This window comes from Epinephelus lanceolatus, chromosome 7 (genome assembly GCF_041903045.1).
Source record: "Epinephelus lanceolatus isolate andai-2023 chromosome 7, ASM4190304v1, whole genome shotgun sequence".
NCBI lineage: Eukaryota > Metazoa > Chordata > Actinopteri > Perciformes > Serranidae > Epinephelus > Epinephelus lanceolatus.
Window position 1 is genome coordinate 44404504 of NC_135740.1, and position 59550 is coordinate 44464053.

Consider the following 59550-nt stretch of genomic DNA (forward strand, 5'->3'; position numbering starts at 1 on the left):
GTCATGACAACGGTGAATATGAGTGTGTCTCAAATCGCTAGCTAGTGAATGCTAACGTTAGCACTCGTATCATTGTTTGTGGTACCAAATCATTACTGACCCAACAAACATTACTACAGCCTTTTTTTGACAACAGTTTTGGTACTTAGTGTAAAATTCGTGCAGGCTATAACTAACAGACTCCTTGTCGTCCCCAGCCACCATGTCAAGAGTCGAGAAGTTTGCTTCGTCACTCAAAATATTAAGTGTTTCGTAAAGACGTATGAGATCTGAGACACTGTATGTTTCTCTCGTTCTGACAACACTGCCCCCTACTGTTCATGTACATACAGTATCACATTCATTTCACTCGACAAGTTTCTGCTTAAAAAACTTCTGAAGTTGAGACATTGATTTAAGTTTCTGCTGCTAACATCTTGATACCGATGATGGAAGACAGATCTGGAGCTTTGACAGCTCCTCTTTAAAACCCTGTAACCCTCTAATGTATTCACGAGACTGATTTATGATGTTGTGAATTTCAGGTTAACCTCTCTAAGTATTATTCTATGATGGGTATTCTTTATACTTTAGAGGTGATAATCTGACAGACACGGTGAAGAAACATAAACATAATTTGATTTTTATTCAGTTTCAGTAAATACTGTTGACTCTTGTCTAAACTTCCTGTGACCTTCTGAACTCTGATCTTTTATTAAAAGTTGAAAATATGATTTGTTCTTGTTGAATATCAGATTAAAACAAGTGTGAATGTTTGTAAAAATCCTCCAGGTCTGAGATTTTATATCAGAAAACCAGCCTCATGTTTTAACCTTAAAGTTTATTGATTATTGATGATTTAATCAAGTATAGAACTGTTCTGTGTGAGTCTGCAGCGCCCTCCAGTGGACAGATGACTTCACTACAGCCTGAGCTTTAATGAGAGAAAACAACCTAAACAAATCTCCCCAGTTCTTCTACTTTAAATTAAGATTTAAATTAATGATGATATATTTTGCTTTAGTTTATTAAACCAGCTTCATGTTCAGATCAGCTGATTTGAATCTGCAGCAGACAGATTGGAGCATCTCTTCTGCACAAATAGTATTTGTCAATCAGTTTCTGCTTTTATCAATAAAGTTGATATTTTCTGTCAAATATTTGTTCAGTAACATCTTATTATCATTCTTATCATTGATAACAGCACGTTCAGACTTTTAAAGATGATTTCATTCCGTTTAGCTTTCACTGTAAATTCGTTTGTGTGAAGAATCTTTGCCAGTATTGGTTTTTAAAGTAACTAAAGTTACATTATGATTTAATGCAAACAGCGCAATACAAACACTACAAAATACAAAATGTAACTAATTACATTTACTCAAGTACTGTACTTCAGTACAAACATCCCTTAAAAGCTTATAATATCTAAATTCTGGGGGCGGCAGTAGCTCAGTCCATAAGGACCTGGCTTGGGAACAGGAGGGTCGCCACTTCAAGTCCCCATCCAGACCAAATATGGAGTGTGGACTTGTAGCTGGAGAGGTGCCGGTTGGCCTCCTGGGCACTGCGGGGGTACCCCTGAGCAAGGCACTGAAACCCCAACTGTCCTGTTTGTGCATGTGTGTGTATTTCAGGCCTGGGTGTGAATGACAACAGAGTGAAAAAAAAAAAAAATTCTCCCTGGGGATTAATAGGGTATATTCCCTTCTTCTTCTTCTTCTTCTTCTTCTTCTTCTTCTTCTTCTTCTTCTTCTTCTTCCCTCAATTTATCAGATTAGTCCCAACCCCCACTAGGGGTCGCCAAAGCTTAATGGGGAGGTCAAGAGGCCTGCTTGAGTTTAATTGGTATAAGAAAACCTTTTAAAAAATATACAGTTGACCAAATCTAAAAACTAAATGAAATTGTTGTTCTTCAAGTTTAAAGTGTTAATATTTCAGATATTTAAAAAAAAAAAAAAGAATGTCACTGGATAAGAGCTCATGAATACAAGCTATATTCACTGAGCCTTCACTCTCTGCTGAAAGAGCCTCGTCCTGCTTTAGAAAAATATGCGGTTAAAACAACCAAAAAGCTTAAAGAACAATGTCAGGGAGAAGAAAACACTGAATTTGCTGAAAAAAGAAAAGGAGCCTGTGATATATATGATGCCCATTAAAAAATACAAAATATAGACCATTATATAACAAGTTCCAACTTGTTCAACTCTGATTTAATCACAGGAGATACTTTAATTTAAATTAAAATTAATCCAAATTGTTCACTTTATACAAACGTCCTGCAGTTATTGTGTTCACTATTTGCGTTAATTGAACAGGTGATCAATCACTTGTTCTTCATGCCATTGTGTGCATTGAATACAATATGAAATACCCATAAAATATGTCACTTGGTCAGGGGGGCGTCACTTTACTCAATGATATGAAAGAAAAGGGGTCTCTTCAGGAAAAAGGTTTGGAACCACTGGATTAAGAGGACAGCTCACTTAAACTTTAAGTTAAGGTAATTTAAAGTTCCTTAATCATGAATCAAATTCAGCTGTTTAACCCTTTAAAGTTTCTGATTGTGTGATCATTTCATCTTAATCTGAGTATTTAAAGCAGCTTTAGAAGCTTTTACAGAATAAAAGACTGAAATCATAAACAACTCATAAACTAAATCTACTTTAAGCCTTGAAAGAAGCCACAGCAGAGAGATCTGTTGGTACCACGCAGTTCATGAGTTATCAGCTGTGTCAGACCACATGATGGCGCTATAGATGTTTGAATATGTCAAACACAAGGTGAGAGAAAACCTCTGTACCAGTGGAGGCACCTTCACTTCAGTATGTGATGCATTGAAGATGTTTAGATGCTGACGTTTGTGTTATTCTCTGAAGTCTTTAATGATTTATGTGAAACCATGTTGGATTGTTACTAAAGTCACAGAAAGCCTGATGGATTTTATTTTCTGTGTTGTGTGACAGTGAAAATGTGTAAGAAGATTTGTGATCAGTGATCAGTGATAAATAAATGTCTGAGATGAAATGAGAAGTAAAACCAAGGTGGTCGAAGACGTCTGCAGGTCGATCAGCTCTCTGAATGTGTTGCAGTGAGTTCCTGCAGGCGGCTGCTGAGGGTGTTTTTCCTGCGGTGATGAGGAAACTTTATGTGCGACTGCTTCCTTCTTCTTTGGTGCCTGAAAAATGCAGCTGGACTCCGGATCCTCTCTGCGCTGTATTGTCTCAGGCACTTCCTGTTTCCTGTCTGCACAGCTCTGATTGTTGTTTGGGCAGCGAAGAGGAAACTGTCCAGCTTCTTACTGCTCACAGAGGACAGGACGCAGTGTCCAACTGCTGCTCAGAGTTCTGCGTATTAGTATCAGTACGACACAGGAGTCCTAAGTATGAGCACATTCATTCAGTCCCTGTGCCTCACCTCCCGCCACTACAAGACTACTGTACTAGAAAGTTTGCTGATCGGCGGGGAATCAGGAGGGTCAGCCCCGGCCCTGGGTCTTACCCTGGCTGTATTTTAGCGGCTACAGCTGCTGACTGAAGGTCCATCCAAAATATGAAAGCACTAAATTTGATGGATTTACTGATATCTGTCCACAAATGAGAAAAGAATTAGCTAGCACACCCTGCGGTCCTTTCACCTCACTCCCTGCGGCTTGGAGACTACTTTGCAGGAGAGTGGACGACAGCTCAGGAGACAGACCCACAGTCAGCGACTGTAGTAACTCGAATTCAGCCAGCGCATGCCCCATCACTGGGGCCCTGATCCTGGATTGCCCTGACTCCTGCCAGATCTGCAAACTTTCTGTTGCTGCTGTTACACAGGTGGGCCAGTGCTGCCATGGGCCCCCAGCTCGCTGTGACTCTTGGGGTCTCATTTATAAACATTGCATACGTACAAAACAAGGCCCGAAAGAGGCTTACGCCACTTCCTACACAGAAGTTGTGATCTATAAAAACAGACTTGATGGGAGACCCACGCTTATGAACACGTTGGACACGGGAAATTGGCAGTGCAGATGGTGAGGTGGAAGCCTCTTTGTAGAAACTGTCAAATGTCTATTGGTGTATGCCATTTTATTTTTCACATGGATCCTACGTATTGTTTTACAAATGAGAGCCCTGCTGAGGCTGGGGGAGCACAAGGTGCAATAGCTAGTTAATACGTGTCTCATTTGTGGTCTGATAAACAGTATATTCAACTAATTCAGTGCCCCATATTGCTATTTTGCAAGCAAGTTTGAATGCAGCCACAGACTCACAGCAAAGAAGGCTCGCCCCGCCAGCTCTGTGATTGGATATGGAAATGACATTCCTGAAAGAGTGGCCAAATAAAAGGTTACTCTGAGCATCCCCATTGGTTATTAAGGAGGTAGTGTCAAAGGCGGGACAAAAGTTGTACTTGTAGGTTTGATTCCTTGCTGTAAATTTGGGATTAACACACACAGCTGAGTTCTTTTTTGATGTTTTTCACCCACAAGCAGACCGATGTAGTCTGGTGCTACATGGCAAATATATTATTTTATAATATTTTAGCTGCAGCTGCAAATATGATGTGTATATGCAAACCTCAGAGATCACTATTTTCCAGTCTGTGACGCCAGGGATCAGCAGCCCGGGGCCCCACTCCCACCTGCCACCCGGCACACAATGCACCAAACCCTGATTCCTGTCCCTGCAGGTGGTGGGCCTACAGGGCAGTAACTCCGTTATTTCTTCAGGTTGAGCCCGACCGAGCCCCTTGGCCCAAGGCCTGGCCACCAGAAGCTTGCTGGTGAGCCCCCCTCCCAGGTCTGGTTCCGGAGGGGCCTCAGTGTCCCCATACCGAGTGAGGTGCTCTTCTTCTTGAACCACTCCTAGTCTGGCCGCTCTCTTGGGACCACTTTGCCTTGGGAGACCCAGGCCCTGGACAACACAGCTCCCAGGTTCACAGGGACACCCAAAACCCTTCCACCATGTTAAGGGGGCGACTCTCGGAGGAAACCCCGGGGCAGACCCAGAACAAACTGGAGGGATTATATATCTCATCTGGCCTGGGAACACCTCGGGGTCCCCCAGGAGGAGCTGGAAAGCTTTGCTGGGGAGAGGGACACCTGGGGCGGTTTGCTCAACCTGCTGCCCCTGAGACCCGGCCCTGGATAAGAGGATGAAAATGTATGGATGGATGGACTACTTTCCAGTGACAAAAAATGAGATCAGTTCACCCCAAAACTGTTCTGGTGGGATATCAATCAATCAATCAATCAATCAATCAATCAATCAAGAATGCAGCAGTTCAATTGATTTATTGGTTAGGAGAAGATTGTTCATACAAAAAGTTTTCATACATTCTGATATGTTTATACACACCCAAAATACTTTTGACCATACTTTCCATACACTCATCAATGTGGATTTTATTTGGGGACAAACCGGAAGCAGTTTGTGGCAGCTCGGCTTTTATTTTGAAACCTCTAACCGGAACGTGTAGCGGTCATTATTGTGTCTAACTTGACGTCATTCAGAGCAGAGCGGAGTTTCTCCTCCCAGAGTTCCCAGTGTGACTGAGAGCGGCTCCGGACTTTACTGGCTTACTCACTGGGACAGAAATCTGCAGAGACCGGAACCCAGAACCAAGGACCCATAACCCAGGACCCAGAACCAGGACCGGGACCAGAACCAGGACCCAGAGCGGATCAGAGGTGAGTCTCTGTAAATGTTTGGAGTGTGATTGAAGCGGACTGGATGTGAGTCGGTCTGTGAGTCCTGCAGGAAGCGGCTCGTCCTGCTGTCTGTCCTCCACAGTCCTGACAGGGTCTCTTCTTCTTCTCTGGATCTGAGTTCTGGAGTTTTTGGAGTTTTGGGTTCCTCTGTGTGACAGCGTGAAGTGACAGAGTGACGCAAAGAGGAAGATTTGGCGCAAACTGGAGCACAGATGCGTCTTTGATGTGAAACATGAATAATTCAGAGACAGAGAGCAGCCGGGTCTTTATCATGATATCTGTGATCGTGTCTTTACAATGAACCTGTGAGTGTGTGTGTGGTGGGGCTGAGGTGTGTGTGAGCTGCAGGTGTTCCTCTAAACCTTCAGTCTGTCTGAGGAAACTGTGAGACCAGTTGCAGACTGGTTGTGGTGGTCAGATCCAGCAGGGTGGAGCTGGAGGGTCTCTGCAGGACTGAACTGAACATTTATTTTTAGCGTTTGTGTTAATAGTTTTTCCATGAATCCAAAAGACAGAGATGACTGTATGTTGACCTAAAACACGCCTGACAGTATTTTCAGTATTTCTTTTTCCCAGCACCTTATGATTTATTCAAACACAGCCGTTGGACAGTTAATAAAATCAGAATAAATAAAATAAAACTAAGAAGTCACTGAAATTATTATCATTGAGTTATTACAGACTTAACGTTGGGCTGCACATTTATTTTTGTTATTTCAGTATTTTGTTAAAAAAATGTGTAAAAAAATCTTAGTCACACAGATGCATAAACAGTACATTAATATTAATATAAAGCAGTTATGATCATTGCTTAAAATAACTGTACACAATAACAGCAGAGACATTAAAGGGACGCTTTGCTCATTTTCAACCAGCTCTGTGTCATTAACAATGTAGGTGATCTGTAGGGAGGGGAAGGACAGCGGACCCAGGGTACGATATTTTTGCGATATGCTGAGTATTGCGATAAAATAAATTACTTTTTTCCAACTGCAAATAATTTCCCCAAAGGGAAAACTTTGTCAACATCAGTTTTCAGTCTGTTCACCTGAATGTTGACACCCATGTTAGACGTGTTGTCTGTTTCATTCTTGTGCTGCAGGAGGTCTGCAGTGTTTGCTCCGCTGTGACTCTGGTGTCCTGCTGAAGTCCAGGCGTCACCGGTTTACGCCACCCTTCCTGCTGCTCTCAAAGATTCCTCAGCTTAATGCTTCACTTGTCAGTAGAGCTTGGGTACGGCTGTTTTGGGGGCGGAGTCACATACCTGGGTTCACATGTTTTTAGCATGTTACCAAAGCCTTGGTTTTCAATGCAGATCTTTGCACAGGAAGTAGGTGATGGACTGTGTTGTTTTCTTCGCAGTCTCACAGTTGATGGTAGTTGCGTCGAGCTAAGTGTGTTCAGTGTTGGTTGATTTGTCGTCAGAGTGGGTTTGGCGTTAGCTAAGCCGACACTACCTCTGGATGGTGGAATGTGAGGTGAGCCCTCATGTTCGTAGTATTTTATCCTCATTTGATACTGCTGTAAATCTCATGTGTCATATCCAAGTCCTCCTTTCCGATATTTGATTTAAACACCGAAGACACATTTCGGCACATCCAATTTTTTTTCTCAGGTGCCTCCATCTTTGTTTTGATGAGGTGTTTACACGAAAACAATCCTCTGAAAATGGAATTGTTTCTCATTTTTGTTTTGAAAAAAGTTCCGCATTCAGACAACAACGTTTAGATAACAATCACCGTGCACACGGATCCGCAAAAATGACTGAAAACGCTGTAGTACACATGCCAGGCCAGTAGTTGGTGGTGTGACTTTGTAATGAAACAACACACACCTGAGAACATGCGCTTCCTTCTACAGAGCGGTGATGATGGACACACAAAATGGCAACCGCACGAACGTTCGTCTGGACGGACAATGAGGTGGAACTGCTACAGTAAATAAATAAATAAATTCAACAGGGTGAGCAGCACAAACAGAGCTCGGGAGTCCGCCATTGTTGTTGTGATGGTCGACTTTCTCGCGCATACCTAGTGACTGGAACCGTAATGAGCATGTGCGAAAAGTCTCCATTTTCAGAGGAACTGCATATTGCAAGTTTACATGACAACAAAATTGCACTCTGGAACCCGTTTTCAAAATGTTGCGTTTGCAGGCACCCAAAATGCCGCTGTCGTGTAAACGATCGGCCAAAACGCAACTTAAGTTTACCGTTTCTGGTTGAAATCGCTGTCGTATAAACGGGACATGAGACATCTACTGACCTCACCGGGAAAAAAACATCCGCACCATTTAGTGGACCGAAAGTACCAAAAGTTATATTTAAGTGTGTATTTCCAAAAATTAATAACGCATATAATAAAAGATCAATACTTGGCGTCTTTGTCTTGATACAATATCGCCACGCAAAATATCACGATACTGTGGTGTGGCGATTTTTTTCCCCCCACCCCTAATGACAACGGCCAAGCTCCCATTACAGACAACCTCACATTATGTCACCCACCAGCTGGAGGGCGGTGCAGTGCATTCTGGTAGTTGTAGGTTCTCTACCTCTTAAGCAAAAGCAAATGCTGCAGCTCTTTTCCTCCGTTGTCTCCAGTCTTGTAGCACCAGTTTTAAAAGTATCTGCATCTTCGTCCTGCACAGACGGTCCAGTTTTATGAAAAGAGCATCTTTCCAGTGGTGAAACACTTCTTTAACGCAGCCTATATTGTCTCTGATATATAATTATATCACCAAACATTTATTGATTGTCAGATCAAAACACTGGATAATAATGAGGATGATGATGATAGTGATGAAGAGTTTGCCTGAGCCTCAGAGCATTAAGACTTTCAGTGAGATGTTGAGGCGTTCACAAACATCCTGCAAAGAGGAAACTCTGCTTCCTGTTTAAGCTGAAACTTCACAATAAATCTGAAGTGAGATTCTTCATCTTGTGGCAGAGTGGACGCACTGAGACTGAGAGGAGAACCTGAGTGAGTGGTGAGCTGACTGATTGATTTTAAACTCAGTGAAATAAAAGTTACCTGATGCAGTTCATCCTTCACAGCTGCTCCAAATATGGATGTGTTTCCGGGAGGTTTGTCAGTAAAGTTTCTTAAACTGATCCAGGGTGATGTCAGTGTGGTGATGTCACTGAGTCTGATGAGTCAGATGGACCAAAAGTCATCAATGAACAAAAGGAAATCCACAATGACACAAGGTATCACAATGACACAAGGTATCACAATGACACAAGGTATCCGAAACAATCTAAATATTATTTTTCATGCTGATACTGCCGTAGTGTCACGATGTAAACTCATTAGATCTGTTAACAATCTTTTCTACAAACTTCCCAACACTTTTATTTCTATCTCCATCAGAAACTCATTAGCCAGAAGAAAATGTTGCCATTCTACGTTTCTGCAAACCACGGATATGTGATATATCATACACAATATCATATCATATTTCTGAAGTGACATATTCTGATTACATGTAAATGAGCTGACTTTGTCATCAGGACATCGCAGGGTAGACGGCTGGCCTAGGTGAGACTGCTGCCGAGCTGCAGACCACTATTCAAAACCAACAAAAGACAAAACTGATTGTCATTTAGCAAGACAACACGACTACTGCGGCACCAACTGGATATTTGTAAGCCAAAGCGTGATCTTTTTTCTTACTATAACCAAGTGGTTATAGTGCCTAATCATAACCACACGTTCACCACAGCGTTTTTAAAACATAAACATACATTAAGTTTCAACATATTTGTCAAATATCAGTGCACAGATGTTACATGTCAGTGGTTTTCAGACATGAAAAATGCCAACTTTTATTCAGTTTAAAGGGTAAGTATGGTATTTTACAACCTGGACCTTATTGTCACATGTTTTTGTGTCTAATTGACTAATAAGAACAATAGATATATATATATTTTAAATCAGTCCAGTATTGAGCAAGAGCACTGCAGCTTGCAGCAGCAAAACAGACTGCAATGTAATCCATGTGGGCAATTGAGCACCGTCAGTGTACGTCCATTTAATGTGTGTTTTTGTCACAGACAGGCTCAGATTGTTATTCAAAGTGTCTGACAACATTATGAAAGGATCCTTACAGAGATAGACCTTTTTGTTAAAGAGTGAGATCCTTTTTTGTTTAACTATAACTCACTATCACCAAACCCACCAGACTCCATTTAAATAAACAGTAATTTTAGCGTGTATAGAAGCAGCATGTTTTCACATCTAACTGGGTGAGTTAAGGTTTAATTAAACTAAACCAGAGTTGGTGATTGTTGGAACAGTGAAGAGATTAAGCAAGGTGGCTTTTGTGAGTTTTATTTTATTTCTGTTGACTCTGAATGAAATGTGTTTTTTGATGATAAAATTACTGATTATTTAAATGGAGTCTGGTGGGTTTGGTGATGGTGATTTCAGGGCCATTTCTAGTCAAACAAAATGGATGTTAACTCTTTAAAAAAGGGTCTATCTCTGTAGGGATCTTTCCATAATATTGTCAGACACTTATTATAACAATCTGAGCCTGTCAGTGACAAAAACAAACACTTTAAATTGATGGTACGAACATGCCGAGTGGTTACACCGCAGCTTGTTTTGTGGCTGCCAGCTGCTCAATGCTGGATGAATTTCAAAAGATGTTTGTTCCCATTAGTCACGTTAACACAAAAACATTTGAACATAGGGCCCAGGTTGATACTGAGGTTACCCTTTAAGAGTGAAGTCAGTGTGTCTGTGTCGAGTGACTACATGAGGTGTGACTCTGTCCTGTTTGCCCGAGCAGGTGCGTTCGTCATCCTTCAGTCAGCAGCTTTACTGTCAGACAGAAAAGTTTTCACATCATTGACAGTGTTAACGACATCAGCTGATTACAACAGCAGTTACATCACACACACACACACACACACACACACACACACTCCATCCTGTGAGTGTGTGTGTGTTCTCCCAAACAGTAACAGGAAGTCGGACCAACATGTCTTCCTCTTCAGAAACTCCCAGAAACAAAGTGCAGTGATGTAATCGTCAGCGCTGCTTCACTTAAAGGAGCAGACCGCAGGTTTGTGTCTGTGCTCATGAAGCTCGGCTGTCTACAGGTGTGTCCATCACCTGAGGACGTCTTTGCCTCAAACATCAGCTTAACTTTGTGTCTCTCCTCAGCACTCTGAAGGAGGTTGACGTGAAAAAACAGACTTTACTGATGTCTGATTATGTCATTGATGATGCTGATTACTCATCTGAATCAGGCAAACACACACACACAGAGTGATGTATCATCGTGTGCGGCTCAGTAATCTGATTAGTAGTTTTACAGATTTAAAAGCAAACAGATGTTTAAGACATCACAGAAATAATCTTTAGCAACCATCTGGTAACACCTTAGCAACCATCTGGTAACACCTTAGCAACCACCCAGAGCACCTCAGTAACTCAGACATTGGAATCAGCTCTGAACGTTGTCGTGATCGAAAATTAAAACTGAATTGTGGCATTTTAAAGTTTCTATGCCTCTGTGCTGGTGTTAGCCACGGCTGGAGGCATTATGTTTCTGGTTGTCCGTCCGTTTGAACGTCTTTCTGTCACATCCTTGTGAACACGATATCTCAAGAACGCCATAAGGGAATTTCTTCAATTTGGCACAGAGGTTGACTTTGACTCGAGAATGAACTGATTCGATTTTGGTGGTCCTATGTCAGAGGTCAAAGTCAAGGTCACTGTGACCTAGTCTGTCTCATTCTCATGAACGTGCTATCTCAAGAGAGCCTTGAAGGAATATCTTCAGTTTGGCACAGAGGTTGACTTGGACTCGAGGATGAACTGACTTGATTTTGCTGGTCAAAGGTCTCTGTGACCTTGTCTGTCTCATTTTTGTGGAAGCGATATCTCCAGAACATCTAAAAAGGAATTTCTTGAAACGTTCACTTGGACTGAAGAATGAACAGATTAGAATGTTGTGGCTAGAGGTCAAAGGTCACTGTGACCTCACAGAATGTTTTTGGCCATAACTCAAGAATTCATACACTAATTATGACGAAACTTCACACAACTGTCTAACAGGATAAAATAATGAAGTGATGACATTTTATATCCAAAAGGTCAAACATCAACCTTACGGTGACATCATCGTATTCTGAATAAAACACTTCTCTGGGCATAATTTAACGTCGTATCTCAGACGTCCTTTCTCGTGAAGGGGTAGACTTGTGATTGACTTTGTGTCTGCACATTTGCACTGTGTGAATACAAGTGAGAGCACTGCAGCCTGTTACCTGTTCAACAAACACTTGCACATGAATAAAGAGACATGGAATATACAGCCATAGCAACCAGCTGAGTAGATTACTCTCAGTGTGTGCAGCAGTGGTAGTACGAGTGCTGTCAGTGATCACAGTGATACTCTGATGTTTAGGGAGTTGGTTCGTTTGATGCAGCTGATCTGAGTTCTGTGGACTGTCCCGTAGAGAAACGAGGATGAAGACTCCACAGTTTGTTCTGAGCAGCTGCTCAGCCTCTGGATGCAGGCTGCAGCTTCACTGTGGCTAATGCTAAGCTAACTGTTGATGATGAGTGAATCCCTCCAAACTGTAGCATCAGACTGACTGTTAAAACACAACATCTCTGTGTTACTGTTTCTGCACGTGTTTAAATACTGACGGTGTGACGTGAGGAGAATTAAAGTTGTTTAAAGGCTCCTTTCATGACAGTAACTTGTTACTGCTGCCGATGAGCAAATAATAGTTGTTGTTATTGTTGTTGCTGCAGCAGCTGACTTCTGTTGATGGCTGCTGGTTGGCTGATGTGCATGAGCAAATTTGGATCAGAGCTGCAGCAGATGTGGTGATGTTCTCTTCAGCTTGTTGTGTGGTGTGTTCACGTGCTGATGTAAATCTCTGGACATCCCAAACTCGATGCTTAAAAGTCATACGCAAAGAACAAACACCGAGGAACAACCTCTGAAGATCCTACAGCACCTGAACGCACCACAGAAACAACACTCATTTTGGACTCAGAGCCTTGGTGTGTTCTCACACCGTCAGCGTGCGTCCCAGAGTTCCCAGTGTTCCCAGTGTGTCTCAGTGTGTGGTTCCAGTCACAGCTCTGGAACAATTGACCCTCTGTTCGTCACAATAGAGACTCACTGTTATTACACTGCCCCACACGCCCACCCGCTCTCCCTCTCCTTTATTTGTCCTTCCTCTCCTCTCGCTCCACTTTCTGTTCTTTCTTTCCTACTTTTACGTCTTCGCTTTCTTCTTTCTCTCCTTTTATTCCTCGCTCTCACTTCCTGTCCGTCATCCCCCCTCTGTCTGTCTGTCTGTCTGTCTGTCTGTCTATCCTCTATGGAGGTGAAGACTGAAGGTCACTTTTTTCCTCTCTTCCTTCCTCCCTCTGGTCGTTCAGTCACTGCTGCTCACAGAGAGCTTTGTTTGGCAGCACGTTCACTTTGATTGACAGGTCTGTCACCCTATCACAATCATCCAGATTCAGATTTCCTGACAGATGCTGTTGTGACAGTCGATGGTGAAGATGAGTTGTTGAAGTAGACAAATGTAAACATGATGAAGATGTCAAACTGAGTGTCACCAGTGCTGCCATCACTGCAGACACATTGATATAGCTGGAAGGTTCAAGTGTCGTCAGAGAGTTCAGAGATGAGACGTGTTTAAAATCTGTATTTAAACGTCTCTGTGGCAGCAAAGTGGAAGTCAGAGTGAAGCACTAACCCTGCTGCTGCTGCTGCTACTGATGATGATGATGAGGGAGTGGAGGGAGGAAGGACAGACAGGGGGATGGATGAGAAGAGGAAAGGGTGTGTGTGGTGTTTGGGGAAAAGTGGGAAGGCCAGAGGAAAACCAGGGTGTGTTCAGCTCTAATGTCTTTGTTCTTCATAACATCTGTTTCATATTCAAGTGAAACAGAAACACATTAAATAAAAGTAGGTTATTCTGTTGTTTTACTAATATGTAGTTTAATTTATGAGTAATAACTCTGAGAGGATCGGTCAGATCTTGTTTGTCTTCACAAACAGCAGCAGACTCAGAAATTCTTCTGGAAGTTTGTAAAAACAAAGTTACAAAATGATCAATGTGGTCGAATCAGGATTCAAACATAAGAAACAATAATAAAACAGATAAGACAAGTAAAAAATACATCTGCAGATCTTTGCCACAGCAGAAAAGCAAAAGCCACGTCTAAAAAGACGACCAACGTGGAGGCCCGTCTGAGTTGTAACTGATGACTATTTTTCAGGATTAAAATTGTGCAAATTTGCAGGAAAGCCCAATCAGTCTTTTTTCAGCATTGGCAGTATAAAAACAAAATCGGGGAGTGCAGCAAAATGCCGCCTACCTACTTTTGTTTATACAGAATGCGCCTTTTTCGGGGCAATGGGGGGCGTGAGCAAGTAACAAAACGTGTAGCTCAGCGTGTGACGTAAACAGTGACGTGGGAGGGAAGCTGCGACTAGTCAGGTGGCGATTCTCTCATAAGTCGGCCCGTTCTTCACCGTCCCCGTCATCTGACGATTAATGGCCTCTTCGTTTGCGAGGACAAGGAGGGCGCGCAATTCCTTGTCTCCCCAGTTGCTCATCTTTACAGTGTCTGTAAGGTTTGTGTTTCCCTCTTGCTACTAGCTGCTCGCTAATTCCTGCTATCAGCTGTTTCCTGTTTATCCACCGCCAGTGGCTCGCACGTGCGGCGTCATCAACAGCTCCTCCCACAAGTCATCAACAGCTCCTCCCGTTGCGGAAGGCCGCCTCTGTCTGTTTAAACTAAAAAGGTTCCACCAATATGTCTACCCTACGAGGCAGAAAATTGGGCACCTTGGATCAACTTGCAGCTTGCCGGCAAAATGGCCCAACATTTGCGGAAAATCTGGCAGTGTAAAAGGGGCTATAGTCTCATACTCGGCTGAGTGGAGGTGTAAATCACCAGTTTCATCGTGATACAATATTATATCGGTTCTTTGGACAACAATACGATATTTGCTGATATTACAACGTCTGCCACGCTACGATTTTGATTCAATGTGATTCAGAGGGCTGCGATCGATGTGAGATGATATCATCTGCCCAGTTAACACAGTCTGTTACAGAAGACACTTTTTTACCATTGGCCATAAAACATAAAAACAACACATAAATAATAAGTTCAGTAAACCTTACTCTAAAATGACTTCACTAACACATAAAACAGCACATGGGATAAGTTAACCTTCAGGGCTTTCTGTCAGAGAGACCTGTCTGAAAGAAATCTTTGAACCCAAACTATCATCTTTTCCCTAAAACGTCAAGGTTACCTGCCTTAAAGCCGCTACAAGGAACTTTTAACTGGATATGCAAAAGTCTCTGGTTTCTGCTGATGTCTGTGCGTGACCTACAACAGCAAATGAGACCATCAGTGTGAAGATAAGCTATTTCTATATAGTGTATATCCATACCTTTAGGAAACTGTGTCCGGGTCCGCCCCAGGTCGCTTCCAGGACGAAGCGATTTACGGCACTCAGACGGCACACGTCATCTTACCTAGCTGCTTACATTTATAGTGACTCTTATAAATAGTCGCTATTCCTCCTCCTCGACCCGACGTCCACGGGGAGTTAAAATAGCAGCAATCATTGGGTAAAAGTTCTGTGAAAGCACTGGACTCACCAACAGTCAGCCACGTCTCAGTCACACAGAGAAAATCCAATCCTCGGGAAGTCAGGAAATCCTTCAGGATAAACGTTTTGTTCGCTAGTGATCTAGCATTTACCAGCCCAATCCTGGCAGGAGCCGGTGGGTCCACGGCGTTAGCTGTCCGGGGAGCCACACACAGAGGCCGCAGGTTGCGCAGCTTCACCCCACGCCAGCGGGGACGAGGAGAGCAGGGGCCATGGGGCTGGAACACCTCATCCAGGCCGACGACAGGTACCAGCCAGGCGTCGACAGGGTCCAGCGAGTGCCGAGAAATAAAGAGGCGAGGCACCGCTCCATATTCAGTCCAAGAAGCCGTGGAAGTGCTCGCCAAACAGGCCTTCAGCCTTACCAGCCGACCGCTGCGCTTACGCCGGAGAGGTGGAGCTGGGGCGCGGCAGAGGTGAGCTGGGATCCCCGATGGGAGCGGGGGCAAAGTTTTCCCGTCTTGTTGTTTCATTCATCCCCAAAACAAACACATGCGTGAGCCAGGTAAGCATCTTTACGACAATACGCGCTATAGCTCATGGGAAATGTAGGCTTCATTCCAGCAAAACACTACCGCTTTTGTCCACAGGGTCGCCAAAGGCAACTCAAAATGAAAGTTCCTTGTCGGGGCTTTAAAGTCCTGAAGACAAACGTCTCCCAACAGAGATAAAACAACAAGATCATTTAATTAAAGTATCAAACTCAGCTCAGTAATAACTGTCACGGTTCATGGACAACAATTATTTTTTGCCACTCATTTATTACCATCTTAAGCATGTTTACATTGCATCAGTTAGCCTCGTGGCTAGCTGACTTTTTTTTTTTGACGTATTGTTTGTACTTTTTCTGACTCACTGTTGATTAAAGTCACTACATCTCCTGACAGAACAGCTCGGTTAAATTTCAGTCTGCGTGCACATTATGTTTTAGGGAACATTGTTAAAACAGAGCAGCTAATGTTGCTGCAGGAAGTTAGCTGGCTGAGACGCCTGACCAGGCAGGTGCGTTATGTTTTATCTCATAACTGCGCTGTTCACATACGCTATGTGTTCTGTGTGTTTACCCATATATTCTCAGAAATCCAAAATATTTCCACAGCACTGATTTGATCAAAAGTAAATTATGTAACCTCATTGTCTTTGTCTTGGCTGCTTGCCGTTATTTGGCCGCGGCTGTTTGACGGTGACACGGACCTTTAAAACAAAGGCCTGACCTACAGACGATGATATGGATCCATGTTTTCACTTTGCATCGATGATATTGGATCGTTGATCTGAATTCTGAGTAGAAACATCGATCCAGATTGATGGATCGTTACACCCCACTGTGTCGAGCATCTCTAGTGGAGATTGATCATTTTTTAAAAAACAGTTTTATACCGTCCCTGGCTGTTGACTCCTCACCTCTCTTGACCGGTCAGTACAGGCCACATCAATGACCGCTTCAGTTTCGAATCTTGTTTCTGTTCGGGTCAGCGTACGTGACGGGCACATTAGTGTTGGTTGAGTCTTTTGTTTGTGTTTTCACTTTCAAATTGATATTTTACATTGTTGGTGTTTAGGAATTGTTCCTGTATAGATTTTCTCACCAAGCTGAGACATTTGTGTTTTGTATTAATTCCACTGCTGTCATTAGACACACAGGATACACAGCCCATCCTCCACTTCCTGTTCCCCACCCACACGCCCCCAGACACACCTGGTGGAGACCTGCACTCACTGAGTGCACTTTTAGAGTTATTTTTAAGTTGCTGTAATGATTTAAATGTGTGCAGACAGATAAACTGGATCTGGACCTGTTTGTGGAGATGTGATGAAAAATCAAATTATCTGACTGAAGGTGGAAAATCAGAAAAAGTGATATGACTTGTTTGTTTGACCCGAGATGCAGCGAGTGTGTGTGTGTGTGTGTGTGTGTGTGTGTGTGTGTGTGTGTGTGTGTGTTTCCTCTGCTGCAGTTTGATGGACAGCTGTATCCTGTGTTTTGTTCTGCTGCAGATCCTCAGAACTGATTACAACAACAGGACAGAGATAAGGAGGGAGGAGGGAGGGGTGAGAAATGTGTAGTGCAGGTTTGTGAGGTCCAGAGGACGAGGACTGTCCTGCAAGTGTCCTCCTGTTAGAGGGGTCAGGGTGGACGGTTGGTCTGCAACCCAATCACCAGAAAACTGTTGGCATCAAATATTTCTGCAAATCATAATTATGTTACATTGTGCAGAGTTTGCATGTTCTCCCCGTGTCAGCGTGGGTTTCCTCCAGGTGCTCCAGCTTCCTCCCACAGTCCAAAGACATGCAGGTTAATTGGTGACTCTAAATTGTCCGTAGGTGTGAATGTGAGTGTGAATGGTTGTCTGTGTCTATGTGTCAGCCCTGTGATAGTCTGGTGACCTGTCCAGGGTGAACCCTGCCTCTCACCCAGTGTCAGCTGGGATAGGCTTCCCAGCTACAGTGGGACTTAAACTTCTATGTCGAACCGAGGCTGTACCTTCAGCGTAGGCTTTGTGTCGACGCAGAGCCTACGCCATAACCTGATGTACACCTCCCCAGAAATGTGACAACATTGCAGCAATGCAGTCCTGTCTGTTTCTGTAAGCTGAAACCATTTCCCTCAGTGGAAACAAAACTTTTATTTACTTTAATTTCACAGATAAGAAACAATAAATTGTGAAGACAATAAAGCCTCCACAAAAATATAATTTTAAGTCTTATCCTGGCTTCATATGAGCAGAGGAAACCTCTGCTCGTCACTAGGCTAATTTATACAATGTAAAATGCCATAGGCTTGTGCTAATAACGTTAGCATGTTGTATTTGTGGGGAAAATGTGTCCAGATAAAGACAAGTGTTTGTCTGTGAATGCTGCGAGTTATAGTGAAGCTGATTTGTGTTCTTGTGTTTGAAACTGTCTCTATTAAGACATGTTTAATGTGTGTTTAATGTGTGCTTAATGTGTATTTTGGGTGTATTGTCAAACAAGGAAACTTTAGAGCACTTCAGAAACCCCGCCACCGACTAGTGTTTTGGAGGTGTAACTGCACACAGACACACCGCTGCGCAAGTATAAATGCTCACAATGGCCTCGGCTCTGCATAGAGCTGATGCACAAGTAAAAATCCACCTTAAAACTCAAAATTTACACAATAACACAAACAAACTGATCGTGGCAGCTATAAACCACCAACTCCTGTGTTCAGTGATGTAAAATTACTCTTTTTGTCAGTGCAGTTTTGGCTTCGAGCGTAGATAAATTTGACTTTCAATTCAGTTTTAAATACTATGGTTTTAGTTGAAATGCATGTTTGTGAAGGCCTGAGTTTATGACTGCATAAATGAGACTTGCATACTGCATGAGTTTGTGTAAGGGTTTGTAAACGGATGTTGTGACATAGTTTTGCTGTTGTTAAACGCGATCGCATGTGACTTCAGTTCTTTAAGCTTTTTCTCCATTTTTGGATTCTTTCCGTGGAGGCATGCGACAAAAATAAAGTTTTCTTCACAAAGTCAGTGTAACACAGGGTGAGTAACTGATATAGTCATTTGGAGGATGAAGAATTCCTGTTAAGTCGTCTCTTTAAGTATCAGCTGTATTTGTTCACTGTGCTGCAGCAGCGACTGTCTGCGTCCTGCAGAGAAACAAACACTGAAGCAGCAGTGAGAAATCTGTGCATCAAAGCTGTGAACGCTTCTTTGATCGTTCTCGTGCCCCCTCAAGATGAACTGTAATCACTCTGATCCATTGAGTTTTCATCTGGTGTCATCGTCAGGTCAACATTTTAATGTGTGTGATACTTTGGTTAATGAGCAGGTACCTGTCTGAGGGAGACCTCACAGCTCTGTTTGCTCTGCAGTGTTTTAAAAGTGGAAGTGCGATGGAAGTGTCTGTATCCTCTGGTCTTTATCTGCAGCCTTCACCTTCTTCCTGCTTCACTCACAACCTGCAGCTCTCCCTCTTCCTCCTCTTTTTCCTCTCAGATTAGATTTTCTCTGCAGACTCCTCCCGGCTTCTGTCCTGACTCACTTTTATTCTACGATAGTTTTTGTGCTGCATCTGTATTTAGCATGCCGTAGAAACTGGACGGGCAATTCTTAAGTTACAGCTGTACTCACTGTGTGACAAAACTAAAACATGTCAGAACATGTCCTCAGACAGTTAGATACATTATATGATAATATCTTTCTTCCCTGCTTGAATGATTTGAAATTATTCGTTGACTCATCGTCGTCCTGTGAACCGACTCTGACTAACAACAGACTCAACAAACTAATTTTCAGTCTGAGTTCATCCTCTGAGCCGCAGCTGACTTCCTATGAGTGATGAGGAAAGAGTCTGTTAAACATTGTGTCCTCCCGTCTGTCTGCCCGTCACTTTATGAGAAGTTTCATTTATAAACATTGCGTATGCACAAAACGAGGCCTGAAAGAGGCGTACACCACTTCCCATGCAAAAGTTGACCAGCAGTCGCCATCAGGGTCCATCAGTGGACTAGTCTCCTGCATGTTCATGATATTAATGTAATGATTAAATGATATATTTTGGTGGTTGGAGTTGAAGGTGTGAGAAAGAATAGTATCAGTAACATTGTTAACACTGTGCTACATTACAGAGAAATACAAACCGTACTAATGAACCTTCATTAATATAGGCCTACATTTTATCTCCAAGTGCACGTCACACACTGAGCGAGCCGCCTGTTAATGACGCTGTGGGCTAATGGGCATGTAGCTACTTCCATGTTTCAGATGATACGTCATGTTTGTAGTCGACCAATGAAGATGAGTTTACATATCACCTTGGGTTCGTCCTTCACCTTCTCAAAATGATCCCACACTTTGGATTTCCTGCCCGACATGTTATTAACTAGCCTGTGGAATAACCGCAGGTACCAGCCCTGGAGATTAACCTGACTCCTGTCTGACTGCTGAGCGTGGACACTTCCAGTGTCTGTCCTTTCAAATTAAAGTCACACATGGTCCAGTCATATAGGTTGTGATTTATTTTGACAAGGTGCAGCTCTCAGTACAGTTGCACGTTTATTTAATTTTTTCTGCGACTAAGCGACCAATGAAATTTTCCCTCTCTGGTAGACTTTGGTTCGACTGTTAAGGGGCAGCCCTGGGAGACACTTTGACCCACGCTTATGAACATTTTGGAGACAAGAAATTGGCGACACAGATGGTGAGGTGGGGGCCTGATTGTAGAAATTGTTGAATATTTTTTGGGTTGCACCATTTTACTCTTTTGTTAGTATGTAGGTTTTTAGTTATGGATCCTACACGTTTTATAAATGAGACCGCAGGTCCTCAGCATGTCTCACTTCAGAAGTCTTCGGTTGAAACAGAGCAACTGGATGCGTTAACGTAAAGAAGCTGGACGTCTTCACTGTAAACTGTTAAAGGTAATATTCTTTATCTTCATTTTTTGTGTCTGTAACATCAGGAACTCAGTTTTCACTGTGTCTGATGTCTGAGCCAGTCACAGAGCTCTGATGATGACGATGATGATGTAGGGATGCACCTTGTTGTATTTATCTTTTTATAAACAAATTTGACATTTCATGCCCTCAATGTCATTTTTTTCCAGCTGTTATTAAATATTCACAGTAATTTTCAAGGTATTGCATCAAAGTGAGGAGTTTCAGTCGTGTTACGACACAAGTTTGGATATAAATCCTGATCCCGAGGATCTGGGCTGATCTGAGAACAGAAGCTGGTTTCATGTGAAGCAGCTGAAGTCTGTAGGAGGAAAGAGGTCGACAGGAGGAAGCTGCTGTGACTCACTTCCTCCTCCTCCTTTGTCTTCATGTTGGACGCTGCTGACCTTTGTGTGTGTGTGTGTGTCCAGCAGTTATTTTTACTCTGCGGTGACATTCAGTGTCAGTTTGGTGTCAGCTGTGTTTTTTATTCTTTCTTCTGTTTCTTTGTGTCACTCGTTCTTTTGCAAAAGCTTATTGTTTCGTCATTCGTGCAGAAGTGCTGCTAGTTTTCTATTTGTTTTGAGATACTTGACTTATGTGTGAAGTCTCATCTTCTCACTGACACCTCTGTTCCACCAGATTACCTCTGGATTTTGAAACAGGCCAGTTCAGGACTCTTTGAACCTTTGTGCTTTCTAGCAAACCAGCCTGCATTTCCATTGGTCTGAGCAGAGCTGTTGTAATCACAGATGTTTCATCAACAGAGGGCGTTGCACAACGCACAGCTGACGTAATCAGAGGGAGTAAGATGTCAGATGACATTAATTACTTATGAGTTTTTCTTCTGTTATCAGATGGGCTGTATATGAATATTCAGTTTTTTTTATATAGAGTTTCAAAGTTTGAACAGGGTTCAGTGGGATGTTCAGTGTTACAGCGGCATTCATGTCATAAAGTAAACAAATTAACGCCGCTAGAGACAGATCGGAAATGTCAACACCAGATATCAAACAAAAGTCAGAGACTGTGTCGTCTTAAATATCTGTGAGCTGTAAATTCACCACTTCCAAGCAGAGGAGAGAAGAAATTGTAATCTCGGAGCCTTGCGGTGAAAAGTTTCTCCTCCTGTGTGCTGCATCACGTCCACAGAACTGTACCAAAGAGTAGCTTGAAAGTTAAGAACACTCACTCTGCAGCAAAATCTGGGGACCAAATTGTACACTGCACAGCACACTGACTAGTGGCAACAAACAACTGCTCGAGTTGAAGGGCCCGTCCCAATACCCCCCCTTGGCCCTACCCCTACATTTGCACGTTCCTGCGAGGGGTAGTGGTGTCCCAATTCCTTTTTGAATGTACAGGTAGGGGTCATAACGAGGGGTAGTGGGTATGAAACTAGCCCTCCGGAGTGAGGGATTTCAGATGCTGACTTGCCAGCGAGGGGTAGACGTCGCCATGGCTACCACCGAGCAAGAGACGGGGAAAAAAGTTCATACATAGCTAACGTTACCATCGTCAGGTTGCTTGTTAGCTAGCTAGCTTGCTCGCATTGTCTGGCGTCTGTCATCTGTCCTGTTCTACAAAATTGTTGGACTTTTCACATTACGATAACACGCCAGCTAGTATAACTATGCTGCCTCGTAATGTTAGCTGGTTAGCTAGCTAGCATAAGTCCCCTGTCGTCTGCCGTTCATCAAACGAAGCATGATGAATGCTTCAAAGGCGATCAGTAGGATGAACTCAGCTGGAGACTCCATTGTAGATGCCGGTTGGAAATGTAGATGGCTCGCAGCTTCCTGTTTAAAATAGTTACGTATGCGTGAACGTAACCGACGCGGTGACGTAGTGAGTGGTGTCCCAATTTCTAGGGAAAGATTTCAACCCCTACCCCTCGTTGCTTCATTTTGAGGGCCAAGGGGTAGTGGACACATGGGGGTATTGGGATTGGGCCTTAGTGGACTGAGGGGTCTCTGACTGATGATTTGAATCTCTGACTTTCAAGGTGCAGCCCTCTGAGAGACCACTGGGCTTTTTGTTTTCCCAACAAGTTCTCACTTGCCTGGTGACGTCATGGATCGCACTTTAGTCCAGTTCAGACCAAAGATTTGCGACGAGAAGAAACTGTTTTAGAACGTTGCAGAGAGAAGTAGCAGCGGTGTGAACTGGCCGGTCTGAGCTCGACTCAAACCGTCTGATGGTGTCACCTGCAACTCAGCTTGTCGAATTGCCGGCGACTGGTTTTAAAGCACGTCACCTGTTTCAACAGCCAATCAGCTTGTAGTGAAGTCTGCTGGTCAAGTCAAAATGACCGCAGACTGTGTGTTGGCTCGCTGCAGCAGCAGGTGCTCTGTCCCCGTCGAGCACTCTGTTTCTGTCCTAACGGTGTGCCGGTGTTGGAGCTTATGCCCCCTTATTCGTATTTAACAGAAAAATACAACTGTATTTTTTTCTGAATCTAAGTTTCTCTCTTTTAACCAACTAGAACTAATTTCATTTCCTTGTTAACTCAACGTAAAACACACTTCATTCAAACTTGACAGAAACAAAAAAGAAACTCGCTGAAATGATCTTGCTTTGTCTTGTTAGTCACCGAGTTAGTTCGTTCACTGTTCCAACAATCACCAGCTCTGGTTTGGTTAAAATAAACCCTTAATTCACAGAGTTAGATGTGAAAATACATTGTATCTCTCTGCCGATGCTGGCCGGAGTCCTGTAACGCTATCCCACCACTCCCAGTTGTTTCTCAGCTCAGCTGCTGTTCCACCATTAGAGACTACCCTCTGGTGGCTTGTGATATATACTACACATCCTCAGTACAGCCTCTCTGTATGAGTACAAAGAGAAACGTGTATTTTTTTAATTTAAAATCATACCAGTGGGGATTCTAACACCACTGGTATACTGTGATACTGCGATCCTGCCCCTGCTAGTCGAAATGCTCCAAATGGTTCAACATTAGATGCACAAACTGGAACTGAACTCGTTGCGTGTTGGTGTAAAAAGGGTACGAGACGACCATCGCAGAGATATATTCAGACTGTGATGAACACTCAGGATGTTAGTGTGTTATTGTGAAGCTACAAACTGGAAACAGATTTGATTCAGAACAGACACGGAGATGATGCAACATGACTCAGGAGCTTCTCCATCTCAGGGTCAGCAGGTTTGACTCATCACATTTCGGAGGGCAGCCCCGCGTTTATGACTCTGGAACATAAATAGTGAAGTGTTGGACACAAAGTCAAACACACTGTAAAGAGAAACATCAGGACGTCTTTAAACTCTGACATGTGACCAGTCCTCATAATGGTCTTTATGTTTCTGTGTGTGTGGTTGTCAAACAGCTGCGTCGTGTGTCTTTATGTCGACTTTTATGTTGTTCTGTCATCATCCTGAAACAAAGCCAGTGGGCTTCATATAAATCTTACTCACAGTCTGTCTCTCACACACACACACACACACACACACACACACACATGCACACAAATAGAGTGAGGTAAAACGTAACACATTCCAACCTTTTTCAGGAAATCCAGAGACACACAATCACTGCGGCGCAAGGTCATACACTCACACACAAACACACCGTACACACACACACACACACACACACACACACACACACAGTTTTTCCTTTGAAAGCTCTCCACCCTTCAGCTTGAGGCAGCTTGTGCTGCAGGCACTCCCTGTATCCTGTGTGTGTGTGTGTGTGTGTGTGTGTGTGTGTGTGTGTGTTTCCTGTGAAGGAGGACATTCAGTTTGATGTCCTCTTTAACGTCAGCACCCTCTGATCTCCGCGTGAACACTGCGTCGTCTTCATACTGTGAGGTCACAATAGATAAGCCAGACGAGCAGACAGTGATCCTCAGATGGTGAATCTGCTGCTTTTACATTCATTCATTCACTTTCCGTGACTGTTTATCCTGGTGCAGGGTCACGAGGTGCTGGAGCCTATCCCAGCTGACACTGGGTGAGAGGCAGGGTTCACCCTGAACAGGTCACCAGACTATCACAGGGCTGACACATAGAGACAGACAACCATTCACACTCACATTCACACCTACGGACAATTTAGAGTCACCAGTTAACCTGCATGTCTTTGGACTGTGGGAGGAAGCTGGAGCACCTGGAGGAAACCCACGCTGACACAGGGAGAACATGCACACTCCACACAGAAGGGCTCCCCCACCTCAGGTTTAAGCAACCCTCTTGCTGTGAGGCGACAATGCTAACCACTGCACCACTGTGCCACCTGCTGCTTTTACAGTAAAACAGAAATCAGTGTTTTTATATATGATAAATGTTCTGTAAGTGGTTACGCTGTTAACACACAGAGCTTTTATTAATATAGCATTATATATCATGAAGTATCAGCTTTCTGTTAAAGGGTAACTTTAACCTGGACCCTATTTATTTATGTTTATCCAGGTGTGTAATGGGAAAGAAAACTTTTTAAACCGGTCCAGTATTGAGAGAGAGAGCGCTGCAGCTGTCTAACAGGTTGTGGCATATTCATCCGTCAATTTACGTCTACTTTAAGTGTTTGTTTTGTTGCTGACAGGCTCAGATCCCTACAGAGATATATCTTTTTGTGAAAGAGTAAGATCCGGTGGGTTTGGTGATGCCGATTTCATGGCAGTTTGGGGAATTAAGTCCTTCTCAGGCAAGCTCAGGGGTTTAGTGTTGCTGTAGCCCACAGGAACGTTGCTCTGCAATACAAATATTGACGTTAGTGAAAACATCCATCTATTTTCATCCGCTTCTCTGGGGCTGGGTGCAGCAGGCCAATCACAGCAGCCCAGACGTCCCTCTCCCCAGTGACACTTTCCAGCTCCTCCTGGAGGACCCCGAGCCGTTCCCAGGCCAGATGAGATATGTATTCCCACCAGTGTGTTCTGGGTCTGCCCCGGGGCCTCATACCAGTGGGATGTGGCCGGAATACCTCTGACGGGAGGCGCCCAGGAGGATCCTGATCAGATGTCTGAACCACCTCAACTGACCCTTTTTGACATGAAGGAGCAGCGGCTCTACTCCCTCTTAAAACACACCTGGTTATTCTGAAAACAGCTTCATATTAAAGGATTAATCATCCTGCAGTTACTAAAGAAAGCACAGCAGTTAATTTCAGGTTGATATAAATGTATATTAATGCAGGAAATACAAAGCCTGTGAGCCACAGACAGGAAGAAGGTGCAGCACTTCCTTTAGTGATTATTTCTCCCACTAAAATAAAACTCTATTTAAGAAAAACAAAGTAACAAAGTTCAGTGTTTGTAGTTAATGTCAATTAATGTTCAAGACGTCATGGAGGAAATATTCAGTTTATTATTCATCATTGAAATAAAGGCGTGTTGACATGTTGCTGTCCAGCGCTGCAGATCCACTCATTGTTCAAAGTTTTCTAAAAATACTCCCGACTTCGACACCCGACACTCGTCACATGGCACATGACAGCCTGCGTGTGTGTGTGTGTGTGTGTGTCCTTCATTAGACTGAGCCCGTCTGTCTATTTCTGAGTCTGCTGATCTCTGCTGGTGTCCTGCAGCAGACTGTCCCCTCTTCATGTCCTCCCCCCTCCCCTCTGTACAGAGGTCAAAGGTCATCCTGCTGCAGATGCTGGGAGACAATCCTGCGGCTGTGTCCATCCGCTGACATCATGTTTTGTTCTGCCTCTGTGGTTTTAGTTGGCTGGGAGGGGGGTCGTGACCTGCAGGGGTCAAAGGTCACAGTGATGCCATCTCAGATCTGAGTGCAGTAAAAACAGAACCGAGTTTCACCATTAAGCTTTCATTATATCCCATTATCTGGTGTGAGTGTATGAAGTGTGTTTGTAGTCTGTTGAACCCATCAAGTTAATAATTAACGACAGGACCTGAAGCATTCACACTGTTGCTATGGTTACAGGGGCCAAAATTTACTTTGTCCTATATCTGCCAGTTGTAAACTGAATAAACGGCCTCTGCATGAGATGAAAATGAACACAAACACACCAACAGGTTCGGTTTGTCGAGTACCTGCAGCGCTGCAGCTCGTTGTGTCACCAACTCATCTGTGACGTGCTTCTTGTAAATGTTACTTTAACCATACTTCCACCATGATCTGATCTACTCCTGCCGTGTGCCACCACATACTTGCGGACTCTTCTCCTTTTTTGTACCCGGCTGTCGGATATCTAGCTGTATGTGTGTGTTTGTGCGTGATCAATGATCAATGTAATTAAAGCGTTCCTAGTATTAAAATATCTCTGGGAAGCTGTGGTCTACAAACTTTATTTTACATTTCCTCCGCCTCGTCACCTTTCATCGAGAGCTCCTGTGCGATCACATCCCTTTAAGAAGCTTTGTAAGTGTTTTAGACAGTTTATAAAACTAATAAATCTAACATTAAATGTCTTCATTGATGTTTTATCAATTTGTTTTTAATTTAATTTAATTTTATATACTTTATTAATCCCAGAGGGGAAGTTTTTAATTTTAAGTCTAAGTGGAGAGATGTCAGAGTGGGCTGCCTATGACAGGTGCTCCGAGTGGTTGGGGGGTTCGGTGCCTTGCTCAAGGGCACCTCGGCAGTGCCCATGAGGTGAACTGGCACCTCTCCAGCTACCAGTCCACGCTCCATATTTTGGTCCGGACGGGGACTTGAACAGGCGACCCTCCGGTTCCCAACCCGAGTCCCTATGGACTGAGCTACTGTGCTGAAAGGAGTTGTTGCTTTGTCAGGATTTATCCCATGATGCATTGGGTCGAGCCTGTGAATGAATCAGAGGCTGTGTTGCTGACTGGGCACGTGTGCATAACAGCGCTGATTCCAGAGGCCACACCCGACGCAATAAAATGGCTTTAACCCCACAATAATGAATGAATAATTAGGGACTTGTATGGTGGCGGGACCTGTGTACTGCACACTTGGACTACTGATATAAATAAGCTCCTCTGCTTTACACCCTGCCGTGTTTCATCAGTGCAGAGACGAAAAATAGCTTTTCTAGATGCAGCAGACACATGAAGTTGTGTCCATTCTGCAGAAGCACATTTTATAAATATTTTAACAGAACTCAGGTAATTAATAACCTTAGTTGTGGCCTCATCCCATTTAGTGTTGTCAGCTCCAGGGTCCTGATGATGGCCCACTGTTTGGTCTAATCAAAGGTCGTTGACCACAGACTGAAGAGAAGCTGTTCACCATGATTTGTTTGTTACAATCAGACTTCTGTGTTTTTGGTCTAACCGCTGTGTTTGGTTCTTGTCTCCTGCAGATGGACAGCTGCCGTCTGTCCCTGCTGTAGGTCAGTGATGGCCGTGGTGTTTCCTGAATGCGGAGGAGACCAAGTCAGATCCAGACTCCATGTTGGTCGTCATGGCCTCGCTGGATGGAAGCACGCCGGTTGAGACTCTTCTGGCAGCGATCCATCTAGAGAGGTCAGAGGTTCACTTATACAACACAAAGTCTGTATAATGAAGGTCTGTGACTTTGATTCAGGAGTAAAGATTACAGCTGTCTGGTCAGAGTTAACAAACTTCTAAAAACCAATGCTAACACTTAGCATAGCAAACACATTCAATGAGAGCTGAACAGTTTGTGCAGGATGTGCAAAAGTTAAAATGTGCAATGTATAGTGATAATAGTCCATGATCAGCGTTAATTAACAGAGACAAATGTCTTGGAGGTCGTCAGTGGGATTCCTGGGCCTTGTTGTTGAGCTCAGCTGCAGATGAGAAGGAGCTGTTTTTATGACGGGAGGTTTTCGATGGACCGCAGCCTCTTTGCCAGAGGGGACTGTTTCAAAGAGTTTGTGACCATGGTGGGAGGGGTTGGCCACAATCTTTGCCGCCTGCCTCAGGGTCCTGGAGGGATGGTAAATTGCAGTCAGTCACCCCCTCTGCAGAGCAAATGAACACCACAGGCTGTCCTTGTTCTTGGCAGAGGCAGCGGCATACCACATGGTGATGGAGGAGGTGAGGATGGATTCAAGGATGGCACTGTAATGAGTGTTTGTTAATGATCAACCCTTGCTAGCACTTAGAAAAGAAGACTTCTTTCATCACCAAGCACTTGTACTGAAGCACTGGTTTAGTTGTTTGTTTTAAAGGGATAAACCCCCAATTTTGGATAAAATCAAAATCTTGTTCTGATGTAGTTTGAATTCAGAAAAAAGTATCTGATAATGTAATGTACCAATGTATGTGAAAGGGATACCTAATGATCTTACTATATAATGACGAAAACTCTGTGTGTCTGTGTGTCTTTTCCACGTTTTTCTCCTCACTGACTTGGTCAATCCATGTGAAATTTGGCACAGTGGTAGAGGGTCATGGGAGGATGCCAATGAAGCAATATTACATCAATTGGCCAAAGGGGGGCGCTATAGCAACCGATTAAAATTGCAAACTTTGAATGGGCATATCTCATGCCCCGTATGTGGTAGAGACATGAAACTTTGCACAGAGATGCCTCTCCTCATGAGGAACACATTTGCCTCAAGAACCCATAACTTCCGCTTATATAGATTTTCCGCCATTTTGAATTTTTTGAAAAACACTTCAAATGGATCTCTTCCTAGGAAGTTTGAGCGATCTGCATGAAACTGGGTGAACATAATCTAGGGACCAATATCTAAAGTTCCCTCTTGGCAAAAGTTGGAAAACTTACTAAAACTGAGCTTCTATAAGGCAATGAATATTGCGGAGGGCGTGGCTCATCACATAAAGGTGTATAACATCTCAAGGGTTTCACCCATCACCACGCAACTTTGTAGGCATATGACCACACATAATCTGAGGGGACCCCTCCATTATTGACCCCATCAAACAAAATGGGGGCGCTAGAGAGCTCATTTCTTATCTAGGCCTAACCGCCATATGGATTTTTACTAAACTTGGTAGATATGTAGAACAGGACGCCTCAAGGTGACTGGAGAAATTTAACTCTAATTGGCAACTGGGTGGCGCTATAACAACAGAAAAATGCTTCAAAATGGCTAAAATGCGACCGATCGCTGTGGCTCCCCCTGTGGACCAATGTTGGTGTTGTTTTCTAATTTTTGGTATGACTAAGTCATGGTATGGTATGCTGTACATAATCACGGAAACTGTCAGTGTGTCATTCTGTCAGTCAGTCATTCTGTCTGTCCCACGTTTTTCTACTCACTGACGTGGTCAATCTATGTGAAACTGCACATAGGCATTGAGGACTGGCATAGGTAGAAGGTGACAAAGCTACCAGTGGCTATGGACTAGTCAATACTGATAATCAATATTCAGACTCACCTTGAGAGTGATGCAGCAGTCTGGTATCTTCATCTCCAGATAGACTTCGATGATCAGATCACCGGCCTGAGACAGCTACACACACACACACACACACACACACACACACACACACCAGCTTATTAACAGTGTATTACTAACTTATTAGTGGCTTATTACTAAGTTAGTCATTCTGTCTGTCCCACGTTTTTCTACTCACTGACGTGGTCAATCTATGTGAAACTGCACATAGGCATTGAGGATTGGCATAGGTAGAAGGTGACAAAGCTACCAATGGGTATGGAGTAGTTATTATAAATTTCACATTGTTTGAAATAGTGTTAGCATGCAGCACTCAACACTGGCAGGCCGGCCGCCGCTGCAAATAACAAACTCCACAAATCCATTCAGCAGCTCCACCATCCACAGTCAGACACACACTGCTGAATTACAGCTCACAACTCGCACCAATGGCTGATGCTGCTCTGTGTTTTTGCTGGCTAGTGAAACATCCTGGTGCAGACTATTTACTGGAGTTTACCAGCCTGTCGCTCATGCAGCATTTGCGGATCATGCACGGCAGTTCTCGGCTTTCAAAGTCCGATAGTCCACCACTAACATTTTCGTCATGTTTCGTCAACGAAAATGAAAAACAGCTTTTGTCTTAGTATTTCTAAGTTTTTTTGTTTTCAAGATCTATTGTTAGCTCGTCATCGTCTTGTTTTTGTCATGGAAAAAAGGTTGTTGATAAAAACTTTTCGTCAATGAAATTAACACTGCTGCCAATCCTATTAAGCAACATACACGTTCCAATATATTCTAAAGTAAAGCATTGATAGGTGAGGATAGGTGGAGTTAGCATGTGTTAGCATGGGTCCCGTGTGTATGCTAAAGCTGTGTTTAAATAACCTTTACTGAAGGCTATTTAACAATGGCAAGAAATTTGGTATTTTTCTGAAAGGTTTGTTAAATCTGACCATAAAATAAACTATATTAAATAAAGCTCATACAAAGGTGGAAAAATGATGGACCATAGTGATGCTCCGCTTTTCTACCTTCACTCTTGTTGTTGCTCGCCTGCTGAAGTAGGTGATGGTGATTATACAGTCAAGTATTTGAGAGACATCATAGCAAAAACAAACTTGGACTTTAATTGCATTTTTTCTGTGCAGGTACCAGGACACCTTCCGTCGAGCTGGTCTCCTATTGGCTAGAGACTTCACACACCTGGATAATGATGCTTTGGTCAGCCTGGGTATAACCGCCACAGGATACAGGAAGAGAATCCTTCGATTGGTCAGTCACATTCAGAGGACAGAGAGTCAAAGAGCCAATCAGAAAGCTGATCTCCCACGTGATCGCTGTCAGTCTGTGACAGACATTACTTTATCTGGTCACAGCGCTGCATCGCGGCGTCAGTCGTCTGGACCCATTGACTTTGAGACGCTCAGGAACAGTTCGGTTCCAAACCTTGGCGCCATGTTGACCAACTCTGACAGCAGCAGACCTGCGGTGAAGCCGGTTCCAAAACCCAGAACTGTATTCAACCGCCGCAGGACAACACCCGTCCACTTCTGTCCAACACCAGACCCTGCACCGCCTCCATCCAGGAGGCTTTCCCAGGAGTCCATCTGTTTTACTGTGTTAGAGGGTTTGACCTCAGGGGACACGCCCACACCTGACAACAGGTTGACCTCTGACCTCTACGAGAACTCAACCACACCCAGCCGAAAACCAAACCAGACGGAAAGGAGGAAGCCGAGTCGTAGCTTGTCTCTGTCAGACGCTGGAGGGTTTTTACCTCCTGTTCCCCCGAGGCTGAACCGTGGGACCCCCCCCGCCACGTTCCAGGGGTCCCTACCATCTTCTTCTTCACCTGTACGGACAGAGCAGAACCAGACGGTTCCTTTGACTTCCTCTCCTGGTAGTCTTGACAACAGCAGGCTCTCTGGATCCTCGCCGACTGGTTCACCCAGAGGTGGCGGGATGGAGATGGTCTCTAATGAGATCTACTGGGGGACTTTACCTAGTTCTACTGCCCCCAGTTTAGGGAGGAGTTACTGCACCCAGCAGTCAGCCCCTCCGACTCCACCCAGACAAACACCTGAGAGGCATCCAGAGAGGAATAGGTAGGTCACTCTGATGGACTTCCAGGTCAGGATCCACACTAGGTGTATTTACTTTGTTTTTAGATGTGCTAACCAAGATTTTATTTCAGAATGCATCCATGTAATCAGCATAAATAAATCCCACCTACCTTACGATCAGCCAACTGACTGAGGCCTCTGAATGACGCACCTACGTATTCGTGTACTTAACCGTCCATAACCAGTGAACATCTTGGTAATAAGGCACTCTGTGTCTGATCCCAATCACATTGTTGGTTTTTGGCCTTGATAAGCATCTTATGTTACGTTGGAAAACTACATAATTAATTGTCTTGTCTGATATTGTTACTGATTACAGTCTAATAGTAAAGATCGACTGAAGCTTCATACAGGCAATAGTGGACCAAACAATTCTATTCATTCATGCATTTTCTGCTGCTTATGTGGGTCCAGGTCGTGAATGCATAAAGCTAAGGGGGTCAGTATGTTAGAAATGAAGTGATAGCTGGATCTTCGAACACCATCGGAAACCTTGTTGTCCTAAACCATTCTGACGCTGAGTTGGACAAGTTTTCTGGATCAGATCAGCTTAATTCATCTTTTGGCCTTCACCAGATTCCACATATGTTGCCAGCCTAGATAAAATATATAATCCAGACTAGAAGTCAGGATAAGGTATTGGTGTTACATGACGTATTTGTGTAAAACAAACAAAAGACAAACAGCTGGTGCCCCCGTGCGAGTGGCGAGCTCACTATGTTCCACAAGCTCTCTTAGCTTTTTTAGTCTAATAAACTCATAAAATGTCAGAAAAGGAAATTATTCTTAAACCCATTTTTCGTATTGAATACTTTGATACCGCCCAAGTCTAGTCAGGACATCACCACCTATGCTGCACAGATTCTGACCTATCTGTTTGTAATATGTCTCTCACAAGTCCAACTACTTCAGTGACACACTGAATCACTGGAGTGTGTCTTTAAATCAATTATTGATTGATAGCTTATTTTTTGTTTGTCTGTGTGTGTTTTCAGTGGCAGCACTTTAAGTAACAACTCTTCAGGATCAGCCAGAGGTGAGTGCAGACCAGACTCTTGATTACTTATGAAAACATGATGTATGTTTACTGCAAGATTGATTTTACTAAAAATCTGCCTTGAAATTACAGAAACAACCATTTAATTCTGGATCCTGTTTATTTTGTCCCGCTTTCGTGGACTTTTTTTTGGCTTGAACACACTATGTGAGGATTTGCAGCGCTTCAGATTTGAACACAAAAGATAATGTTTGTGTTTATGTGGTTTAAAAGGCAAACACTGGTCACGCTGGCTGGGTTCGGGTTTACGTTACCATCCATGCTTCAGTAGAATATTAACTCGAGTTTTCTGTTCAACAGCTTCAACAGACGACCCTGAGGAGGAGATCAGCCCGTACTGTGAAACTGTTTTTCAAACCAGAAGAAATCCACACATATGTGAGGTGAGACAGCAGCACAAAGGCAAACCTAGTAAAGATCCATCTGTTGTTCCCTGTCTTCTCCTTCTTTCTTCTTTATATCTGTGGCACAAAGATATTAATAAACAGCAATCAGCTCCTTGATGATCACAAATCCAGCGGTTGTTGGGATTAAACTTGTAACATCTCCAGTCTGTGATGATATAAATGTGCTCAGTTAAAATTTCATCCTGCAGAGTGAAAGGAGCAGACTGGATGAGAGAGACATGAGGAAGGGGGAGGACAAACATGCAGAGGATCATGGGTAAGCCATCAGCAACTCTGTGAGGTTTATTTTAGCTTTGTGTGGCCAAATATTCAAAACGGTATGACAACATCAAAATAGCTTTACATGACATTACATAAAACCAGGAAATACAAACATAAAAGATAAAGTCAGACAAACACAAAGTTAAACAATACATTCATGAAAAGAAATAAATGTGATTTGCATTAACAAAAACAAAGGGTTAACATGACTTAATTCTGATTAATGGAAGGCAGTAAGGCACTTTCATCACAAAATAACAAAGACTACTGTTGTCTGCATTGAACACAAGCTTCAGTTAAATGAGCTGCGGCTGCAAACTATTAAAAACAGATTGATATTTGTAAGACAAAAGTATAAAACTGAATCATCTGCATATTGTCAGCTCTCTGGAGTTCCCCAAGGTTTTACACTCGGCCCACTTTTATTTTTTAGATCTTCTTTTAAAATAGACTTCATAAAGACAGTCTGTGTTAAATATGTTACAGTCTCAACTCTTAACTTAAAGTTGTGTTGAAAGAAGACAAAGCTAAGTTGGTACTTAGGTTTTAAATTTGTTTTTGACCTGTGAAAAATCAGTTGAGAAACATTCGATTGAAAGCTACAGTACAGCTAGGGAGAATTTATCAAATTTGTATTTGCGAATGTAAAATGTAGCCATCAAAATATAAAAAGTGACAATGAACTGAAATGTTTAAATCACATTACAAGGACAAAGAGACAAGCTATTATTTTATTTCTGCTGATTACAAAAAGTAAAAATTTGTCCACAGAATACAGGATGAGTCTGACAACCAGACTGATCTCTTCTGAGCTGTATAAATAATGTTGTATTTGTACTTCAGGTGTCAGAAGTTCTCCTGGACGAAGCGTTTGTCTCAGGCTCTTCACTCCGGAGACTCTCAGGGTTACAGCACCGTCGGAGAACCTCCACCTCCCGTCCGCTACCTCTCCCTGCCCAACCACACTTTCCCCACAGACGCTGATGAGGACCTGACCATCTCCCCCTACGCCAGCTACACCTCCCTGACTGAGAGAGCCCCGCCCATCATCAGCGGCTGGCTGGACAAGCTGTCTCCACAGGGGTGCGTTTGATTTAGACACCTGGTTAGACCAGAGAAAACAAAAACGCAGAGATGGGTTTGATTTACACACCTGGTGCATTAGATTTACAGCTGGTTAGACCAGGGGCACATTTAATGATATGTTAGACCAGAGAGAAGAAAACCAGGTTGTGTTTAATTTAAACACCTGGTTCGACCAATGACAACAAAACCATAAGGGGGCATTTGTTTTACACACCTGGTTGTACCAGGGGTGAATTTGATTTACACAGTTAGTTATTCCAGGGGAAAGAAAACCAGAGGGGTGTGTTTGATTTATACAGCTGGTTAAACCAGAAAGAACCAGGATTCTCTCATCGCTGGTATTCATTTAGTTTAGAGTCTGAATATTGCTTGAAGAGGTTTTAGACGCTCTTGAAGATGTACCAGAGGTCCTTGAAGAGCTTTCAGAGGTCCTCGAAGAGGTACCAGCAGCCCTCTAACAAGTTCCTGGGGTTCCTAAAGTTGTTCCAGAGGTTTTTAAGGGTGTCTTAGAGTCCTTTGGGAGATTCAGGGGTGCTTGGGGAGGTTTGAGAGGATTCTGAGGAGGGTGTAACATCCTTGAGTGAATTAAGATGTAGCTTATGTATGTGTTAGCATGTGTAGGCTAATAAAGAGTGAAGATGTGTGTGTGTGGGAACAAGAGGAAGGAATGCGAAGTCTGAGGAGCTCCAAGATCTCCGTGTTCTCACCTGACCAATCACAGCAGTCGATTCAGAATACACTAGTGTCACACACCTTCCTGTTCTTTGTGTCTCTGTGTTTCTGTGTGTGTGTGTGTGTGTGTGTGTGTGTGTGTCAGGGGTCAGAGGTCAGCGCTGGCTGTCGTGCTGCATGTCCTCTTCTCTGCTCCTCCCTGTGTCTCCCCCCTCCTGAGGGGCTGCCTCTGCCTCGTCACCTTCCTCTACTCCTCCTCTTCCTCTTGTTCTTCATCCTCTGCTCGGTGTGTGGTTGTCTTTTCTTCCTTTCCTGTTAATACTGATAAGAAAGTTCTTCAGTGGTTCTTTGGTGAGAGTTTTGGTGTTTCATGAAAATTTGTAAAACAAATATTTTCATTTTGACTCAGCTGAAAGACGCCAGTGTTTTCTGATGAAGCTCCATATTTAAACATCCAGCATATTTAAATGTCAAAACTTTGTAGGATTCAGTGTTTTAGAGTGTAAAGTACGCCGGTCTGATGTCACTATAAACCAGTAGTCTCCTTCTGAATTTTGTTTACCACAGTTGTGATGTGTCTTTGTGTCTTTGTTATGAATGTGATCATGTGACCCTCTCTGGATCTGTCTCTGGATCTGATGTGTGTTTTTATTTTTCAGGAATTATGTTTTCCAGAAGCGCTACGTGAAGTTTGATGGCAAAAACCTGATGTACTTTGGCAGTGATAAGGTACGAAGAACAGTCAGAGATGTATAATAATAGAAATATATCTACAAAACAAAGGAAATGAGAGAAGACAACTGTCCAAGGTGTATTTTTTTAACTATCATTGTTTCATAGTTGTTATCCTCTGAACTCCTCAGTTATCTATTGTTGTAAGTGTTTATGGTTCAGTGTTTTACAGCATTTAATCAAAGCGGATTTACTGTAGTTTGATTATTTGTCTTTAATGTCAAAGTGCAAACACATCTCTAATAGTGACCTAAATCAATGTTAAAGAATCGTTTCTGAGTTTATCAATGTTTAAACTCTCATTGCTACAGCCAGCTGTAGTCCAGTGATATTTGTTTACACTTTCAGAGAGCGTCATTGAAGTCCAATTTATTATTTCTTCTGATCTAACAACCTGGGTGGTGGAGGTGTGTGAGGAGGTCAACAGTCCTCCACATCTTTGTATCTCTCTGTATTCGATAAGCCACGCCCATTTTTAAAAATCCAGTCAAATATGGCGACTGATCGATTTAAACTCAGTCAGAAATGCGTCACATCACTGCAGATAAAACCGCTCTGACTGCTCTGATTTGGACCATTTGAAACCTTTCTGTTTCAGGACGTCTACCCTAAAGGAGTGATCCCATTGGCTGCCATCCAGATGGCCCGCCCAGCCAAAGACAACAAATTTGAAATCGTGACAAGTCACAGGATTTTTGTTTTCAGGGCCGATAATGAAGGTAGGAGAAGAAAACACTTGACATGACAGCAAAGTGACACTGAGTTACAGGGCAGCAGACATGTGTTTACATTCTCATCCATTACTGAATTATCTCCAGCTGATCTGATCTGATGTCAGACTGATAATCATGAGAAGCTGCTGCGGACATGTTTCTGTTGATCTGTAACCCTACTCATGTCACTTCCTGAGTAAATGAAACTAAACACTCTGAAAGTTACTGAACCTTAAAAGATACTCCCCCCTGAGAGCAGAGGATGATTTTGGGGCACAGAAACTGAGTCACTGGTTGATGAAATGCAGCTAAAGTTTCTTAAAAGGTTGATGTCCAGACACTGTGATGTATGTCTGTTCTTAAAAGTGTAATATTTCTCTTCTGGTTCATCGTGTTTCCAGTGAAAAAAACTCCTAATCACAGCTGAGAACACTGGGATAAATGTGAGAGGAAGAGGCAGTAATGTGTGTGAAGTACAGCATGTGATGTGATGATGATGATGATGATGATGATGATGATGATGGTGATACCTGTATCTCAGTGCTGAGGCGGCGGTGGGTCGGCACGATGCAGGAACACGTCAGAGATCAGCTGGTGTTCGGTCGGCGGCGCTTCGGTCCCGGATCTCACTGTCAGAGACACGGAGTCCTCGAGCTGAAGGGAACCAAGTCCAAAGTGTACGCCGCCATCAACACGGAGCAGATCTGGATCTACAAGAGCGAACAGGTGAGAGCGCCGACGGGTGGGACACTCTAATATTACACTGCTGAAATATACAAATTATAAAGTCCTTATGTGTGTTACTGACGTTGAACAGTCTTTTCTCAAAACTAAAAAGTTGCAAGTCTGATTTTGTCGTCTTTTAAGATGATGACACTCATTTATGTTAAAGTTGTTGTGCGGCTCTCGCTCTCAGTCCGTCAGTCAGTCAGCTCCGACACGCTCCAAACAGGAGCAGTAAAGTTCAGCTGCAGACAGGTTTTATAAGAGTTTGAGTGACTTTGTCCCAACTTGTTTATTGTTTCATCAGGAGCCCAAAGAGCAGCAACACAGCAGCAGCTCAGTGTGCAGGTTGTTGAACTTTCCTCATGTGTGTCCCTAACTTGTGTGTCTGCAGTGCTTTCGTAACGGAATCGGCATCACGGTGATCGAAGCTCGAGGATCGACAATCAGAGACGGGAAACACAAGAGCTTCGACCTCATCACGCCGTACAAAACCTTCAGGTATCACTGCACCACCGGCCCCTCTGTCACTAACACAGTAAACAGTTTCTGCACCTCAGAGGAGAAAAGGTTTAATAATAAAAATGTATTTTTCGAGGACGTGTCCATCCTGCAGCAGAGCAGCTTTGAGCAGTTCTGGGATGCTTCATGTTCAGATCTTTAGCTTCCAGCTCTGTAGATGAAACTGGGAACAAAATGTTCGTCCCCTCTGCCAACCTCTGCCAGGCTGTGCCATTTGGTCCCAAAAACCAGGTCACTGAATGAGAAAAAGCTCCTTACAGTTAATTCCCTGCAGCTCTGCAGCGCGTCGACTCACAGCTGCTGTTAGAACAATCGAAGTCACTTCACTCTGCTGCTGCTGGGACCAGCACGGATTCTGTGTCGATCTAAACACTCAAAACTGAAGTTAGTTAGCAGGCTTAAAAAAAAAGTGTGGTTTCTGCTTTTCAAAATGCCGTTGCCGTGGCGACCTGCCAACAAGCCTCTGCTCCGTCTTCTCAGCTTCACGGCAGAGTCGGAGCGGGACAAGCGGGACTGGATGGAGGCGCTGCAGGAGGCCATCGCAGAGACTCTGTCGGACTACGAGGTGGCCGAGAAGATCTGGTCCAACCGATCCAACAGGATGTGTGCCGACTGCAAGGCCCTGAACCCCGACTGGGCCTCCATCAACCTGTGTGTGGTCATCTGCAAGAACTGTGCAGGTACCTGGGACTCAGACTCAAGAGTTAGAGTAGACTTTTATAAAGTAAGCTATGGAGGTACGATTAGATCAGATCCAAGTTTGTCTTTCTGATGTTGATGATGTTGGATTAGCCTAATTAATGTGATTGGTGAGCAACATTCAGCTGTCCTAATAACCACATGGAACACTCTAATATCCTCCCACAACCCCTGATCACCCTGATCATAATGTAAACTCAGAGTGTGTTCATGCTGTTCACACACTTTCACAACTTCTACTCTGAGTGTGTCAACCTGTGAAGACATGAATCACTGCAGGTAAAACTGTCGCTGTGCTGGTTCAACTGCATTGTGGGGAGTGTGTGTGTGTGTGTGTGTGTGTGTGTGTGTGTGTCACCATGCTGTCATCCAGGTGTCTCAGTGTTCCTCCTGTCACCCGCAGCCTATCATCAGTCTGTAAGTTTCTGTCTCACCTGAAACTGAACTCTGGCGTTCACGTTCATGTTCGCTGCCACATTCATGGAGAGTTTTTATTTCAGCAACAAAAAGCTGCCGAACATGTTCTGACATGTCACTCACTCATTGGACAGTGTGAGTGATGTCATCCTCTGGTGGATGACAGAACTTCACTGAACCTGACGTGTAGACGTGACAAACAGAGAGGCGTCTTGTCAGAATCAGAATCTGGTTTGTTGCCACGTAGTTTTCACATACAAGGAATTTGCTTAGAATGAAAACAAAAAACGTGGGTTGCCCAGCAGTGCAGTCGTTAGCAGGGTCGCCTCACAGCGAGAGGGTTTTGGGTTTAACGCTGCCGACTGGCTGGGGCCCTTCTGTGTTGAGCTGATCTCCCTGTGTCTGTGTGGGTTTTCTCCGGCTTCCTCCAACACTCATTTGGAGCCAGAGTCTGCACAATAGTGATCAACAACTGCCCAACCAAGCTTGAGCAGCGCCACTGTTTGTGAGCACTCTGATTGGCTCACACAGCTGTCAGTAATGAAGTCACATCCCACAAACATTGAACAAATATCAGGGTGAGAAGAACTACATAAAGTGACAGAAACCATCTCTGGGAAAAATGTATTTGATGTTTCACGTTTGGGGAGCTGTCATGTCGACCATCTCAGCCTACAGGGACACACTGTCCTCCACTGTTTGTTCACCTGTGTGTGTGTGTGTGTGTGTGTGTGTGTGTGTGTGTGTCTTTGCAGGGCAGCACAGAGGTCTGGGGACGATGGTCTCTAAAGTTCAGAGTCTCAAACTGGACACCAGCGTGTGGAGCAACGAGATCGTCCAGGTGAGACCAGAACTGCGCTGAATCAAATTTGTAACAGTTAGAATTTCAGTTAGTTTTGATTTTATTTTATTTTTGATTTTTGGGTTTCATTTTAGTTCAGTTTTAGGTTGTTGTCAGAGTGCGTTTGCTATTTTTAGTTTGGCTTCAATTTTTCAGGAATATGGAGATCTGTGTAGGAGTGGCCTTAATGTATAAATCTTTTGATTTGGGGATCAAACTTGTCACCTGCAGTTTAATCCAGACTCCAGCTGGTTAACATCAGACCTGAGCTGAATAGCTGGTTACATGGCATTTGATCTACTACAGTATATAAATTATATTCTAGTTATTTGATTCTACAAGACCAGACTGCATGTGAAAAACAGTAGGGATTATTTGTGAAGCCATTGCAACAGAGCGAGATGAGATGTTAAGTCTGTTTAATGTCTGTGGTTCAGCGTCATGAGAGTTGACGGACATTCCTGCTGTCTCCTTCTTTTCGTAGTAATACGGCATAGTTAAAAAAAAAAAAAAAAAAAAAAAAGATAAAATAGATTATTTTTTAATCAAGCTCTATAGTTTCAGTTTATTTTTCGTTTTTCTTAAAATATATTGTTTTGATTTAGTTCCAGTTTTAGTTTACACTCTAAACCACCCGGCCTCGGCGCAGTGTGGTCACCCAGAGTTTATAGAACTGTAGTTACATACGTAACTCTTGTCCTCTGAGAATGATAAGAGATCTGGAGCAACATCTTTCAGATCAAACACTCTGTTTTTGTTTGTTTATTTGTTTGTTTGTGTGCACCAGCTGTTCATCATGCTGGGGAATGACCGTGCCAATGACTTCTGGGGGGCTCGGCTGTCTGTGTCGGAGGAGTTGGACCGTGACGCCTCCCCCGAGCAGAGACGAGACTTCATCACCCAGAAATACAGAGAGGGGCGATATCGACTCCCCCACCCAGCGTTCAGCAGCCAGGAGGAGCTGCTCAAGGTCAGAATGACACTTCCTACCTCACACAACATCAGAGGGGCAGAAACACCACAGTCCGTCTGTACACAGAGTCCAAACCACGAAAAGATTTAAGATTTCAATACCTGAAAGTCACATGAACCAAAATCATCAAACCTTTTTTTTTTCTCACATGGACACCAGTATTTATTCCTTGATTTTGATTACAGGCTACTACTACTACTAATAATAATAATGATAACAACAGGAGAGGTTTTCTTCAGCAGCTCTGAGTTCAGAACAGAAGGTTTTTTTGTTGAAGAAACAGAGTGAGTCTCTGAGAGCTCCAGTAGCTTCAAGGGTTTCAGTTAAAACATAAAAGCTGACCTGAGGTCAGTGAGGATCAGAGAGGTTTTAATGTCGCTCTGCTCTCTGTGACTCTGAGTGCTCATGTTGTCAAATTTAAATTTACTCTTACTGCATTTAACTTCTTATTTCTTGTTTGCCGTGAACCTTTGGAAAACTGCTCTTAAATGTTATTTTCTGAACAATATTCAGAAACACTGATGAGATCTGACTTTGATGACTTTTTGTTTAAAACCTGCACATAATATTTGGATGGAAGCTTTTCCCAGAGTGCACTGGGGCGTCAGCGGGGACAAAGGAAAGAAAAGATAAAAGCAGCTGGAGGCTCAAAGAAGGACTGAGTGTTTTTACTCCGACATGTCTGCTCTCTGTTTGTCCGTCTGTCACATTTACTGAGCTCAGGCTCTTATTGGCCGACAACATGTGAATTCAGCAACAAAAACTAAAAGTGTGAGAATCATGTAAATAAATCAGCTGATGAACGGCTTCATGTGCTGCATTCACAGACAGTGGGTCTCTCTTCCTGACTGTCTGTCTCTCTGTGTCTCCTCTCGTCTCCAGGTCTTGTGCTCGGCCGTCTCTGAACAGACTCTTCTGAAAACTGTCACTCACATTTTCTCGGAGGCGGAGTCAGCTCGCCTTGCAGACGACTCCAACGACTGCCAACGACATAATCCGCTCCTGGATCGCTGCATCGCTTCAGGTCTGTTTTCTACTGTACTCTGTTGGTTTCTACTGGTCTCTGAGCTGTACTTCTTTTAATGTTAAAATTTACAGTAACTGATCTGAGTTCAGGCCATCTTTCAGAGTATAAACTGACATCATGGAGACAACAGTTTTATTTCTATGCTGTGAAAACAGAGCTCTCAGGTTTATGAAGGTCAGTGGTGTGTGTGGAGGCAGACTCCAGGTCAGCTGAGGTGGCTCCTGTTTGATGCAGCTGCTGTGTTATCAGCTGTGTTCCTGCAGGGAGGCTTTTATCTCGTTACAGTTTGCTTCACTTAGCAGAGAAACTCCGACTGACACAGACATTTATTCTACTGACTGACCAGGTCAGCACGTGAGCACAGAGGCAGAACTACGATGAGGACGAGAATGAACAACAAAGTCTATTATCTGGACAATCAAACCACGTGTCTTTGTGTGTGTGTGTGTGGTTTATTGATTTGATGCTGCGGCTGAAATATTCCTCTGTTCTCCCTTCAGATCCCAGTGTGTACGATGAGATCATGCAGCCTGTCCTTCACTCTGGTTTCCTCTACAAGTCCGGCTCCGTCCACAGAGGGACGCTGTCCAGGAAGACTCGAGAAGGTGGGAAGAGGAAGGGAGAGGGGTGGTGCAGGGGTTAAAAAAAGTTAAAAAAGAAAGGACAAAGAAACTTCATTGGACAGAAAAATGTGTGGGGGATACAGGATACTAGATTTTTGCCTATATGCTGGTACCTTTCATACATGCAGATGTATACACATATTTTCTTCCCACCTAGTTGCAGAGAAGGAATCCACGACAGGAATCTCTCCTGTAGTGCAAGTAAAATAGTTTGCATTCTTGTGTCGTAATGCCGAGCTGTCAGATGAAGACATAAAATACAATGCTTTTCAAAACTGTCACTGCTCACATACTTCCATGCGGACAGAGACAAAAGTCTGTGACAACAACAAACATGGCGACAGCGGAGGAGGTCATAATAATGTACCTTTTAACGGAGGCAGCGTTGTCGATGGCGATAGTCTGTGAGGTCATTAAATACATCGCGACATGTGGATGGAGAATTTTTTTCACCATATTTCTTAAGAAGTCTTTGTCGTCTCCTGCGGTCGCGTCTTGCTTGAACTACGCTACACTGCCTCCATTATTTCCAGAGGTACTGCTCCATTTCATCTGTGTCTGTAAGCTTTAACAAACCATGTACAAATATGGACGACATGAAAGCAGAGTATTGACAGAAGGCTTTGTCCATGTCCGTGTGTGTATCGAACGTTTGGGCATGAATTTAGTCTTACCTATATTGGCAGAAATGTTCATTTCAGGCTGATGCTGATCTTTAATTTTAAAGCTTTTATCTGCCAATAACGTAATGATACTATCATGCATCTCTAAAATGTGCAGTTAACTCAAATAAAATATGATAAACACTTTCTACATTTCAGTGATACAGGAGCAGTTTAGTGAGCGGCACAGTGGTACAGTGGTTAGCATTGTTGCCTCACAGCAAGAGGGTTCCTGGTTTGAACCCCAGGATGAGCCCATCTGTGCAGAGTTTGCATGTTCTCCCTGTGTCAGTGTGGGTTTCCTCCAGGTGCTCCAGCTTCCTCCCACAGTCCAAAGACATGCAGGTTAATTGGTGACTCTAAATTGTCCGTAGGTGTGAATGTGAGTGTGAATGGTTGTCTGTCTCTATGTGTCAGTCCTGTGATAGTCTGGAGACCTGTCCAGGGTGAACCCTGCCTCTCACCCAGTGTCAGCTGGGATAGGCTCCAGCTCCTCTGCCACCTCTAACAGAACTACAGTTATGCAAATGTAATGAAAAAAGGAGCAGTTTAATAAAACCTGTAAAATAAAATATGCCCAAATGTCTCCTCGTCTTGTCGTCAGACTTCCAGAAGTTCTGGTGCTCAGTGGATCAGTCTCTGCTTTTCTACGAGTCAGACCGATCAGCTGATCCCTGCATGCAGATCAGCGTTAAAGACATCGTGTGTTTGGGCGTCAGTCGACCCGACTCCTCCAACAACAACAACGGCTTCATCGACAGGTATGCACTTTATCTTCTACTTGACGTTCAGCTGTGTTAAACTTCATGTCCACATGGAGACACAGCCTCTGTCTCTGTGTCTGTCCTCCTCTCCAGGTTTCGTTACACCTTCGAGTTGTATTTGACTTCAGAGAAACTTTATCAGTTTGGCTTGGAGACGGCCGACGCTCTGCACAGCTGGACCAAATCCATCGGGAAGGTCTGAAACTCTTAGGCTGTCCCCCTGTTTTACTTAACTGTCCTGTGAGATGTGATGTTTTTGGTTGTTACTAACCGTCCTGTCCGTCCCCTCCAGGCTGCGACCCCCCTCAGCTGTCACTGCCTGCTGACTCGGGAGTTTGAGCGGGTCGGTCTGCTGCGGTACAGAGCCATGTTGGACCCTCAGCAGTGGAAGGAGGCGTACTTCGTCCTGCAGAAGTCCAACCTCTTTATCTGTCCCCGAAACGATGGAGCAGCAGAGGACATCATCAACCTGAACCGTCTGCAGGAGCTCAGTCAGTTCTTGTCTACAAACACACCACGTCTGATCGATCCACCCTGTCTGATTTAAACAAAACTGTCTGTGTTTGTGTTGCAGGTATCACCTCTGAGACCGAGAACCACGAGAAGAAAGACATCCTGGTCTTAGTAGAAAAAGGAAGGTGAGATAAGAAGTGTCGCTGTTGGACGCCAGATTGTTTGAACTTGATTTATTTTTGTTTGTCTTCATTGTTTTGCTTCTTCTCTCCGTCAGGACCGTCCACCTGCAGGGTGTCGGCCGCACAGATTTCTCTCTGTGGTACTCTGACATCCAGCGAGCGGCCGGCGGTAAAGGAAACACTCTGAGGGAGCAGCAGCTGAGCAGAAATGACATCCCGATCATCGTGGACAGCTGCATCGCCTTCATCACTCAGTATGGTGAGGAAGAAAAAAAAAATCATGATCTGAACATTAAATCAAAAAGAATCATCGCTGCAGCTCTGCGAAGCTTTTCATCCTCTCTTAGGTCTAGTTTAGTTAGTGACGTTCTGGGCATGCTCTCTGTAGGTCTGGGCCACGAGGGGATCTACAGGAAGAACGGCGCCAAATCCAGAATCAAACTCCTAATGGAAGAGTTTCGTAAAGACGCTCGGAACGTCAAACTGCGGATCGGAGACCACTTCATTGAGGACGTGACGGACGTCCTAAAGAGGTTCTTCAGGGAGATCGAGGACCCCATCTTCATGGCTGAGCTCCACCCACTGTGGCAGGGGGCCGCCAGTGAGTCCAATTTACCTTAGAAAAGAGTTGATGTCAGGGATGTCCTGATCCGATCTCAAAGATTGGCATTAGACCCGATCAAGTCTTTAACAATAATAATAATAATAATAATAATAATAATAATAATAATAATAAATTTTATTTGTAACGCACTTTATATTTAACGAAAAATCTCAAAGTGCTACAACAGCAAGAAAAGAAAAAATAAGTTAAAACAAGAGTTAAAAGCAGTTATTGAACAATATAGAGCCCTATCAGCTAATGCACAGGTGTTTTTACTGACAAGGTTCATGCACAGCGACTCACAGTAAAGCCTGATTTATGGTCCTGCGTTAAAGCAACGACGTGGCTACGCAGGAGGCTCGCCGTAGCCCCCGGCGTAGCCTGACGTGCACCTCCCAAAAAATGTAACTACATGTCGAGGCGACGCAGACCCAGTGCAGACCGAGAGGGCTGTGATTGGTTTGCTTGGTAGCAACGTATTTCCGGTTCCGTATTTCCAGATTGCGCCATCCTCGCTGTCTTTAAACATCTTCTGTTGCAATGTAGATGTTGCAGTATTAACATACTTTCTTCGACATCCAACAACTCCAACTCCAGCAAGATTCTCTCTCTCTCTGTCGCCATTGTTCACTGTGACCGGAGAAGCCGGAAGCTAAACAAAGAATCAACTAGAGACGACGATAACCATTCAGGAAAGGAACGCAGCCCCCTACTGCTCTGGCGGTGAATTGCACCGCGACGAAATGGAGTGACGGAGAAGTTCGAAGGGTTCACGACAGCGTCATGGCAACGTTCTAGGTACGCCGCAGGACCATAAATCAGGCTTAACGAGTGCAAATGTCATTCACTCTCCAGCACTCCATCTCTCCTTCACTCCCCTTCTGTGGAGAAACTCCACACGCCATAAATGACAGCAAAACACTGTATGAGACTGTTTATTTTTGTCATTTACTGAAGTGACGAGCACTTGTTTCAGCTCAGTGTGAGAACCTCTTGCATTTTGCTGTCGTCTCCGGCACGTGGTGTTTCACCGCAGGCAGCGGAGAGCTGGAGACATCTACACTCAAACTACAGATGCAACAAAACCCTGCAAACAAAAAGTCAATACGAGACCACAACCTCCTGTGTTCTGTGAAATAAAATGACTGGTTTTGTCAGTGTAATCTGGTGGCTTTGACGAGAATAAAGATGGGGAACTGAAGATGTTAGAGATGCACCAATCAAGTTCTTTTTGCCTCGATCCGAGTCATTTAATATTGAGCATCTCCACATTTAAAGTCTGTTCTGTTTTTACCCTCAGAAATCTCTCAGAAGAGTCAGAGGTTGGACCGCTACAAAGAGATCATCCGGAGTCTTCCTCGAGTCAACAGGACCACTCTGGCCGCTCTCATCAGTCACCTGTTCAGGTGAGCTCACACTGACACACCTGCAGCTCTGGTACCAGCAGTGGTGTTGTCAGTAGCAGAGGTAATAATAGCTGCTGTTGTTTTTAAATGATTGTATTTCCTTCCTCTGTGTCAGAGTCCAGAAGTGTGCCGATCTGAACCAGATGTGCACAAAGAACCTGTCGCTGCTGTTCGCTCCCAGTCTGTTCCAGACTGACGGGAAAGGAGAGCACGAGGTGAAGATCGTAGAGGATCTGATAGACAACTACCTGTATGTCTTTGATGTGAGTACAGCTCAGAGAGGACGTTGACTCATTTTCCTTTGTGTTGTAAAAACTGAGCTCAGTGAACTTCTGACCCTGTTTCAGATCGACGAGGAGCATCAGACTCAGATCGAGCTGGAAATCAGCCTCATCACCACCTGGAAGGACACTCAGGTATCCTGTTTCACTAAACACACACACACACACACACACACACAAATACACACGCACACTCTATATAAGAACCCATTATTATTTAATACACAAATATCACAAAATCGGTTCGGTGGACCGACAGCTTTCAGTTACTAAATTTACTTAATTCTGGTCTGAAAAATGTCAGTAATGAGGTCCTAATAAATATAATAAGCTATTAAGTTAGTAAGGTAATCAGTTAATGATTAATAATATGTTAATATTAAGTTGGTAATAAGTTAGTAAGAAAGTGAAGTAGTAAGCTGATAAAAGTTGATAATTATGTTTTTATAATTCACTAAAAAATTGGAAGTAAGTTGATAATAACTTGGTAATAAGTCACTAGTAGGTTAGTAATACACTGTTAATAAGCTGGTGTGTGTGTGTGTGTGTGTGTGTGTAGCTGTCTCAGGCCGGTGATCTGATCATCGAAGTCTATCTGGAGATGAAGATACCAGACTGCTGCATCACTCTCAAGGTGAGTCTGAATATTGATTATCAGTATTGACTAGTCCATACCCATTGGTAGCTTTGTCACCTTCTACCTATGCCAGTCCTCAATGCCTGTGTGCAGTTTCACATAGATTGACCACGTCAGTGAGTAGAAAAACGTGGGACAGACAGAATGACTGACAGACAGAATGACACACTGACAGTTTCCGTGATTATGTACAGCATACCATACCATGACTTAGTGATACCAAAAATTAGAAAAGCAAAAACATTGGTCCACAGGGGGAGCCACAGTGATCGGTTGCATTTTAGCCATTTTGAATCATTTTTCTGTTGTTATAGCGCCACCCAGTTGCCAATTAGAGTTAAATTTCTCCAGTCACCTTGAGGCGTCCTGTTCTACATATCTACCAAGTTTAGTAAAAATCCATATGGCAGTTAGGCCTAGATAAGAAATGAGCTCTCTAGCGCCCCCATTTTGTTTGATGGGGTCAATAATGGAGGGGTCCCCTCAGATTATGTGTGGTCATATGCCTACAAAGTTGCGTGGTGATGGGTGAAACCCTTGAGATGTTATACACCTTTATGTGATGAGCCACGCCCTCCACAATATTCATTGCCTTATAGAAGCTCAGTTTTAGTAAGTTTTCCAACTTTTGCCAAGAGGGAACTTTAGATATTGGTCCCTAGATTATGTTCACCCAGTTTCAGATGCAGATCGCTCAAACTTCCTAGGAAGAGATCCATTTGAAGTGTTTTTCAAAAAATTCAAAATGGCGGAAAATCTATATAAGCGGAAGTTATGGGTTCTTGAGGCAAATGTGTTCCTCATGAGGAGAGGCATCTCTGTGCAAAGTTTCATGTCTCTACGACATACGGGGCATGAGATATGCCCATTCAAAGTTTGCAATTTTAATCGGTTGCTATAGCGCCCCCCTTTGGCCAATTGATGTAATATTGCTTCATTGGCATCCTCCCATGACCCTCTACCACTGTGCCAAATTTCACATGGATTGACCAAGTCAGTGAGGAGAAACACGTAGTAAGATACGTTGCTCATTATAATCCTGACACTGCGGGACGTCTTCAGCCTGTTATAACATGATGTGACCTGCAGGTGTCTCCCACCATGTGTGCTGAGGAGCTGACCAATCAGGTTCTGTTTATGAGGAATGTCCCGGCCGGAGACAAAGACGTGTGGATGACGTTTGAGGCCATCGAGGACGGACAGCTGGGTGAGACAATAATCCTGGGTTTTCAGATTACGACAGTGTTTCACTTCTTACTGGGATACATCGCTATGGTAACACCTTACCTCCTCTGGAGCAGGGTATGTTCGAGATAGTAGATCAAGCACTGCCTGTTGGCCAAAAAAGCACTTTGAGTTGCACTTGCTGTATGAAGTGTCCTATACAAATAAAGTTATTATTGTTACAAGCCCAGTAACGTACACATTCACGTACGCACACACATATTTTTATCCATCTGGCCCCTGATCTGAGTGCAGAGTGTGTGGGATGTGTTACCTGACAGTTGTTGTTCTTTGTGTGTCAGAGCGTCCGTTACATCCCAAAGAGAAAGTTCTGGAGCAGGCTCTGCAGTGGTGCAAGATGGCCGACCCGAGCTCGGCCTACCTGGTGGTGAAGAGAGTTCCTAAAGGAGAAGGCATCAACATCCTCACCTGTAGGTCCAACACACAACACACTGAACACAGAGAGAGCTGACAGTGTTAAAAAATGTGTCTGTCTGTCTGTCTGTCTGTCTGTCTGTTCAGCCTATAAGAGTGAGATCATGAAGGTTGGTCTGCTGAAGTGTCGTGAGGAACCTCCGAAGCTCCTGCAGGGGAACAAATTCCAGGAGCGAACGTTCCAGATCATAAACCACAAACTGCTGCTGCTCAAAGACAAGAAGGTAACACTCAGTGACAACTGGTTTTTCTCTGACAACCAATAAGCACTTCCAGTGTCCTGACTGGTCTGTGTCTTTGTTCAGAGCATCAAACCAGAGAAGGAGTGGTCTCTGAAGTCCATGAAGATCTACATCGGCATCCGCAGGAAACTGAAAGCTCCGAGCAGGTAACATGACGCTGAGCTCGACACCAAACGCTCAGCTCACACACAAAGACATGCTCTGTTCTACAGATACGGTATTAATGCTATTATTATTATTATTATTACTATGATTATCATGAAATGTCTGTGGAGGGGTTCTCAGGGGTCAAAGGTCAGCAGCGATGTCAATAAAATCATCTGTGTCTTAAAGTGAATATTTATATTATCTGCAGGTGGGGATTCACAGTGATGTCCGACAAACACCAGCTGTAAGTATCAATGTTCTTATTGACTGACTGAAGTACTTATTTACTTAAGTAAAAAGAAATATTCTGTTACAAATAAAAGTACTGCATAAATGTTACTCAAGTAAAAGGGTGTCGGACTCAGCCAGGGTTGTCCCATGTCGCCGATTCTGTTTGTGATCTTCATGGACAGGATCTCAAGGCACAGCCGGGGGGAGGAAGGGGTCCGGTTTGGGGACTTCAGAATTGCACGTCTGCTTTTTGCAGATGATGTGGTTCTGTTGGCTTCATCACACCGTGACCTCCAGCATGCACTGCAGTGGTGTGCAGCCGAGTGTGAAGTGGTCAGGATGAGAGTCCTCCAAATCTGAGGTCATGGTTCTCTGCTGGAAAATGGTGGATTAGGTCCTCTGGATTGGGAGAGAGTTACTGCTGCAAGCGAGGGAGTTCAAGTATCTCAGGGTCTTGTTCTCGAGTGAGGGTAGAATGTGAGCGTGAGATGGATCGGTGGTTTGGTGCAGCTTGTCGTGGTGAAGAGGGAGCTGAGCCGGAAGGCAAAGCTTTTGATTTATTGGTCCATCTATGTCCCAACCCTCACCTATGGTCATGAGCTCTGGGTAGTGACCGAAAGAATAAGATCACAGATACAAGCAGCCAAAATGAATTTCCTCAGAATGGTGTCTGGGCTCAGCCGAGAGATAGGGGGAGGAGCTCAGACATCTGGAGGGAGCTCGAAGGAGAGCCGCTGCTCCTTCGCGTCAAGCTGGGGTCAGCTGAGATGATTCAGGCATCTGATCAGGATCCTGAGGTGTTTCGGGCACGTCCCACTGGTAGGAGGCCCCGGGGCAGACCCAGAACACACTGGAGGGATTATATATCTCAACTGGTCTGGGAACACCTTGAGGTCCCCCAGGAGGAGCTGGAAAGCTCTGGGGAGAGGGACGTCTGGGGTGCTTTGCTTGGGCTGCTGCCCCTGCGACCCGGCCCTGGATAAGCGGATAAAAATAGATGGATGAACAAAAGTTTTAGAAGTTGTAGTGAAGTACAAGTATTAAGTAGCATAAAATGAAAACACTCAAGTAAATTAACTTCAGTATTCTGCTAAGTGTAGTTAGTTACTTTTACCACAGCTTTTTTCTGAATGACTTCTGGTTTAAAACAGAAACTGGTGCAGACAGGACTCAACTGCAATCACTGATTTATTTACACTGTGTGCACAATTATTAGGCAAGTGAGTATTTTGACCATATCATCATTTTTGTGCATATTCTCCAACTCCAAGCTGTATAAACTTGAATGCTTATTGGATTTAAGCATATCAGGTGATGTGTATTTGTCTAACGAGGGAGGGTGTGACCTAAGGAGATCAACAGCCTATATCAAGGTGTGCATAATTATTAGGCAGCTTCTCTTCCTCAGGCAAAATGGGCCAAAAAAGAGATTTAACTGACTCTGAAAGGACAAAAATTGTAAAAAGTCTTTCAGAGGGATGCAGTACTCTTGAAATTGCCAAGATATTGGGGCGTGATCACAGAACCATCAAACAAATAGTCAACAGTGTCGCAAGAAACGTGTTGAGAAAAAAAGACGCAAATTAACTGCAAAAGATTTGAGAAGAATCAAACATAAAGCTACCAGGAACCCATTATCCTCCAGTGCTGTGATATTCCAGAACTGCAACCTACCTGGAGTGCCCAGAAGTACAAGGTGTTCAGTGCTCAGAGACATGGCCAAGGTAAGGAAGGCTGAAACCCGACCACCACTGAACAAGACACATAAGTTGAAACGTCAAGGCTGGGCCAAGAAATACCTGAAGACAGATTTTTCAAAGGTTTTATGGACTGATGAGATGAGAGTGACTCTTGACGGACCAGATGGATGGGCCCGTGGCTGGATCAGTAATGGGCACAGAGCTCCACTTCGACTCAGACGCCAGCAAGGTGGAGGTGGGGTACTGGTATGGGCTGGTATTATTAAAGATGAGCTAGTTGGACCTTTTCGGGTTCAAGATGGACTCAAAATGAACTCCCAAACCTACTGCCAGTTTTTAGAAGACACTTTCTTCAAGCAGTGGTACAGGAAAAAGTCTGCATCTTTCAAGAGGACCATGATTTTTATGCAGGACAATGCTCTATCGCATGCGTCGAAGTACTCCACTGTGTGGCTCGCCAGCAAAGGCCTTAAAGATGAAAAAATAATGACATGGCCCCCTTCCTCACCTGACCTAAACCCTATTGAGAACTTGTGGGCCCTTCTTAAACGGGAGATTTACAGGGAAGGAAAACAGTACACCTCTCTGAACAGTGTCTGGGAGGCTGTGGTTGTTGCTGCACAAAAAGTTGATCGTCAACAGATCAAGAAACTGACAGACTCCATGAATGGAAGGCTTATGACCATTATTGAAAAGAAGGGTGGCTATATTGGTCACTGAATTTTTTTTTTGAAATGTCAGAAATGTATGTTTGTAGATTTTGAGTTGTTTGTTTATTATTCTCACTTTAATAGATGAAAATAAACAAGTGAGATGTGAAAATTTTCATTTTTCATTTAGTTGCATAATAATTCTGCACACTAATAGTTGTCCAATAATTGTGCACACATGGATTTTCTCCTAAGAAAGCCAAAACCTCACTTTTACTTTCTTAAATATTCAAGTTTGAGGTTTATTAACATTTTGGATTGACCAAGAGCACTGTAGTTGTTCAATAATAAAATTAATCCTCATAAATACAACTTGCCTAATAATTGTGCACACAGTGTAGTTTGACAATTTATAATTGAAATAGTTTGCCTGTAAAGTCCCTGATTCCTGAGTTTAACAGTTGAAGTTACATTTAGTTTTGATGATTAATATAAATGTTTATAAAGTCAGGATGATCTTATAACGGGAACAGACTCACTGTATTTATCCCAGAACACTTTAGAGTTTGTATTTATGTTGGTTTTATAACATTAAGATGTAATCCAGCTTCATAGTAGATTTAACCTCAGTGTATATTTGTTTCTCTTAGGTATCTGTGCTGCAGCTCTGAGGCTGAACTGTGGGACTGGATCACCAGCTTCCTCAAAGCTCAGGTCAGACCGACTCTCCTGCTGCTGTTTCAGTCTGTTTCCATGACGCTGAGGAACTGATTCAGGATCAGATTCAGACAGAAGGAGGTTGGAGCAGTTTGTCCGTCAGGGGACTGAAGCTGCTCTGAATCTGATCCTCGTCCCAGCAGATGTGTCTGAAAGGAGACTTCTAACAAGAACTACAATGCTTTAAACTCCCAGAGTCCTCGGCTCTCTGCAGGACGTCTCCTCCTGCTGACATTTTGTCTTTGGTTTATCTTTCAGAATGATGACCCGGGTCCTCCAGTCCTGAGGCGTCACTCCTCCGCAGATATCTCCAAGCAGAAGTTCGGCACAATGCCGCTCGTGCCCATCAGAGGAGACGAGAGCAACAACAGCATGCTGGCGGCCAATCAGAAGCTGGTCAGACGACGTTCTTAACATCTTTAACTGTAGTTGGATAAACTAGTTTAGAATACTTTGACTGTATTTTGAGTCCGTTCAACTGAAAATGTGTCACAGAAAAGAAACACAAAACAAACTGTCACCAGGACGCTGCTCTGCTCTGATAGGAAGTCTGGCAGAGGTGGTCACAAAAATATATTGCTGAACTTCTGTCTGAAAACAGTGTGCACTTTGGGGACAGTAACATTTTTTTTAAATCTTGAATAATACAAAATACTTTTCAATAATCTGAAGAAGTTATTTTTTTTTAAAAAAGTGTAAGTTAAATAAATAAATGAATAAATATATAATAGCCAGGAGGATGTGATCGCTTTGTGTGTTTATAATGTGAACCAGCTCTGGAGTTTCTTCTTCTGTGGTGTCATGATGCTGACGGAGCTTTTGTTTCTAGAAAATCCTTTTTAAAATTAGTGAAATTGTGCTTCAGATTTTAGGCTGAGTTTGTTTGCAGGGTTCTTCGCTGGTATGCTGATACTGAATAATGTTTCATTTTATTTAAATATCTTAACTTAGTGCTGTGAAAAAATGACTGAGACTAGTTCACTGTTCGTTAAGTATTAAAAATATATTTCCACTAAAAGTTAAGAATCAGCTCTTTTTCTCTTTGGAGAAAGACTCATAAAATTATTCATCAGACTTTTTATTTTCTTCTCTCTGCAGAGAAAGTTACACGACAGAAGGACGCTCTCCATGTACTTTGTGAGTATTTAATATTTTTTATTTCTTATGTTTTGTGTTTATTTTTTGCACTACTACTACTTTTAATTTGTATTTTATTCTTTTAATTTTTAAGTATTTTAGATTTTCATTTTGTGCTTTCTGAGTGTTTTATACTTTAGACTTTTATTTTGTGATTATTTTACACTTTTAATTTCTACTTTGTGAATATTTTTTATTTTCATTTTATACTTTGTGAGTATTTTATTCTTTGTACTTTGTACTTTTTAAGTATTTTTTTTAATTTAGTACTTTGTTTATTTTATACTTTCATTTTGTTCTTAATGAGTAATTTATATTTTGTACTTTGTGAGTATTTTTTTACTTTTATTTTGTAATTTATGAGTATTTTTTTACTTTTATTTTGTACGTGATGAGTATTTTTCATTTTTATTTTGTACTTTGTGACTTTTTTTTTTATTTATTTTGTACTTAGAGTATTTTTTATTTTTATTTTGTACTTTGAGTATTTTTTTACTTTTATTTTGTAGTTGATGAGTATTTTTCATTTTTATTTTGTACTTTGTGACTATTTTTTTAATTTATTTTGTACTTAGAGTATTTTTTTATTTTTATTTTGTACTTTGAGTATTTTTTATTTTGTACTTTGTGTGTATTTGTTTTTAATTTATTTTGTACTTAGAGTATTTTTTATTTTTATTTTGTACATTGTGAGAATTTAATATTTTGATTTTGTACTTTTAGTATTTTATTCTGGAGGAAAATGAGGTGATGCATCATCGATATACAATCCAGTATATATATTTATATATCTGTTTATCTGCAGCCCATGAAGGTGCAGCAGGACTCATTCGAGGAGCGTTCGGAGTCTCCTGACCTCCCTGAGCCGCTCTACGAGGAGGTCGGGGACTTTGGCCTGCAGGTCCTTAAATCTCTGGAGACCAGCTTCCTGTCCAGCAGCGCTGCCGAGACCCAGGAAGTCCCAGACCTCCCGCCGCTCAGACTAATTCCCGTGGAAGCCGGGCACTCGGACCACATAATCATCCCCGACTCGGGGTGTTCCGGTGCCGGTTCTGTGGACAGTCTGGAGCAGAGCGGAGGCAGCAGCGGAGGAGGTGATGGAGAAGACTTGAACATCCCTCAGCAGCCTGCAGTGAGGAAGAGGCAGCAGCTGCAGGGAGTCTGTACTCCATCACAGGAGCTGCTGCTGCAGGAGCTGTCGTCTGCTTTCACCAAGAAGACCAAGGAGGAGGAGGAGGAGGAGGAGGGGGAGAAGGAGGAAGAGGAGGAGGAGAGGCCGTATGATGTCTGAGAGGAAATAAGGTTTTATCACAGCTCAGTGAAATCTATCAAAGTTTCCACAGAGTCTGGTGAAGTCAGGAAGGAATCAGTTTCATTTCTATAACCCTGAATCGCACATTTGTCCCAGAGCTCCTCGCAGCATGTGACCCCCACGATCATTCTGCCCTTTACAGAAACTTTCAGTGGAATAAAAGCAGCCAGTAGGACTTTTATAATACCAGCAAAGACACTGAGAAGGACTCATTTAACCCTGTAATATTTGATCAGTCCCCTCAGATTAATGAATCATGCCTTGGAATTACCCTGATGATTCTGCTGGCACTGCAGCTCCCAGATCTCCTCCTGATGAACTGGTTTAAAAAGATAAGAAAGACGATTCGGGAGAGCTCGGAGCTCTGATGGAGATGTTCACAAAGACACCTCCAACTTGCTGCTGTTGGTGCCTTGCTCCGCCTCCAGTGAGGAACCAAACCGTCAGCTCTGAGAGACACAGAGCTGAAAACTTTCACACAGTCTGATGGTTTCTGATGGAACGTAGGAAGTCAAAACTCAGAGACGGAGGAGCAGTGGACACTGTGATTGGCTGAAGGGTCACTTGACTCACAGTCAGAGTGACAGAACGAGTGAAGTGAAGTAGATGGGAGGAGGAGCAGGTCGTAGACTGAGGTCAGAAGAGTAGAATTAAAAAGATACTGTAAGAACAGCTGAAGCTATTATTTTATATTATATATTATTAAATTACATATCTGTGTAATCTTTTAATGCCAAATAACAAGCTCATCGTTGTCTGTCGTCTGGATTATAGCACAAACTGTATACAGTCTGTATATATTTAAAGGAGCGTTCCGTAGATTTATCATCACACCTGTGACTGAAAAAAGGATCTAAATCGATGCAGCACACATTCTCCTTCCTTCTTAAAGCCTACATTACCCACAGTGCACCTCTCCCTCTGACAGCTGTGTGGGCGATTGTCGTGTGTTATGTCAGTAGCAGCTTATGTAGCCTGAGGCCTCTGACCTGCAGCAGAGATGAGCAGCGGGCTGCAGAGGTCTGGTAAGCTTACTTCTGTTTTTTACTCCACAATCTGATGAGACTTCACACACCTCCCTCTGGACACTCAAAAGGCTTTATACTATGTGTAACACATGCAGTAGATCAGTGGTTCCCAACTGGTGCAGCCACGGGGTCCAGATATCTGCTTAGTCATTGAAGGTCCACACAGTTTAATATATTCAGCGTCATACTTGCATTTGGCCATGTCATCCAGTTAGTTTGCCGTCTCTGTCAAGTAGCTGAAGCTGAAGTTAAAACAGATGAAATAGAAGTTGGGAACCACTGCAGTAGAACGCCTCAACACCTGGAGAGGGAAGGAGAAAATGGCTTCCAGTATTTGATTGATTTGATGCTTAAAAACACAGAACAGACAACAAACACCTGAGTTTGTTAAAAGAATACATCACCTGCAAAATGATGATTTGTCTGTCAGTTGCTGACGCTGTGTTTCGTCAAATTCGTTCTTGCGACGCCTCAACAGTGAACGGAGAATCTGAAAAAGCAGAACAATTGTCGTAAACTGCAGTAAACGAGGATTATGTTTAACAGCAGCAAAAAATCTGCTAATAAACTCTGGCTTAACTTGTGCAGTATCATCCAAGTCTCATGTATCCAGTCGTGTGCTCAGTGCTTCCCAGACACATGCATTTTTCCTAAAATCAGGCACGTGCACAGATGCACCTGCACTTTTGCCCTTCTTGCAAGACATGTTTTTCTGTTTCTTTTTATGATTTTATATTTTAGCTTTTAAGTTTAGCCCATGGCGTCAGTTTCAAATTAAAAGTGTGTTGTTTGCTCGACAACTGCCTTTGAGTCGAGCTCCTGCCTCCACATTTTCTCTTGTGGCAGGTGCATGCAAGTCGAGTGAACGGCAGCATCACGTCTTTATGGACAGCCAGATAACGATAGTGTTTGCCCTAAGCGTCAGCGCTGTTTGTCACTGATATAAATTAAACCACTATAAAGACATCTCAATACAGTCAGTCTAACATGGGCAATAACCCAGAGACAGACGCTGAAAATCTTCCCCACTTTAACTGATCTTTTTAAACCAAAATCATTTTGAAATCAAGTTTATGTTCCCCACGTCGCAGCTCTGATAAATGATTTAAACAAAAATGACCTGCAGTTTGGGGCTGTGCTGCGTAAAGAGTGCAGAGGAGCAGAGGAGGTGCGTGGGGTGTATGCATCTGTTTTCTGGGAGTGTTTAGGAAAATTAAAATCCTATTTAGAAGATCATTATAACAATTAGAGCAAGACTATTAAAAAGCAAAGGAGGGGAAGAGAATGAGGAAAGAAGAAGAACAAATTGAGGAGAGAAAAGGAAAGGATTCAAGAATAGAGAGGAGAGAAGAGGAGAATGCACGTAGCCTGATTGTTGTGACTGAAAATAGGCAATGCAGATGGAGAAGTGGAAGCCTGATTGTAGAAATTGTTGAATATTTTTTGGCACGTACCATTTTTGACTTTCGTCTGTACGTACATTTTGAGTATGGATCCTACACATTGTTCTATAAAGAGACCCCTGGTGTCTGGGCTACTGGGCAATGCCTGAGACTGTTAAATGACACTTTGATTATAGTGCATGAGTTGTGTGAGGGTTTGTAAACCAATGTTTTCATATAATTTTGCTGTTGTTTGCTGTGCTACATTACAGAGAAATACAAAACCGTACTAATGAACCTTCATTAATATAGGCCTATATTTTATCTCCAAGTGCACGTCACACACTGAGCGAGCCGCCTGTTAATGACGCTGTGGGCTAATGGGCATGTAGCTACTTCCATGTTTCAGATGATACGTCATGTTTGTAGTCGACCAATGAAGATGAGTTTACATATCACCTTGGGTTCGTCCTTCACCTTCTCAAAATGATCCCACACTTTGGATTTCCTGCCCGACATGTTATTAACTAGCCTGTGGAATAACCGCAGGTACCAGCCCTGGAGATTAACCTGACTCCTGTCTGACTGCTGAGCGTGGACACTTCTTGTGTCTGTCCTTTCAAAGTAAAGTCCCACATGGTCCAGTCATATAGGCTTGGATTTATTTTGACAAGGAGCAGCTCCTGATAGAGTTTCATGGTTGTTTTGCGACTAAGCGAACAATGAAATCTTGCCGCCTAATGACCTTTCTGGTCGACTGTTAGGGTGCAGCTCTGTGACGAATGTTCACCTTTTTTGGATTCTTCGTTCACCGTAGAGACAGGAGATAAAAAACAATTTTTCTTCATGAGTTCAAGGTAACGTGGTGAGTAATCGACATACAAACGCCCATTTTGGGATTTTAAGTATTCCTTTAAACCTTTACCTACAGTGAGTGATGATGACATGGGCGTCGTCATGTAAAATCCTCAGTTCTGATCCCGTCAGAACAAAACTATCAATCATCAAAATATTCTGTAGACAAACTGTACTGTAAAGTGTAAACATACATCTTTATAATATGTTCAGATACTTTCTTATCAATAATTTGTACATTTCATGAGCTACATGTGCAGTCAAACTGCTGATGTAAGTGTGGATGAACAAACTGGTTCCACTGGTTTTATTGGTGACACACTGTAAAGACTAGTTGTACATATGTAGTGTTGGTGGTCGTCTGTATCGTAACACTGGTGGAGTTTATTTAACCAAACAGTGTAGATTTATTCATGACATCACTGGATTTTATCACCTGAATTATATTTCAGCCTCTTTATATGTTAACTTATTTTATAAAACCATAGATGTTTTTAAACTGTGATTGAAACACCCCCCCCCCCCCCCCCGACAGGCTGTGATGCTCTGAGTGAACAGCAGGTGGCAGCAGATGCTCATGTTTCAACAGGTGAGGTT

At 43.2% G+C, this 59550-nt stretch overlaps 1 protein-coding gene across 1 annotated transcript; it reads left to right on the plus strand.

Moving 5' to 3' along the window:
- Nucleotides 1–5508: 5508 nt before the first annotated feature.
- On the plus strand, nucleotides 5509–56607 carry arap3 (ArfGAP with RhoGAP domain, ankyrin repeat and PH domain 3). The gene is made up of 35 exons (XM_033633467.2): nucleotides 5509–5653; nucleotides 28015–28177; nucleotides 31177–32133; nucleotides 33147–33187; nucleotides 33509–33591; nucleotides 33804–33871; nucleotides 34720–34959; nucleotides 36294–36363; nucleotides 36965–37085; nucleotides 37621–37805; nucleotides 38197–38303; nucleotides 38805–39004; nucleotides 40196–40281; nucleotides 41069–41251; nucleotides 42137–42278; nucleotides 42782–42886; nucleotides 44171–44327; nucleotides 44424–44526; nucleotides 44623–44821; nucleotides 44905–44968; nucleotides 45061–45224; nucleotides 45354–45566; nucleotides 46870–46975; nucleotides 47091–47238; nucleotides 47323–47391; nucleotides 47816–47890; nucleotides 48983–49100; nucleotides 49420–49548; nucleotides 49640–49776; nucleotides 49858–49940; nucleotides 50150–50185; nucleotides 53173–53236; nucleotides 53498–53635; nucleotides 54338–54376; nucleotides 55182–56607. Exons 2-35 carry the CDS (start codon nucleotides 28104–28106, stop codon nucleotides 55665–55667), a joined length of 5190 nt encoding a protein of 1729 aa, XP_033489358.2. The 5' UTR covers nucleotides 5509–5653; nucleotides 28015–28103; the 3' UTR covers nucleotides 55668–56607.
- Nucleotides 56608–59550: the final 2943 nt, after the last annotated feature.

Bases quoted from the DNA above. Each gene is read 5' to 3' on its own strand.
- arap3 (XM_033633467.2), top strand. From the start codon at position 28,104: ATGTTGGTCGTCATGGCCTCGCTGGATGGAAGCACGCCGGTTGAGACT. The intron at 37,806-38,196 runs GTGAGAGCGCCG...GTGTGTCTGCAG, and splicing joins GGATCTACAAGAGCGAACAG to TGCTTTCGTAACGGAATCGG. The intron at 41,252-42,136 runs GTCAGAATGACA...TCTCGTCTCCAG, and splicing joins GCCAGGAGGAGCTGCTCAAG to GTCTTGTGCTCGGCCGTCTC.